The sequence below is a fragment of the Meriones unguiculatus genome, chromosome X (genome assembly GCF_030254825.1).
Source record: "Meriones unguiculatus strain TT.TT164.6M chromosome X, Bangor_MerUng_6.1, whole genome shotgun sequence".
In the NCBI taxonomy this organism is placed as follows: domain Eukaryota; kingdom Metazoa; phylum Chordata; class Mammalia; order Rodentia; family Muridae; genus Meriones; species Meriones unguiculatus.
This window is the reverse complement of record NC_083369.1, coordinates 129834769-129906857: the sequence shown is the minus strand read 5'-3', so window position 1 is coordinate 129906857 and position 72089 is coordinate 129834769. Positions and strand designations below refer to the sequence as shown.

At 37.8% G+C, this 72089-nt stretch overlaps 1 long non-coding RNA gene across 1 annotated transcript; it reads right to left on the bottom strand.

The window, feature by feature from the left end:
* Positions 1 to 52324: 52324 nt before the first annotated feature.
* On the bottom strand, positions 52325 to 66751 carry LOC132649857 (uncharacterized). Its single transcript, XR_009588364.1, has 4 exons — positions 66660 to 66751; positions 62652 to 62754; positions 59766 to 59848; positions 52325 to 55077 (listed from the first exon to the last, which is right to left on the bottom strand). It is a non-coding gene; the product is annotated as an uncharacterized LOC132649857 (long non-coding RNA).
* Positions 66752 to 72089: the final 5338 nt, after the last annotated feature.

Sequence of the window (72089 nt, the reverse complement as noted above, 5' to 3'; positions counted from 1 at the left end):
CTAGACCAGAAAAGAAACACATCAGGTCACATCAGAGTCAAAGCACTAAATCAACAGAACAAAGGAAAGATATTAAAAGCAGCAAGGGGAAAAGGCCAAGTAACATATAAAGGTAGACCTATCAGAATCACACTGGACTTCTCATCAGAAACTATGAAAGCCAGAAGGGCCTGGGCAGGTGTCATGCAGACTTTAAGAGACCAGAGATGCCAACCCAGACTAGTATACCCTGCAAAGCTTTCAATCAACATAGATGGAGAAAACAAAATATTCCATGACAAAACTAAATTTATGCAATAACTACACAGCAAACCAGCTCTACAGAAAACACTAGAAGGAAAACTCCAATCTAATAAAAGCAACGTCACCCAAGAAAACATAACATACAGATAATATCCCAACAAAAATTAAAAGAAAACAAGCAATGAAACACAGTAAGACCACCAACTCCTCAATAAAAGAAACTAACATTCATTGGTCACTATTATCTACCAACATCAATGGACTCAACTCTCCAGTAAAAAGACACAGACTAAAAGAATGGGAGCAGAAACAGGATCCAACATTCAGCTGCATCCAAGAAATGCACCGCTGCAACAAGGATAAATACTACCTCAGAGTAAAGGGCTGGAAAAAAAATTTTTTTAAGCAAATGGACCCAGAAAACAAGCTGAGGTAGCTATCATAATATTTAATAAAGTAGACTTTTAACCAAAATTAATCAAAAAAGATGAGGAGGGACACTACATTTTCATCAAAGGAAAATTCCACCAAGAGGAAATCACAATTCTGAACATCTATGCCCCAAATAAAGAGTGCCTACATTCATAAAGGAAACATTATTAAAACTTAAATCACACATCGATGCCAACACCTTAATAGTGGGAAACTTTAACACCCTACTTTCACCATAGGACCGATCATCTAGATAGAAGACAAATGGGGAAATAAAGGCACTTACAGAGGTCCTAAATCAAATGGACCTAATAGATGTCTACAGAACTTTCCACCCAAATTCAAAAGAATATACATTCTTTTCAGCACCTCGTGAAACCTTCTCCAAAATAGGCCATATAGTTAGTCACAAAGCAAGCCTCAACAGATACAAGAAGATTGAAATAATCCTATGTATTCCATCTGACTACCACGGACAAAAGATGGACCTCAACAACAATGGAATTAGAAAAAAGCCTACAAGCACATGGAAACTGAACAACTTGCTGCTCAATGACAGCTGGGTTAAGGAAGAAATAAAGAAAGAAATTACAGACTTCTTAGAATTCAATGAAAACGAAGGTCCCAAATTTATGGGACACAATGAAAGCAGTGCTAAGAGGAAAACTCATATCACTAAGCGCCTTTAAGAAAAAATTTGTAGCATATCATATAAGCAAACAACTTAATGACACAACTGAAAGCCCTAGAAAAAATAGAAGCAGAAACACCCAAGAGGAGTAGATGGCTGGAAATACTCAAACTCAGGGCTGAAATCAACCAATTAGAAACAAATGAAACAATTCAAAGTATCAATGAAACCAAGAGCCGGTTCTTTGAGAAAATTAACAAGATAGACAAACCCTTAGCCAAACTAAGTAAAAGGCAGAGAGAAACTATCTAAATGTGGAAAATCAGAAATGAAAAAGGGGACATAACTACAGACAACAAAGAAATCCAAACAATCATTAGGTTGTACTACAAAAGCCTATATGCCACAAAGTTCTAAAATCTAAAAGAAATGGACAATTTTCTTGCTAGATTCCATCTATAAAAATTACATCAAGACCAGGTAGAAAGATTGAACTGCCATATATCTCCCTAGGAAATTGAAGCAGCCATCAACAGCCTCCCTTCCAAAAAAAGCCCAGGGCCAGATGGTTTCAGTGCAGAATTCTACCAGACCTTCAAAGAAGTGCTAACTCAAGTTCTCTCTAAACTATTCCACAAAATAGAAACAGAAGAAACATTACCAAACTCATTCTATGAAGCCACAGTCACTTTAATACCTAAACCACACAAAGATCCAACAAAAAAGAGAACTTCAGACTGATCTCTCTTATGAACATTGGTGCAAAAATACTCAGTAAAATACTTGCAAACCAAATCCAAGAACACATAAAAGATATCATCCACCATGACCAAGTAGGCTTCATCCCAGTCATGCAGGGGTGGTTCAATACATGGAAATCCATTAATGTGATCCACCACATAAGCAAACTGAAGGAGAAAAACCACATGGTCATCTCTCTAGATGCCGAAAAAGCATTTGACAAAGTCCAACACCCATTCATGTTTAAAGTCTTGGAGAGATCAGGGATACAAGGCATATATCTAAACATAGTAAAGGCAATACACAGCAAGCCTATAGCCAACATCAAACTCAATGGAGAGAAAGTTCAAGCAATCCATTGAAATCAGGGACAAGGCAAGGCTGCCCACTCTCTCCATATCTCTTCAACATAGTACTTGAAGTCCTAGCTGGAGCAATAAGACAAGAAATGTGGATCAAGTGGATACAAATTGGAAATGAAGAAGTCAAAGTTTCACTATTAGCAGATGATATGATAGTATACCTGAGTGACCCCAAAAACTCAACCAGAGAACTCCTTCAGCTGATAAACACCTTCAGCAAAGTGTCTGGATACAAAATTAACTAAAAAAAAAAAAAATCAGAAGCCCTCCTGTATACCCAAGACAAAAGGGCTGAGAAAGAAATCAGGGAAACAACACCCTTCACAATAGCCACAAATAAATAAAGTAGCTTGGGGTGACTCTAATCAAGCAAGTGAAAAACCTGTTTGAAAAAAAAAACTTCAAGTTTCTGAAGAAAGAAATCGAAGAAGACATCAGAAATGGAAAGATCTCCCATGCTCATGGATTGGATGGATTAACATAGTGAAAATGGCCATCCTGCCAAAAGAAATCTACAGACTCAATGCAATTCCCATCAAAATACCAACTCAATTCTGTACAGACCTTGAAAGAAAGATTCTCAGCTTCCTATGGAGAAACAAAAATCTCAGAATCTCCAAAATGATCCTGTACAACAACAGATCATCTGGAGGTATCTCCATCCTCGATCTCAAGCTGAACTACAGAGCATTAGTAATAAAAACTGTATGGTATTGGCATAAAAACAGAAAGGAGGATCAATGGAACAGAACAGAAGACCCAGAAATAAACCCACACAACCTATGAATACTTGATTTTTGAGAAAGAAGTCAAAACTGTTCAATGGAAAAAAGACACCACCTTCAACAAATGGGTCTGGTCCAACTGCATGTCTACATGCAGAAAAATTAAAATAGATCCATATTTATCACCCTGCACAAAACTAAAGTCCAAGTGGATCAAAGACCTCAACATAAAACCAGACACACTAAATCGGTTAGAAGAAAAACGGGGGAAGAGCCTAGATCTCATTGGCACAGGAAATAACTTCCTGAACAGAACACCAACAGCACAGGCTCCTAATATGAACAATCAATAAATGGGACCTCATGAAACTGACAGGAGTCTACTGAGCGCACCTGAAAGATTCTAACTAGCAGTGTTTTCAAAGCAAAGACTCATGACCAAACCTTTGGCAGAGTACAGGGAATCATAAGAAAGAAGGGGAGTTAGTCTGATGGGGAAAGGATAAGAGCTTCACAAGGACCAAATATATCTGGGCACAGGATCTTTTCTGAGACTGACATTCAACCAAAGACCATGTATGGATATAACCTAGAACCTCCACTCAGATGTAGCCTGTGGTAGCTCAGTAAGCAGTTGGTTTCCCAAAGTGAGGGGAACAAGGACCATGTAGTTTTTGAGGAAGAAAGGAAACAAAAACTAAACACGATACATTTGTGAATATAAATGTACATTAAACTTACTCTTGTTTTAATCTCTGCTTAAGTTGAAATTTGCGTCCCTCATTTGCCCTATGGATTTTAACATATACATTATATATATATTACTAGATAAATTAAATGGATTTGTATATATTTTAAAAGTAAAATATAATAAAAATAAAAGTTGCCAGACAAGGTGGTACACACCTGTAACCCCAGCACACATAGAGGCAGAGGCAGGCAGATCTGTGAGTTCGAGGCCAGACTGTTCTACGATGTAAGTCCAGGACAACCTAGGCTACACAGAGAAACCCTGTTTTGAAAAACCTAAAATCAAAAAAACCTAAATAAATAAATAGCTGTTTATAATAGAAAATATGTCAGAGCCATCATGGTTTTGGTTTTTGTACAGAGATTTCAAATAAGCAATTTAATGACACAACTAAAGATACGAGTAAGGCAAAACCATATCAAATCTAAATTGGAACAAAAATAACAATCACTACAGAATTACATAAAATTCATAACTTTTAAAACATAAGATCGTTGAAAATAATTGATTTTGAATAGACAAACACAGTCAACAAATCTTTAAATGAATAAATGAAAGTAAAAGAATGAGAGAGGGACAGAGAGACCTAAATAAAATCAGAACTGTAAAAGGACACTACAATGGATACCATATAAATAATAAGGTTTTCTTTCAAATGTATTACAAAAAAATCATAGGCCAACAATTTGGAAAACTTAGGTAAAAATGTTATATTTCTGGACACAAAGAACCCACTAAAATTGAACTCACAGAAATAGTGAATAGAGTACTATATATCAGACAATGTTTGACAGGTATAAGGATGCATATGGTTAGGAAAAATAGTTTCTTATGATCTCTAGCACAATGAATAGTTATGTTCGATGAAATTCACATTAGATATTTGGAAATGTATAGTAAAAAGGATTTTGAATTTTTCCAGTACAGAAGAATAATAAATATGTGAGGCTACAGATATGCTGATTACCTGATCTGGTCATTACACATTGTAGAACTTTTTGAAATTTTCTAGTTTATCCCATAAATATGTACAATTGCCATATATCAGTTGAAATATTTGTGCGGGAAAAGGTAGATCATTTGCTCACCATACACAAGGATCTGGGTTCCATTTCTTTTTTTAATTTCATATTAATTTATTTACTTTACATCCTGAGGATGTCTCCCCTTCTCTCACTCATCCCACTACATCCCCTCCTTCCCCCTTCCCCTCCCCTTTTCCTCCAGAAGAGGGGAGTTCCCCCCATCAACTTTCCCCAGCACATCAAGTCACATCAGGACTGCACATATCTTCATCCCCTGAGGTTAGCCAAGGTAGCACTGCCATGGGGAAGTGATCGAAAAGCAGGCAATAGAGTCCATGTTAGAAATAGCCCCCTCCCCAATAGTCAGTCATCCCATATAAAGACCAAGCTGCTAGTTGGCTACACGTGTGCAGGGGGAGCCTTCATCCATTTCATACATGCTCCTTAGCTGATGTCTCAGTTTCTGAAAGTCCACATGGAACTGGCTTAGTTGTATCTGTTGGTCTTCCTGTAAGGTTCTTGTCCCTTCCAGATCCTTCCATCATTTTCCCCACACTTCCACAGGACCCTCAGAGCTCTGCCCCATGCTTGGCTACAAGTCCCACCATCTGTCTAGATCCACTGCTGGATGGAGCCTGGGTTCCATATCTAGAATCAAAACAAACAAACAAACAAAAAACCAGTGAATTTTTGACAGTCTTCAAAACTTCAGAATAAATAAGTAATACAAATACATTTTAAAATATGAAAAAAAGAATTTTAAGAATCAGGTGAATTTTTGTTGTTACTTTCAGACAAAAACAACGTTCTGCAGCTTATTCTGTCTTGGAAATTATTCTTAACCCAGGCTGGCCTCAGGCTCAGGGTAATTCTCCTGCCTTAACCTCCCTTCCAATTGCTTAGATTGTAGATGAAAGCTGCCACACCTGGTTTTATGTCTTAAGACATGGAGTAGTAGAATGAAAACTCCCATGAGCATTTTTAATGTAGAAAATAAATGTATTTAAATGAAAAAATACAATCTGGCATGTTTTTGCTTCAACTTTTTTGCCCCTCAACATAAATATTAGCTTTTATTTTCTTCCTGGATCAATTATAATTCACTTCTATTCCCATGTTTCTTTACTGCATCCCCAAGATGAATATATGAGAGTGGATTGTGTTTGGTGGGACAAGCACAGTGAATTTAGTCATTTGTAGAGTCTCTCAGAGGGACAGCTGTTTCTGGATTCTATATTCATCACCCAATAAATAAGGAGATGTGGATGATGGCAGAGATCAATTACTTCGGTTTAAGTCTCCATGTCAGGTTTGGGGGTGAGTCCATTTTGGAGAGGCCGTGTTGAGAAGCAGCAAAAGGCACAGACACATATTAATGGGCAGCTGTCATCTTGGAACAATGTGCCTAATCATAGTTCCTGACCAGAGCCCCCTGAGAAATTGGTGCAGGCAGAGAGAGTATGACTGGTCACCTCTCAGCATCTGTTATCAGTTGCTGTTTTCTCTCTTTCTGCATTCCAGGCCTGGCACATAGGACATGGTGAAATGCAGACGTTTGCTGCTGGGATTGTGTTTGAAACCTTCAAATGACTGACTGGAAGCAGAAGTGCCAAGGCATGACCTCTAGACCCTGAAGTTCACCAGCCTATAGAGGCTGAGACCTTGATCACATCAAAAAACACACCTACCTCATCAAGCAGTGCCACTGAACTTAGGGGCTGACACCCTCTTGTACCCCTCTGGGTTGCTTCTAGACCCTGAAATATATATATTCCTCAAATTTCCAAGTCAATCATTACTTTGATTTGCCTGTTTATGCAAGAGTGATATTCACTGACAGAGGGATAGGAATACCGATGTCCTGGCAAGCCGTAGCATGGGGAATGCCCCAGGCTTGAAACACAACACAGAGAGCAGTGCCATAGGCTGCTTGCCTGCTCCCTACTGGGAAGCAGGCAATAGAGACCACCAGGGGCATACACTCCCTCTGAAGAACTTCAGAGAGCTATCAGGTAGCAGGCTTTCAAAGGCAGCCTTTCTTCTTGAGGGTTATGCCCTCAAACCCTGGAAGCCCGCAGAGACAACTCTGACTGCTTCAAAATCAACACAACTCATAATAGCATGTGAGACACAAATGTGACCAATTTGCCCTAATACTGTTGGACACAGCCATCAAAATCATTGCCACAGTGGGAAGGCCAGGCTCAGTGCTAGAGAAAAAGTCCATCATGAGGAGAATGAAATCATGACACCTTTATAGCCCTTAGGGGAAATGAGATGACTGGCTGTTAAAACACTCTGGCAAATTACGAGGGATCAAGGGAGGTGTTCATTCTTGCTGAACGTCAACTTTTTATTTCTGATTTAGGAAGGAAATTGAGGACTCTTTTTGCTTCTGTGTTCTGAATCTAATGACATTGACCACTATACTCATCTACCTTCATGTAGATGAGTCATGTAGAACATGTAGAACATGAAATCCAGGATATGTTGAGAATTCTCCGTGTAAACACCTTTTTTATCCCTTGCATCATTGGTTGTGGGGAAAAATTGTTGCATCTGTTATTTTCTCCAGCCAACTGTTTTCAAGAAAGGATTTCATTCTGGTCAGATGTGGAGCAGGATAATTCTGGCTGGCTGGAGTGGCCCAGGGCATTGCAGAAGATTCAGCATTACCTCTGAGCTCCATTTACTCCATGCCAGGAGGGGCTGGAATGAAGGAGACTAAGCTCGGGAACACTAAGCACTACCAAAATAACACTTAGAACAGCTATTTCTCCTATCCGTCCAGTTTGATGAAGTGATCTTTGGCTTGTAATCTTTTTAAAATTATTATTAATGCAAATAAGGTGATAATATATATTATAAACATTTAAATGTGCCTTTCTTAAGTTCTGAAAATATTAATTTTCACTGGAAAACAATGAATGATTTCTGTATTTTATTAAAGAACAGTTATTCCTCACGTGTCTAACTTTCAAATTAGACTCGGTGGTAAGACAGTCTGTAGTATCTGGACAGTCACCTATGCCTCACTGTTGCCGAACCATTAAGAACAATGCTGTTGCACTAGATAGACAGCTCTAAGTTTAGTGCAGACAGTCTCACTGTGTAGCCTGGGCTGGTCTCAAACCCATGACCTTCCTGTATTTGCCTCTAAGGTGCTGAGATTGTAGATGTACATCTACCTTTAATATAATATTGTGAGAAAGCTATTATTTGAAAGACTATAGTAACTCCAAATATGATTCTTGTAATATCCTTTTTTTGTTTTGTTTTGTTTTGTTTTGTTTCCCTTTCGCCCAGGTCAGAAGGTCAGAAGAGTCTGTGAATGGTTGCCTTCCTCTAAGTTTTTTTTTTTTCTAGCTAGAATGGAAGCTCCCCGAGGATCAGAATTATTCATGGTTATCAGTTTTTAATACTGTTGACATTAAAAGTCCTTTGTTTGCTGTATGTCTGTAATGAAAGTTTCTTCTTCTTTTTTTTTTTTTTTGAAAGTTTCATTAAATAGAAATGAAGGAGAAAAGGAAGAAGTATGGAAGGACATAGAAATAGATGGGAGGGAAGATAGTAAGAGGGAAAATAGAAAAGGCATAGAAGAAGAAAGGCACAATGATGCATTTATATTTTTTACTATGAAGATTTGTTCCAAATTCCACAGAATTTATGCAATTGAACCCATTCTTATTTGTCACCATATTGCCCAGGGATTAATAGCCCTTCTGAAAAACAGCATTTCATACAGAACAAAACGACATGAAAAAGCTGGCTGAGGTGATCAGTGAGGAAATCAATGAGGAGTGAAAATGATCATAATAACCTGTCAACAGATGCTCAGCTTTTTACGTTCTACACACTCTCATTCAGTTAACATTAGAAAAGATAACAAGATTTCCAACACGGCATCCTAAAATATCAGCAATTATTCTAAAAGGACAGATTTAACTGTCCTCCAATCTTTCCTATACTGCCTTTAAGCAAAGTCCAAAATTTATTTTCCCCTCATCTACAGACTTAAAGACAATGCTCAACTTCTGAATGTGTGTGTGTGTGTGCGTGTGTGTGCGTGTGTGTGTGTGTGTGTGTGTGTGTGTGTGTGTGTGTGTATAGAGGGATTGACCTCACAGCCTCATGCTTGTTCAGCATGTCACTGAGTTTTCTCTCCACTGCCTGGTTTTGTCCTTTTTATATTGGGTCAGTTTTTCAGTTCTCAAATGCAGTTCATTTTTCTTCATTCAAGGAATATATTTTATTAAAGTCTGAAAAATATAGAAAGAGGTGAATAAAAATCAAAGTAAAATAAATGTCTACATTGTTCCAGGAATCATTTAATCAACAAAATTTTCATTTCTTAAAACCATCATTTCTGCTTTATATTGCTTTATGAATCACTCTTCCTTAACATCCTGTTTCAAGACCTGACTTTGCCATTAGTGAGAAGTGCTATATATTTTTGAAGTGTGTTTAAAAGCCTTATTTTAGGACGTGGACCAAAAGGCAAGGCTCTCCAACTCATTAACCTGCTCCATAAACTTTAAACCACTGTTTCCTACGGAAGAAAAACATACCTGAGAATACAGTTACTATTTTAATTCTTTCCTTATAACTATTTCAAGACTGGTTTATCCCCATTTCATCTGAATAAAAATTACTCAAGAATTTTTCCTCCCTTGTGCAAAGAGGAAGTTGCCAACTTAATTCAGGTTAAGAAATCTGATTGCTTCTATCAGTCAGAGAACCAGAAGCTATCTATACATAAGAACCAAATAAAATCTGTCACAATGGTGTCCACTGAAGTGTTGCCTATCTGAGGGATTAATGGCTTCAACACTCTGATTTTTACCCTGGCTTCCAAAGACAAAGGAGCTGTGGGTCTGCGTAGTGTTCTAAACTGTCACCAAATCATTTCCATTCTGACCCAGAGAACAAATTATTGAGTTCAGTTTGTATGTCTATCATTTTTTTTTTCCTGCTGCACAACTGTCTTCTTTGGCTGGGATATGGGATTTTGCTCCAGCAGGCTCTAACCGGAAATCTATTCCTTCCTTTCCATTTTCATGCAGGAGAACATAGGCGCTACTAGGGATGTGACGTATTTAGTTCTCAGGGGAACCATGACTAGGACTTGCTTCTTTCTCATAGAAGTCTGCTGAAAGACCAGGAGCACACCATTTTCCTGGGGGTAGGGCTGGGTCAATATCCACAAATTCAATGACAAGCCACAGCCAAGTGCCTGTGTTGACTGAGAAAGTTGTATTGTTGCTTAGGGTGTTTTAGTCATAAAAGGCCTTCCCAGGCACTGTTCCCTGGCTGTTTCTACCTTGGCCTGCAGACACTGAATTAAACTCCTTGCAAGCTGTTATCAGTGGTCAAAATGTTCTGCCAACACAATTGAGCTCACCAGCGTGGTGTACTCTTTTTTCAGAATCAATAAAAGACCTAGCCTTTAGTTCCAGAGCTTTGCGTCCCCATCTCCAACTTGGGAAGCATATATACACAAGAACAGAGACAGCCAATAATTGGCAGACATTGAAAACATAGACAACCTTGTTGGTCCACTGTTTCTTTTTTTTTTATTTTTTATTTTTTTTTATCAGTTACATTTTATTAACTCTGTATCCCAGCCTTGTCCCGATCCCTCATTCCCTCCCAGTCCCTCCCTCCCTCCCTCATCTCCACCGTGCCCCTTTCCAAGTCCACTGATAGGGGGGACCTCCTCCCCATTCATCTGATCCTGTTTTATCAGGTATCTTCAGGACTGGCTGCAAAGCCCTCCTCTGTGGCCTAACAGGACTGCTCCTCGCTTCGGGGGTGGGGAGACCAAAGAGCCAGTCATTGAGTTCCTGTTAGAAATAGTCCCTGTTCCCCTCACTTTGGGAAACCAATTGGTTACTGAGCTACCACAGGCTACATCTGAGTGGAGGTTCTAGGTTATATCCATACATGGTCTTTGGTTGAATGTCAGTCTCAGAAAAGATCCTGTGCCCAGATATATTTGGTCCTTGTGGAGCTCCTATTCTTTCCCCATCAGACTAACTCCCCTTCTTTCTTATGATTCCCTGTACTCTGCCAAAGGTTTGGTCATGAGTCTTTGCTTTGAAAACACTGCTAGTTAGAATCTTTCAGGTGCGCTCAGTAGACTCCTGTCATACATTCAATGCACATCCCATCTGTCTTTCTAAACGAGGATTGATCATCTTACCCCATGTCCGCTCAATTGATTATCTTTTTTAGGTGTATAGATTTCATTATGTTTATCATATCTTATAGGTCTATATAAATGAGTATATCCCATGTTTGTCTTTCTCCTTCTGGGATATTTCACTCAGAATGATCTTTTCTAGATCCCACCATTTGCCTGCAAATTTCATGATTTCCTCCTTTTTGATTGCTGAGTAGTATTCCATTGTATAAAAATACCACTGTTTCTGATACCGTGGTGCATGCAATTGAAAGCAATTATGGCGTCTGTCCTCCATAGTTTTTTACTACAAGTTATTGAATAATGCAAACTGGGAATGAAACATCTGTTTTTCAGGTCCCCGGAATGCTCATTTTTCAGGATAGTGTTTTTATTCTATTTTCTTATTAAGCATTTTTTTAAACCTATTGACATCTCCCTCCAATGGCATGCAGGAAGTTGACTCTTGTAATGACGAAATGAATTATTAACAACAGCTAGAAAACTGTGGATTCATGACTGTTTTTAAAAGTCATTTTTATCTGATTAAATGGCTATGTTTGTTTCAGAAAGTTTTCAAAGAGAGTAGCATAAAGGAAAGCAAAGAACGTGCCTATGATCACAATGCAAAAATAGCACCAGTTTCTTTATTATGAGTCTGTGAAGAAATCAATCTGCCAGAGGCGGGGAGAAGGAGAGAAACAGGGAAGAAGCAGAGAAGGGGAGATGGTGAGAGAATCTGCTCTTTGTATTTCTCAAAAAGAAGTTGATGCCTCTTTTGTACTAATTTAGACCCACAGTATCCAGTCAATGCTGCCAACATCATAATGAACTCTATTCTATTTTTTTTTAGAAAGAAGAATCTATGATATATCAGATGCTGCTCACATTCTAGCTCCTAGAGTAAATCATTATAGGAAGTGAAAATATAGGCTGAGCCTTAAGAACAATTTTATGTGTGTATATGCTACCCTGGGAATATTGACTCAAGCTAGTAAGTCTCTCCTTGAGGTGACTGTGTCCCCTAGGAAACACTGGCAATGTCTTGAGACATTTGTGGTTGCCATAATTAATTGAGAAAGGGTATAGGTAGAAACTAGGGTTGAGCTAAACATCCTGTGATGCCAAGGGCAACCCCACAACAAAGATTTATCTGAGCCCAAATGCTAATAGTACTGACCTTTATGACCAGAGATAAACAATTAAGAGGCCACTGGGATGCAGGCAAGAGAGCACAAACTCTCTTCCCTGTGGGTGATTTGGTAAAAGGGTGGGTATTCTGATAATGCTGTATAATGTTTAAAAACACTGACATGAAAACAAAATGACAGTCAAGTAGTTTAGCAGATGGTGTATTATAAGTAGCTTAGTAAATAACCACTTTTATCATCATTACCTAAAGCCAAGAAGTTCTGATACTTGATTTCCAAACTGTCAGGTACAGTGGAGATTTCCTCTAGCAAAAAGCTCTCAGAGAATATAATGGAGTAACTTCTTCAAAGTTCGCTGAAGTTCCAAACAAGAGCAATGCATCATGTGAATAGAGCTGTTGGTGATGAGAATTCTGTAATCACAGTATTGAAGCAATCCTTAAAGTTCTATATTATTTTGCAGATGCTAAATGCCTTCTGGTAACAAATGCTAAATGAATTTGTGGTGAATTTTGTAATAGTATTCTGCAGCAGTTTCAAAGCAAAGTAAATATTTGCTTTTAGAATTCTAGACAGCTATCATCTGGTTGTCCTTCCCAGCATTAAATAATAACCAGTGAAAAATACAAATGTCATTCACAAGTAATATCAAAGATAGCAACTGCTAGAATCAAATTCAAGATGCTGCATCATCTTATCATCTTGACATTACTCATTTACATGGATACCACAGGTAATCTGGAAAAAATTATGTTGCAATAGAAAAATTAACCATTTAGGGCTGGGGGACTCTCTTTCTGCTGCTTCCCTGTAACCCAGAACTTCTCTGGAGATTTAAGTAGAAGGATTATCTAAAAATATTTTACAAAATAGCCATAAATTGGCGATGAAAGAAGAAAAGAAAAACTCCAGTGTATATAACACTGAGTTGTCTAACAATCTAAGAGTCAGAATCTATAGCCCACAAACTAAATCTCGCCAATTGCCTGATTGTCTATAGGCTATAAACTCAGGGTGATTTTTACACTTTTTAATGACTGGAGAGGGGGAGAGTCAATCAAAGGAATGGTATTTTTTTAAATTAATTACACTTTATTCACTTTGTATCCTTCCATAAATCCCTCCCTTCTTCCCTCCCTATTCCACCCCTTTCTTCATGCATGCCCCTCCCCAAGTCCACTGATAGGTGAGGTCCTCCTCTCCTTCCTTCTGATCTTAGTCTATCAGATCTCATCAGGAATGGATGCATTGTCATCTTCTGTGGCCTGGTAAGGCTGCTCTCCCCTCAGGGGGAGGTGATCAAAGAGCAGGCCAATCAGTTTATGTCAGAGGCAGTCCCTCTTCCCATTACTATGTAACCCACTTGGACACTAAACTGCCATGGGCTACATCTGTGCAGGGGTTCTAGGTTATGGTATTTTTAAACACGTGCAAGTTACTTGACATTGAAATTTCAGTCTTATTGTCAAATAGCCACAGCTGTTGGCTTACACATTGCTTGTGGATGCTTCCTACCACAAAGGTTCAGTGGCTGCAACACAAACAATATGGCACACAAGACCTAAAAAATGAACTTTCCTGCCATTCATAGAAAATAAAATGTCCATGCTGACTTGGAAAACAGGAGATGAAATACTATATTTATTTATATTCAATAGTTAATTGCTTCATCAATTCTGCTCTAGTCACATGGCATTCCAGTATCTGGTTGGGTAATTATTGTTTCCTTGGGATTAGCACTTCTAGTGGGAAAGGAATCTTAACATATCTAGCCAATGTCTGCTATTTTCACCTTAATGTCTCTTGAACTGTATCCATGACTTCAAAAGGAGTTTTCTACTATGACTTCTTCATGTATTCACTCAACAAATACTTCTAGGGCACACCCCATTTTGTAGGCACAGTTCTAGGTTCTTCACAATGTAGAAAAATTCTTGGTCCCTGCACAATGTGCATATATAGTATAGAAGGCAACTAACTAAATAAAAAGCAACATCACATTATGATACAAATTGCAAACACAATTAAAAATGGATATTCACAGGGATCTGCCCATTAACACAGACCTAAAAATGTCTCGTGAACAGATTCTAGCGCAAAAGAGACATAAAAAGTAAAAATGGATAATTGGAAAGCAGAACTAGTTGTGGTGGTTCATGCCTATAACACTCGGGAGGCTGAATCAGGAAATTCTCTCTTTCAAGGACATTCTTGGGCTATGTGGTTAATGCTGACTCAAAGAATTAAAAATCATGGATTTGTTAAGGGAAATTCATCTCTGCTATTTAATGAGACATAATTGTCCGAAGTGGTTGCAACAATGAGGAAAAGTTCAGGGGCAAACAACGCATACATTAGCATTGGCTTAACACGGATTGCTAGGTCTGACAATCCTGATAGCAAGCAATTCTTGTTGGGACCAATGAATTGGTGATGCACACAGATTTTATATGAAAGAGGATTATTGGATGGAGATGGAGAGAAGGAGAGAGAGAGACATGATAGGGGGAAGGGAGGGTGAAACTGACAGAGAAAGGGGAGAGACCAGGAGAGCTAGAGAATAAGAGGACAAAAGGGCAAGGGAGAGGCAAAGAGGCAGGTTGATCCTTTTATGGAGCACCTTGGCAGGTGACATATGATGACATTATAAGTTGCTAGGCAACCCAGAAGCAGGCTGCCTAAATACGAACAGTTTTGAGGAATGGTGTACAGTGTACACCAAGCAGAATAATCCATTCCTCCTTTTTCTGGTAATACAGAGATTTGGAATTGGTTTCCACACAGATTCATTTTTGAGAGCTAAAACTTGGTTGTTGTTTGGCAGAATACGTAAGAACGGAGGAACTTGAATAAGGTTAAAGTGCAACAGTCTGAACTTCTCATGTCACATTCAAACATATATCTGACTGCTATTGCAAAATGTTTCATTTCCCTGAAGCAATGTGGTTAAAAGTGTAGCAGTCCACCAAAACTTCTTATGTATAGAAAGTGGTAAGTAAGCCAAAACTTATGTTTCAAAATTTCTGCATAAGATGCCAGAGTTCCTGAATGACAATATTAGGGAAGGTGGGTCACCTTGATAACATCTTCTAGTTTTGATTGATGATAAAGAAACTAGCTTCTATTGGTATTGTGTGTATATGTAATTGTCTTTTTCTTTTTCTTTTCTTTGTGTGCCTTCCATCTCACTGTAAATTTGTTCTGCCTAGGTAACCTACTAATTGTTAGGCTAGTGTTTGCTAAACCAAATGTTTTTCAGAAGCTCAATTGTCAAAATGTGTCTTGGAAAATGTGTCTTAGATGTTGTGGAGCTAGGTTCTGGACACCAATACCCCCCAAAATGGTAAGATCAAGAATTATTCTTCTGTTCTGTAATATCTTATGAAGCTGAGCTAAGGATAAGAGAACAGGGTGTAGACAAAAATGCTTCAGGGAAGACTGTAAGATATGCTATTCATTATCATTCTTGATACCACCTTAGAAGCACATATTATCTTTTCCACCTCTACTCCCTCTTCTCTGCAGATTCTTATTGTATAATATAATGTGGCTATTATGAATCTTTTACCATTACCTCCAAGAGATTATAGACATGTACCACCAAACCTACTTCATGTCTATTTTAAGAGACACTTTTGGAACCTAAAAGAACAAATAGCATTAAAATTTCAAGAGATCATGGAAAATGACACTGTTTGGATTTTTGCCATGATATGTCATAACAGCCTCTGCTAATTCTGATCAAAACATAGGTATTTAAAATGTCTGAACTTTACATATAATCATTATAATTTGTATATGCACTCATAACAAATAATTTAAACAACAAATTCATATTAATATTGCTTATAATCTTTCCTTGTTTGTCAATGATGAATATATTTCTTGATAGTGTTAGTTCAGCAAAAAAAAATTGAAGCTGAGTTTGACTCAAGTATTCATCTGATTTTTTTCAGTTAATAATATTGACATTTTACTATATTAATTCAGTAGAGCATGAACCTTTCTGTCTTGTTTTTGAAAAGCTATTTTAGTACTGCATGTAAAAGTAACTCTATACCACTGGGACCTAGCAAATGCAATGAAAGAATCAACCACTTAGTGGAAATGAACCATTATAAGCCCTTACTCATTACTCAAAGTGGAGCACATTTAGACTGCTTGCCTCATGGAATCCATACTGCTTTCACGACAGTATCTTTAAATATCAGGGTAGTATCCCTCTGTTTATATTTAAGTGCAAAACATTTGCTCTTCCTTTCCACAGGTCTGGTGAGCAAATGTGATGATTTTTCCAAAAGAATATGTACCTAACTGATACTTTCTGTTTTTCTCAAGACAGGACCATGACTCTTTCCTGTCTCATATGTTCTTCCTTAAATATTTCTCAGGCTCTTCTCCTGTCAAGGGTAGGCCTCTATGTTTTTTGCATATTGCCTTTTGCTGAGCTAGGACTGGAATGCTTTCCAAGCCTATTTATCTGAGGTTGATCATTCTGGAGGAAAGACCAAGGAGCCACAGAAAAAGGCCAGGAGTAATATTCTGATTCTTCAAAATAATCAATACTCAGACAAATCAGACAAAATTGATCTTTCAAATAATTTTAGTCCCAGCCAGTGAATCAGCCACTGCTTTTGAGGTTCCTAGGTATTATGGAGCAGAAACAAACCATCTTTCTGTGACCCACAGAGTAAGCAGTGAATACAATGGAATGGTGGTTTTACAGCATTTACAGTTTCAGTCATCCTAGGCAGAAACAGGAAGAACCTTCCCATTTGAATTGTGTATACAGTTTATACAGATGTGCTGTTCCCTCAGTCTTTATATAGATGCAGAGAACTTACAATGTTCCATCCAGCAAGAGTACCACAGATAAATAGGGACTGGAGAAATAGATAACTGGATAAAGTGATCTATTGGGTACTGGGTAAAGTGTTTGTCATGCAAGCATCAGGATATGAATTTGCCTCCCCATCACCTACATAAAAATCTAAGTGTGACTATCCTCACCTATAATCCCAACATTGGGAAAGCACAAACAGGAGGATCCCTAGGGCTTTTTGGTCAGCCATTCTAGCTGAATCAATGAGTTCGAGCTTCAGTGAGTGTCTTAGTTACTGTTCTATTGCTGTAAAGAGACTTGAAAAGAAAGCATTTAATTTCAGGCTTGCTTACAGTTTCTATGGGTTTAGCCCATTATCATCATGGCAGGAAGTATGACAGCAGGCAAACAGGCATGGTACACTGGACCAGTAGCTGAAAGCTTACATGTTCACAAGCCTGAGACAGAAGGAAAGACTGAGCATGGCATGTGGGCTTAAAACCTCAAAGCCCACCTCTAGTAACATACCTCCTCCAATAAGGTCACACTTCCAGTACTTCTTAAACAAACCACCAACAGGGAATCAAACAATCAAATATATGAGTCTATGCAAGACATCCTCATTCAAACAACCACAATGAAAGTGAAAGGATAAGGCTTGAACCCCTGCCCTCAGAAGTCATCAGTCCCAGGAATTAGGCCATTGGTCAAGAATTGCAGTAATAAGAAAACCATAAAATTCCCTACCCAAGGAATGGCCTGCAGGTAAACACAAGAACGGGAAGGTATCTTATTCAGGATGGGGCATCTGTGCTGGAGAGCCCACTGACCTAACTTTCCTGAGGTCTATAGATAGCTCCCTCAATGTTAGTTAGCCAATCACTTTGTAACAAGCTTGCCCTTACTGAATGTCATCCAATCATGTAAGCTGGGAATTTTGGGTTCTTAGATGGAGGGGGAGGAGGATCTCCCCTATCAGTGGACTGGGGCAGGGGCATGAGAGGAAATGAGAAAAGTAGGGAGGGTGGGAATGGGAGGGGACAAGGGTGTGGGCTACAGCTGGTATTCAAAGTGAATAAATTTTAATAAATAAAAAAATGTTCCAAAAAAAAAACCCACAAAAAACTGCCAAGTAGCTGCTCCAGGATCTCTCCTCTCTGATCCACTCTGTTGGTGATGGCGAATAGACTGAGCTTAAGCCCGAATAAAGTTCTTTGCTCTTGCATACATAGTCTGGCTCCTGGTAGTCTTTGAGGACCTTAAGATCTGTGCACAACAAAGATGCTATTTCAAAAAACAAGGTGGAGCTCAGTAGAGCAAAATATATAACAATGACTTCTGGTCTCCACCTACACAAATGAACACACTCACACAATCACACACACTCAGGGAAATATAGGTGTGGTCTACACTGCAATTGCAGTTTAGGCCTCAGAGATTGCTTATGAATCCATTACATCAAGAATGGATTTTTAAATCACATGATGCCTCTTCAGGATACAGCCAAAATTTTCATTAGAAGCCTGCCTAGAGCAAATCTCTTTTTCTTTTTGTCATCAGTTCTACCACAAATTACAAGGAACTTCAGATACATGAGAATGGACATTGCAGTTGGTATATCTATCTAAATGCTAAATAAATAAGTAAACAAATAGAATATTCCTCCTTAGGTAACTCTCAGACCTAGAAGTGTATGAAGAAACATAGCCCATTTTGCTCTTGAATATATGAGTGGCACTGGGAAGAACACTTGTAGGCTCAGAAGCAGGCTTGGGACAGATAAATTCATAATTCTCAAATATGCTAGACCATAGCATGGCCTAGAAATGGATTCGATTTCCACTTACATTTTAGAGCAGTATTTGCAGAGGAGAAAGTCTACCAGGGTTAATATCTGGATCTAGTAGAGATGCACATGAGACAAAATAAAAAATAGAAGTACTATTGGTACTTAAAGTGTGGTGCATATAATGAGTTCCAGGAGAGTAAGGCTGTGTATAGAAATGAAGAAGAAGAAGAAGAAGAAGAAGAAGAAGAAGAAGAAGAAGAAGAAGAAGAAGAAGAAGAAGAAGAAAAAGAAGAAAAAGAACAACAACAACAACAGCAGTAGCAAAGGAAGAAAGGAGGAAGGAGGAAGAAAGAAGACAGGGAGGAGGAAGAGAACAGGTAGAGGAGGAAGAAGAGGAGAAAAGAAAAATACCACAAACTACGTAATACCTGTTTAGCATCTTGTTTTTAACTTTAAAATAATTTACACATGTATACAATATCTTTTGCTTATGTCCATTCCTGTCTCCCTCCTTCCAACAACCCCTCCACCACCACTGCATACCCCCAGTGTATCTCCCACCTCTTTCTCAAGTTCATGTATCTTTTTACTATAACCTACTGTCTTAATTAAGTTTTCCATTGCTGTGAAGAGACATCATAACCACAGAAACTCTTATAAAGGAAAAAAATTTAAATGGGGCTGGCTTACAGTTTCTGAGGTTTAGTCTATTATTATCACGGCAGGAAGCATGGCATCATGCAGACAGACATGGTGCTAGAGAAGGAGCTGAGACTTCTACATCTTGATCTGAAGGCAACAGAAGGATATTTTGTGCTATATTGGGCATTGGACATAGCTTGAGCATAGGAGCCCTCAAAGCCTGCGTCCACAGTGACACACTTCCTCCAAAAAAGCCACAGCCATTCCAACAAGGCCATATTTCCTAATAATAGCACTTCCTATGGGCCAAGCATTCAAACACACATGAGTCTGTGGGAGTCATACCTATTCAAAGTATCACACCCACTAAGTCCTGTTAGTGCTCACTGGTCTTATCCAGCACTGGATCCTGCTTGATAGTATACTGACCTGCCAGGCAAGATTTGTCAAGTAATAGTAGCAAGACTGCTTATGGGAGTAACCAGCGACTTAACAGATTAGGTATGAGGACTGCTCTACCAGACAGAATTACTACCTGGTATGGTAAAAATCATTAAAACCCATAGTGTGTGATGACATGGGCCCTTAGAAGGTAATCTTACTGATGTTATTTGGTTAAATGGTCATATCATGAAACTCTTTAATAAGTATGTTTCTATTCATAGATTTGTGCTATTTTCTACCTTGATTAGAGAAGAGCTTTATGTTTACTTTTGTGTTTATGTTTTTGTGTAGAATGGGTAAGATACCAATGTGTAGCCACACACCTGTGGACGTGAGAGGACAATTTAAAAGAGTCAGTTCTCTCCTTCCACTGTGTGGACTGAGGATCAAACCTGGATCTTCAGGCCTGATGGTTAGTGCCTTTACCTGTCAAGCCATGTTGGCAGTCCCTGTCCAGCATCTTGAAGGATTTATTTCTCTTAAAGTATGGTTTGTAACATTGATGGATATTTTGGCAGTAGTATTTTCAGGTTAACTGGCAGAGTAACAATTAGATGGAATGTAGTAGTTACAACTGCAAACACAAATCATCACAAGGGGCCTGTTGCTGCAGTTGTGAACCTGAGTTCTCCTCTGGGTTTCAACTATTATCTGTAGGTTTAGATTTATGAAGGATCTCTCTGGATGTAGAGAAAGAGTTAATGAGCCTTGTATAATTTATACAAATCAAAACCAAAAGTCATTATTCTGAGAGAGGGACTGTTAATTATGAAGAATAGAAAAAATGAAAAGGAAAGAGACAAGAGAGAGTAGGGATGAGAAGAGTAAAAATGCATTACATACATACATGAAATTGCCAAAAATTTTGGCAAAAGTTTTTCATGTAAACTGTCAAGATATACTTCCAGAAAAACAAGAGGACAGGAGTTTGAAACTCTCATTAAGGTCAGGTGGGCATTATAGCCTACAATGTAGAGACAAGGGGTGCCCAGTGCAAGCTGACTAGTGAAACTAGCCATGCCAGTGAGCACTGGATTTAATTAAGAGACACTGATTCAAAGGATCAAGGTGAAAAATAACCAAAGGAGATTCTTCACATCAGCGTTGGGCTTACACACATGCGAGCACCTACATAGTCACATATATTCACACTACATACTCTTTAGAAGTAAAATAACATGCACTAATATACAAAGTCACAAATTCAAAAAGTTCAGAATAAATAGGTGAAATAAATATGAATGAAAGCCATTGTAATCTAAGATAGAGTAAGGAATTCAAAGATGGAGCTGCATCTTCTCATGACACAAAGAGCCTCCCCAGTCAGTCCAACCTGTACCCAATTCTTGAATTACTGTATTATGTCACTGTCTGTATAGGAAGAACTCTTAAGTATTTGCCAATTTACTAATATCCAGGGATACTGCTTATACAGGGAAAGGAAATTCTTGACTTCTGGTGCTAATGTAGTAGGAAAAGAAAGACAAGAATGCATGAGATGGAAAATAGTGTTAATGGTCTTTCTCTGGCATGCAGGACCTGAGTCAAAGAAACTCATCATTAGATCCACATACCATCACTGATGAATGAGAGAATTCAGACTCTGGCCTTCTCAAGGCTGGTACATAAACCTTTTAGGAAAAATATGTAACGGTATCCAAATGGACAGGCTAGGTAGGTAAGAAAGGTAGGGCTGATGACTGATGGCAATGACTCGTTCCTTACTCCTTTCTGAGACTAGTAAGTTTAACTGGCTCTTGATTCCATTTGAATAGCTGCTTGGAAAACTAAGCAAATCACCTAGGAAAAGGTTCCGATTTAGTTCTGCTCATAAAATCTTCAAAATAATTAATAAATACCAAGTAAAAAGTAACCTGTTTTAGTTAGCTTGCCCTGCAATGTAAACAAAATATATGCCAAAACAATTTAAATCTGGAGGAAAAGTTTTTTGGGGGCTAATGCTTTAAAAGTAATGCAATCCACTATAGTGAGAAGGGCACAGTAGAATAGACTCTCACGGTGGCATGAGGATGCGGTGGCAGCTGCTCACAATGTGAGGGACCCTGAAGCAAATGGATTGGCCAGAACCAGAAGAGCCTATAACCTTCAAAGAAATATCGCCAGGGACCTACTTCTCCCAGCTAGGCTCCACTTCCTAAATGTGCCTCCTCCTCCTGTAAAAGCACCACCAGCAGGGCAACAAGTGCTCAAATCATGCTGTGAGCAACTCATATTAGCCATAAGCTGTAACACCACCAAGGCAGAAACTACAAGATGATCATAACACAGACCACATAAGGTTTAAAAAAATGCTTGCCAGTGTCACATTCTGCCCTCTCTAATCTCATTTTCATAGAGATGGTTTGACTTCCTGTGTGCTTTGGTGATAGTAAATGTCTCTGTGCTTTAGTTTTCTACTCTTTAAAAAAAAAGTGGGAGAAAAGAATTAAGTGGCTGACCTGAGTGAAGCTGGGGTCTTATTTGAAATCTCAACTCATTTGGGGATGAAACTACTTCTAGCTTTATATAAGTGGTTGTTACTAGGATTTAGTTCACTAAGAATGATCAGACTAAGGATAATCATACTGCAAAGGCTATTAACTGGTTGCCAGCCTCAGTTCTTGGTCAAGTGGTCCCATCTAACATAAGACAGAAGTTTATTTCATCAATGTATGCCAGCCAAGGAAACTGGAGAGATTCTAGCAAGATAAATGTCATTATTGTATGTATTTCCTTTGCTATATTTTGTTGCTTAGAAGTGAGTGTCTTGATCCAGTCTGCACTCTCAAGGGGAAGGAGTTATACAAAGTCATAAATACTTGAAGGCCAAGATCATTGGTGACCATCTTAGAAACTGCCAACCACAAGGGCCAAGAGTCAAGGAGGCATGGTAATCATAGTTAGATTTAGAAAGTGCTGACTTCTTTGATTCAGGAGTAGGACACGTGATTAGGTCCCAAGCAATCAGATCACCACTTTCTGCTGTCTTATGATTAATAATTAGCTCCAGATTGGCATGTTAGCCATCCAACAGCAATAAGATATGACACGGTACCTGTAACTCTTTTTCCTGGGCTTCAGTCGAAGAAAGCAAATTCTGGACCAGTTGCCTCAGGTTTTAGATCACATGAAGTTGCGAGGGGACCGACTAAAGGTAGATAAAGCCCAACAATAATAGTTGAGACAAAGGGGAGGTGAAAGGATTGCCTGAGAGCCAAGCAGTTCAACATTCAACTCCTGCAGATGGAGTCAGGCAATTTATTTACAAATGTTCACCTTTCAGTCCAGCCCTTTTAGAAAGCTGAGCTGAGCATGAGGTCCCATAATCTGGACGGGGAAAAAAAGCATTAAATATGCTGCTTTCCCAATCAAAAAGCAATGCACAATACTTAGTCCAAGTAGACACATCCTAAGATGCTCTGATTTCTAAAAATAAAGTTACATACAGTCCTCTGAAGTGTTTGCTGGTTGATATTTAGAACTGAGGATTTAAACATAATCAGCATCCATGAAATGCAATCTGTCCTTCTTTGCTCTTAATGCTTTTTTTGACCAAAAGTGTTTCATAGCCTGAACTCTCTAATGAGGGAGTATTTATATGACATACCAAAGCAGATGTGAGCCTCGTTTTATGAAATCCAAACCCAGATGGTCTTTTCTTTCCATTGTCTTATGTAATTTATATGAAAGCAAAACATGAAAAAAATTCAAATGTAATTTCTTTTCTACCATTTATGCTTAATGGCCCTATAATCACTTTCATAGCCTCAGTTTCTCTGCTGAGTCTCTAGAGGGTCTGTGGATTAGTTCATGTCATAGAGGTGCTTTACAGCACTTGGAAATGCCCAGCAAGAGTGGAAATGTTGGTTATCATGAAACATGCATTTCCAATTTAGGATATTCCACCATGTGTCCTCTGTTGAGTCCAAAATACTTTTCTAATTTGAATCAGCCCAGAGGATATAAACTAAAGGAAAGACTTGTAGATGGAAAAGAGAAAAAAAAGAAAAAGAAAAGAAAAGAAAAAGGAAAGGAAAACATTGACCTTGAGCTCAACTTCTTTAAATAAGGGTTTTATTTATTTATTTATTCATTTTAAAGAACATTGTTTTCTTTAGTCATCTATAAGGAGATGGAAAAGAGGACTGAAACTGAAAGAGAGTAGCATACAAAAGAGCTCTGAGAGTTGTCTAGGAATTTCTTTTTGCTTCAGGATTCCTGGAATATGATGGAGGGGTTTAACTTTTTTTTTTTCAGTTGGCTTAGTGACAGTTTCTGCCACCTTCCCAGACATTACCTTGACAACCAATTCGTGTTACATTCTTGAGAATTTGTTAGCAGGCTCAGAACAGAATAATAACACCATTTAGCTATTCTCTATTTAAAAATGTATTTGTAAATGTTGGCTTCAAACACTCCAAAAAGCATTCGAAACTTCATGCATTGAATTAACTTGTACTGTGTAATGTAGTATATTTCCTGGCACCTCATAAATCCTACAGTATTCATATATTCACAATGTAGAGATACCAAGGATTCTCTTTGAAATTAGAATTCATTTTCTATTTGTTTCTTCTTAAATCCAACCCCTCACAATTCCAAGCATGGCTGAGAGATTGAGTGAGCAAGAGAGGACTGAATTCAGGGTTGACCAAACACTGACCAAATAGATACCTGGAGAGTTTGAAGGATTACCAAGTTGGTTATTCTCGATTCTAAATGACTCTAGATGGGTGCTGGTAAGGGATATCTAGTAACCCAAAAGAAAATTAATATCAGAGTCCTGGGCACCTGGGGTCTGGATATTTCCATAAGTCAAGCAGAATTAGCATTTGAATGTTTTGATGAACACATAAATTCGTGTTTTTAAATCAAGGCATTTGGTGCTTTCTGGTTTCCTCTTTGTGCTCCTAAATCTAAATGCAGACAAAAATCAACGCTTCTCCTCATTTTCATATAGCACCTAAGAGGAAACAAGAGAGTTAAAAAAAATCACACATTATTAAACTTTGAGTCCATTACAGTAGTGTGAATTTTATGGTAGATGCTGAAAGTGTGAGCAGCCTGAACTGTGGTGGAACATTGGGTCAAGTCCTCCATCACTTCACTTTTTGTGAGCGTTTTGTTTTGTTTCAGGACCTTAAAATGCCTATATTTCCTTTTTACTGGTCTGTCCTTCCAGCAACACCTTGATTCTCTTGACAGTATTCTGTCAGCAAATATAAGTCATGAAAAGCCAGTTCTCCTCAACAGGTCTAATGACTTCATCCAGATCGGAACACCGGCAAAGTTGTCTCCATTTTTCTAATACGTAGAGGTATTCCCTTTGGGCTTCACTGTGAATGCAGGATTCTATGGAAAAATTTATGTGGACTGAGGAAAACAAAATCAAAAGTATTAACCATGCCCAGTGTGTGATTGCATTTCCTGCCGGTTCATAGTGGGATGGGCCCAGATCTCTGAGGAACTGTGTAAGGAAATGAAAAGTGCATGATGTGTGTTAGAGATAACTCTGTGTTTCCTTATGCTCTGTGAATCTTCACAACCTGGGTGAACTATCTGGATTACCAATAGTTCTAGAGTCCCTGCATAAATGAGATTTAGCTCTGCACAAATGTGATGACAATTTTTCTTTTTCATTTGTTTACTTAATTTGAGCATGAGTGCTTATGATATGCGTGTATATTTGCATGATATGTGTAGTGTGTGCATGAGTGTTCTGATACCCATGGCTGTAAATGTGGACGCCAAAATAGGATATCAAGTGTTATCTCAGTCACCATTTTATTGCTGTGAAGAGTAGGAAGAGACATTATGACCACAGCAACTCTTAAAAAAGAAAGCATGTATTTGAGGTTTTAACTTAGAGTTTCAGAGTTAGTTCATTATTATCACAGCAGAGAGCATGGTGGCATTCAGGTAGGCATAGCCCTGTAGAAGTGCCTGAGAGCTACATCCTGTTCTTGGACAGAAGACAGAGAAAGAGGGGGGAGGGACAGAGATATCCTGAGGCATAGGGTTTTTGAAACCTCAAATCCCACCCTCACTGACACACTGCCTCCAAGAAGGCCACACCTCCTCCAAAAAGGATCTATGTGTCTCTGTGCCTGATTATAAGATGCCCAAGTTTTTATATGGGTGCTGGAATTGACTGAGCTGTCACACAGCCTTATACCACTTTTCAATATGTTTCTAGATATTGCTGCAGGCTGTGATGTCCACATGGATGTCCCAATGTAGCCTGGGTGACTCCTGTGTCCACCTGCCCATCATCAAAAAGAATCTTGCCTCTTTTTCCATTTGTCAGTTGGATGACTTGTATCTCATAGGAAGCTTAACATATTTTTAGCATTATATCAGTGACTAAAACCACACAGTAAATACCTCCAGATTCAGAGTACTATTAACTTTTGAGAACACAAACCTTCAAATCTAAGAAATGTTTTATGATTTCTATAAAACGTGATTGATTTTAATAATTAAATTAACCCAAAGAGAGCCTTAATGAGTACCACAGCTCCCCCTCAATGGAAAGAGTATCATTCTGAATTTTTAAGATCTTGTGAATGTAAAGGTATACTATTTAATCATTTTTCATGTTAATCATTTTTTTCCTGTGTTTTACCAGCCTGTTATTTCCATAACAAATGCATTTTGGTAATGAGACCATATTTTCCCCTTTAGAAATTTTGTTTTAAACAAAGCCTCACCCATAAAAGAGTAGATAAGCATCTAATTGGCAAGCCCTAGGAGTTTCAAGTTCAAGTTTTTATCGTGCAGCTTATTGCCTTCTTTGGCTGCAAATGTCTGATGTCTGCACACAAAAGCAGACTGCTTTTTGCTTGTCATGTCTTTAACTTTAATCTCTGCTGTTAAAAATGCATTGTTTGCCACTGAAAAGCTTCTATTGTCGAAAGGGAATCTAATACCCTTTCCTACTTATAGGCCAGGTGTCCCACAGTAACAAGCCATGAGGATAGAGGGGCTCTTGTCTCTGAAGCTATGCCTTGGTATGATGGATGGGCTGCAGGCAATATGCTAACATCTTCTGCTTAGAGACTGGCTGGGCCAACTGTACCATCTCACACAATGGATGGCACTAGGTTGGGGGTGATGTCTGTGAGGCTGGAGAAATACAATAAGCTTGATCTCTCATGTGGGAAAATTCATGGTGTTTAATAGCTTCATAAAGTGGCATGCTTTCGTCTCTCTGCATAAAGTACCCAGTAAATTCTTACATTACCACCATTATAAAATGCAGCAACGGAAACGTTGAGCTGTGCTATTTGATCCCCAGTGGCTTAGGTTAGGAGGAACCAAAAATCATAATGACTTCCAAGAAAATACTATTCAAATGCAATTTAAGAAGGCTTTGAGGCCAGAATTTTCAATGTGATGCTGAATGTGCTTTCGTGACATACACACCCCCACCAAAAGAGTAATGCTTCACAAGGATAATTGACAACAACAGAAAAGATTAAAGGTCAGTAGAGAAATGAAGAATATAAAAATCATTTGTGCCAATTGGCTCCACCACTAGAGTTCAGGAAAGGAGACCACATGTTGTTAGATAGGATTCTGTGATAACGTAGAGAGGAACTTTCCAAACAAAAAGTTGCACTGCTTTCTGCAAGAACAGTGGCTTCCAAGTCTAACTCGCAAAGCATGGATTGAGGCTAAGATGGACATCTCTATTTAATTAGCATGACCACTGCTTACTCGCAACAGGTACTTATCTTGATATATGAAACTGATAGGAACATGCATGAAAGTGCTTATATGATTTACCACTTCCATATGTCATGTCATTGGATGTTGGAGATCATCAAAAGCAGAACCCGTTTTTTTTTTTTTTTTTTTTTTTTTTTTTTTTTTTTTTTTTACTTTAAGACTAGGTTTCTCTGTGTACCAGCCTTGGCTGTCCTGGAACTCTCTTTGTACACCAGGCTGGCCTCAAACTCACAGAGATCCATCAGCCACCATGCCTGGAATCAGTAGACACTCTTATAAGGATACTAGTGTAACACAATGAATGGAGAGATTCCCTATTACCTCTCTGAGGAAGTTTAATGTAGGAATAACCTAAATTTATCCATTTACTGCTGAATATACATCTTCACATTTATTTCATAAAAATAATCAATAGATTTAATGAATTTAAAGAACAAATTTTGATAGTCTAGAATAAAGGTTGCTTCTAAAGGGCCTGATAGGGAATACTTGAGACTTCAGAGGCCATGTAATTAATTAATTCAGCTATTATTACAAGGTCAGTAGGGAAATGAAGGCTTCTTAAACACCATGGAGTTTAAAAGCAAAAACTACCACGAACAATGCATAATCAAATAGTCTGGCTATATTTCAATAAAACTCTATTTACAAAAATAGTCTGCAAGTTGAATTGGCCTGAGTAGAGTCAAGTAGCCTTATCCAAGAGAGCTATGGTGTGAGATATGTACCTAATGTTACATTTCCTGTAGCCACTGCAAACATTTTAAAAAATAGGTAAGGCAGGCATGTTGCCTGCAATTCCAGGATCCATATGGAACCTATGTTGCATGTTTTTATTCATCGAAAGAATGAGAAGTATTTGAAAATAGGAAGGGGATTAGTAGCAGGGAGAGGTCACAGAAAAAAATGATAATGAGGATTGACTATGGTCAAAATATAAAATACCGAGTGGGGAGTGAGGATTGAAAAGAAAATTAAAAAAATTGACACTACACAAGGGATCAATTCTGAGGGCTGCCAGAAGAAATTGTCACACCTTGTTTATTCCACAATACCTTTTCTTTAGTCAGAGCAAAGCACCTCAATATAATGAAGGGATTCAATGAGAAGTCAAACTTGTTTACCTTGACCACCTGCCTTTATGATCCTCATATAAACAAAAGGAATGGAACTTAGCAAAACATCCTGCTTATCTCTGTCTCCAGGTGAAAGACAGGGTGAAAACATGTTTCTTACTTAAAACTCAACAACAAAGCAGCCTGACAAACAAGCAGCTCTCCACAGAAACCCACCACTTAAATATAAATAAATATACAGCACAATAAATATACAGTAATAGAAAAACATAAAGGAAAAGTATCCACTGGCCTCCTGGAGCTGGTAGGTACTCAGAGAAATGTCTGAGTATTTTCCTGATAAACATGAACAATTTCATCAAGCATCAATATTAAACAAGAAAATTATATGATTATAGTAGAAAATGATATATGACTCCTCCATAATCATGTTTGAACTCAGACAGTCATACAGACATCATCACACAGGCATCATCCAAGCCACAAAATACAAAAACCAATCATCCTTTCCTGGCATTTAAAACTGACAGTTGTTTCTTTACAGATTACAGTTTCAGCCTTGTTCTTGTCTGTCCACTTTTAGGTAAGATTTATTGAGATATCAAACTGCAGTAGTTATTCTTCTTGAGATTATGTGAATCAGAGCAAAGTCACACTCATAACTACACATTGCATTCACTTCATTATGGCTAAATGGGTGACCAAAAGGGGATTCATTTGTCCAAGTTCACGTAGTTAATGGGTGGTAGAGCTGGAAATGTGGTTCTAAGGTCTACTAAATATAAATCTCCTGCTTTGGCATTTTTTTATGTTCTTTTATTTTTCGTGACTCCTATTGTACCGTATCTGAGAGGAAGCAGGAGATGGGAGGAAGAGCATGAAAGTATTTGTAGAGGAATGTCTCAGGCAATGTGCTTTGTTTCAAGCAAATAAAATACAACTTTGGGGAGTGGAAGATAAATGGAATTCATTTGGAAATTGAAAGCATAGCTGGAAAAACTATGGAAAAGTTGTAAACATAGGCCTAGAGCTGGTAGGAGGCAAGGACAGCCAGTTTAATGAGAGATCCAAGTGTTGCCACCCTACTTAGCTGATTTCTGGCAACCTTCCTCAGATTCATAGAGTAAGGCAGTGAGGTCTCTGAGGGACACAGAGCAATGGAGGCACAGCCACTCACCTAAAGAGCATTTCAAATTAAGAAAGGTCCACTGATCCTCTAAGAACAATAATAAAATCAGTCCTCATATAACAGTGCTCATAAAATATTAATTCAAGTAAGAAAAAAGAAGCAATTACTCACACAAGAAGCCAACAGAAAAGCTTTATGGAAGCATCTACATTGTCTAAGAAATGTTCTTTTTCCCCACCTTTTTTGTGCCTCAATTCCCAAAATCAAATTGGAAATAATCCATAGATCCTCTAGTGTGGTGTGGAAAAACACATTGGCTTTCCTTAGTTTAGTTAGATGAAAGTCTTTCATTGGCTGAGGGAATAGGTCAGCATCAAACTCTCTATAGTTGTGGAAATCAACTATATTTGACACAGGATATAGAACATTTTTGCTAGCTAGATTAGATACGTTATGGAAAAAGTAAGAAGTTTCTGTTTTGATTCACTAGTATTTTATATATTTTACTTACACTAGTACTCAGATTAGTAAAAGGTGAAATATCAAGTAAACTGTTAATATTTTTACTGACAATAGTAATGTTTTTCAATAGATTCACTGAACTTGGATGAATTAATTTATCTACATCAAGAAAATAAGACAATATAGTTAGTTCATCCTAATCATTGTGATCATAATGTCTTCATTTTAAAATTGTAGCTTTGAGGCTGGGCACCATGGCACACACCTGTAATCACTGACCTCAGGGAGAAAGAGACAGGCAGATCTCTGTGAGTTCAAGGCAAGCTTGGTCAACAAAGTGAGTCCAGGACAGCCAAGGCTACACAGAGAAACTGTCTGGCAAAACCAAAGAGAGAGAGAGAGAGATAGGGGAGAAAGAGAGGGAGCTTTTAGCTTTGATTTCTATGAAAAGTATACTTTGACATCCAGATACTTTGTTTTGAGCCGTTATACGGAGAAACGGAAAACTTTCCTTTTACTTTTGCAAATATTAGAGCCCTTGTCATTAAGTACGTAAGGAGCATCAGGAGTGTGATTAACAGAGGGGGAGTTTATCCTTCTTAAGAAGATCAGTGTCAGAATTTCTTGGGAGAGGGCTTTGATATGTTATGTTCAAGTCTTGGGGGCCCCAAAGATCACCAAGTTTTGATTACAAGCTCAAGCTCGGGCCCACACCATCAGTGATGCAGCAGTTCTAGAGTGTAGAGCCCCAAACTCAGGGGGAGGAAGATTTTTATTTAGGGTTACAGCAAGGTTGGGAAATTCCATCTAGGCAGTTTTATGATTGATTGTCATTAGCAAATATCTGGTGCATGGAGAAATTGTTTGCCCAGAAGGCCAATCAAAACCATAATTGTTTTATTCATCCTATTGTAAACAACACCTGGGTAAGTTCCAGATATTAACTCGTTAGCCATTGCTAGGGGTGATGGTTAAAGCTTACTGGGTTTTCTGCAGGATATTCCTTGGGTAGGGGACTCCATTGTCTTCTTCCTGGAATTGGTGACCTGTGGCCTAGTTCCTGGGACTGGTGACCTTTGGAGTGGGAAAACAGACCTTGTTCTCTCAGATAATATACATGTCCCCGGGAAATTCTGAAATTTCACTAAGATCCCTTTTCCCTAGCTACCCCATGCTTCTTTGGAATGGGGTGGACTGAGGGAGATTCGGATATTCTCCCAAAGAAGTTGAGGATCTCTAGCTAAAAGATTTCTTAAGCCATCTTAATGCTCAGACTAAGTCTCCAAATGTTTACATTTAGCATGCCTGACATGGTGCCCAGATCTTGCCCATTTCTGAAAGAAAGATTTCTGAGAGTGAGATTCTTATCTTATTCATGCTGATGACATGAATGCAAAGCCTTTGCAATTTGAAAAAATAATCAATATTTTTTATAGCTCATGTCTTCTCTATTTTGGCACAATCCTTCTGGTTCTACTACTATAAATAAAATCTCTAGCTGTAATCGAATGTTAAAGAGCTTCAAACAAGAGTTACTTTGTCATTGCTATTTTCTTTACTTCTCATTTTAATTGTTTTTATTTTAAAGAAATTTTATTTTATCTCCTTTTTCTGAAAACTGTACAAACCAAATCTGTTCCAAAGCATCTCTGCGTCTATTGTAACACTGGATTCCAATATCTCATTCTTGTAAGACAAATGAAACTATCCATGTCTCAGAACTAGCAAAAGTAATGATATAAATTACATTATTTCTTATTATTTCAAATCATTTAAAAACACCATGATCAATAATAATTCCACTTGCATGACATCAGTGTTAGATTCTAAAGGTTTGTGGGCATTTTTAAATAAATATTAGCTATAGAACAATATTCAGATCATAGCAAATTGACAGGGAGGCAGTTTTTCAATACGACAATTGTGCTTACATAACCTCTCTCATATGTACCAGAGTGGTACATATTTTACAGCTGATAAGCATGTATTGACAAATCATTATCACTGAGAGTCCACAGTTGATATAAAGTTTTGGTGTTACATAATTTGTAGGTTTTAACAAATGTATAAGGATATCTGTTATATAATATTGAGTGCTTATTAATGGATTATTTTTTTCATTTTTTTAGTGATTGAGCATGGTTATAATTGAGTAAATCTATCTCTTGTTTTAGGTCTAGATTTTATTGATTAAATTTATTCTTTGACAATTTCCTGTATGTATATATTGCCTCCTGTTTATTCTTAGCCATCCTTTCCTGCCTCTGTCTGGCTCTGCCACGCAGTGTTTAAAAAAAACACAATTCATATTTTTAAATTTGTTTATAAGCTATCAAGTTAACTAAAGTTGTGACCATGGGTTTAGAACTATTCATTGATGGGCTTACCATTGTATACATAACTGAAGACAATACTGAAATACTGATGCCCAGCTTCTTCTTCTTCTTCTTCTTCTTCTTCTTCTTCTTCTTCTTCTTCTTGTTATTGTGAGTCCTGGTGATCCAAACTTAGGCCGCTATACTTGTGCAACCTCTTCTATTAGAGATATAATACAAATGTTTTTTTTTAAGTAAGGATATGCTTCATAAAAGTACATAACACCCCTTTAAATAAAAAACTCCCTTGTGTAATAAATAAAATAGAATAGGAGATTTCTTATTCTTGTCATTCTAATATTTCATTATGACTTATTTTCCACATTTTGTACTTATTGGTCTTCTTTTAAGTATTCACCATGGACTTATAATAGAGCCTTTCACATACTTAACTTTCTAGTAAAAATCAAATGTTTCAAACTCACTTGGCTTTTCCTCCATCAAAAAATAAAAGTCAGACATTAAATGTCCTTTTAATGGACAATAGAGTTAGCACCCAGGTATTTGGAACTCATATTAAAGACATACATGTGTATAAACAGAAAGCTGTCAGGTCACTTTAGTCACTAAAGTTTAGTGACAGAGCTGGAAAAAAAATCTGTGGGAATATATGACTTCATATGGTTCTTTCTAGTCTAATGCTAAAACTAATAAATCTTGTCTCAAACTTTGTTTACAATTGAATTTTAATATTTATTTTATAGAAAACAAAACCTAAGCATCTTCTAAGTTCTTCCAACTTTTTTCCAAAGTATAATCGTATATCCTATCACTAGAATTTTCTGTCTATGAAACTACTATTTTACGATTCATTTGGCATGGAATTGGGAGAGGATGAGGGAGTGAGCTACAGCTGGGATACAAAGTGATTAAACTGTAATTAATAAAAAAGTAAATTTTAAAAAGAAAAGGCAAAAAGCAAAACAAAACAGAAAATAAGTTGCTAAGGATGTGGAAAAATTGCAACCCCTATGCACTGCTTATAAAAATGTTGACTGACATAGTAATTATGGGAAGATTTTTTAAAGTTAAAATAGAATTACCATACAATCCCACAAATCAACCTGTGGTTATATACTTTACACAAAGCAATTGAAAGAGTGAAGTAAAACAGATACTTGTACACATGCTCCTATTAATATTATTCACCATAGTTAAAATGTGGAAAGATCATAATAATCCATTGAAAGATAAATAAATAAACAAAACATGGTATACATATCAATGTGATATGAGCTATACTATTCAAATTTTAAAAAGTAGGAAATCCTGATGCATGATACTACAAAGATGGATCTTGAAAACTTTAAGGAAAATGAGTCAGTTATAAACAGAAAAAAATAACGCATGCCCATTCTACAGACTCTGCACCTTCAGTCACCAAGGTCCTAGTAATAGTATTCTGGTGTGCAAGGTCCTTGTGCGAAGGGGACATGGTGTGCTTAACAGAGACATTTCAGTTTAAGAAGCTGAAAAATTCCTGGAGTTGGATGCTAGTGATGATTATCAAAAAAAAGTGAACACAATACCGCTGAGCTTTACATTTTAAAATGCCTAAAATGTATGTTTTATATTATGTAAATTTTACTACAATAAGGTAAAATTAAAGAATTTTGCATCTTGAAATAGTTAGTCCTCAAGTATTAATAAAGATGTGGGCCAGGTGTGACAGCATACGTCTCTAATCCCAGCACTCAGGAAGTAGAGGCAGGAGGATTAGAAATTCAATGTCATCCTCAGCTATATAGTAAGTCAAAGCAATCTCAGCAATATGAAACTATCTCAAATATGTGAATGATAAGGGCAGGATAGAGTTCAATGATATAGTGCTTTCCTAGCTTGTGTGAGGCCCTGAGTTCAGTCCCTAGTAATGACAAATATATAAGTAAATAGCAAGGAAGTCATCTCCACTAAGCATAAGTTTTATGTAAGTCAAGGCCAGCTTATGCTGCAATAACAATTCCTAACTCTAAGTCCTTCATCCAACAAAACTTTTATTCTTACTCATATTGTATATTCAAAATAAGTTAATGCTCTCTTTTCATTGAAATCACTTAACAAACCAAGGTGATAGAAAAGCTGTTTGGATTGTGTATGTAAGTACAAGTGCTAAGCTATTCACTTTTAAAGGATCTCCATGCATTTATTTCAACCAATTTAGCTATCTGTCTATATCTACCATTGGGTCAGTCAGCAATGAAATTGTATGGCATAATAGAAAACAAAGACTTAAAATGTTTTCAATTTTAAGGACATCAGTGCCAGAGCCAGCCAGCAAAGTCGAACAGTACCTGAGTGGGGAAAAAAATACAGTACCTCAGGATTGAAAAAATAAATAAATAAAGCAAGACACAAGGGATCAGCTCGAGAGGGCTGTCAGTAAAAACTGGTTTATTCCACAGCCCTTTTCTCTAGTCAGAGCAAAGCACATCAGTTAAGGAAAGGGGTTCATGGAGTGGTCAAACTTATTTTCTTAGACCACCTCTCTGTGTGCTTTCCAAGATCACACAAAGAAGTTAAAGGAGCTAGGCAAAACATCTTGTTATTTTCAAGGCAAAGGCCAGGGTGAAAACATGTTTTTCACTGAATACTCAATAACAAAGCAGTCTGACAAGCAAGCAGCTCTCCATACATAATTACCTTTTATGTTTTTAATACTTTAGCTATAAACATGTTAAGAAATATTGTATAAAAATTTTAATAAGAGAATATTTAAAGTTCTGTTTTGTATTATCTAGTTACAGAAAATGAGAACAGTTCATGCAGGAAGTTTCCCACAAAATAGTATTTTGATATGATTTCCTTTTCTCTTTCTTTTTTTCTCCCTCCCAATTATTCTCTCTCTTTTTTAGAAGAAGAGGATTAAGAAGTTAAATCAATCACATTTATGAGTCAGGAAAATGACTACATATTGGCCTAAAGTGAAAACCTTGTCAATTACTTTGCATTTGTCAGTATAGACTAGTCTTTTTATCCTGAATATGTTTCCCTGGGTTGGTTAAAATGTGCCACAGTCTGGCTAGAGAGATGGCTCAGTGGTTAAGAGCACTCACTGCTCTTCTGAAGGTTCTGAGTTCAATTCCTAGCACCCACATGGCAGCTCACAACTGTCTGATGCCATTTTCCAGTGTGTAGATGTACATGCAGACAAAGTACTCACATACAGTAAATAAATAAATAAATCTTAAAAAAAAGTTGTGCCACGGTCAATAGACTTATCTTTCCTTCTTCAGTTCCTCTGACTGACCTGAGAGAAATGTAAACTAATGAAAGGACAGAACCTGTAATTGTTAAAGAGGTAAGACAGAGGAGCAATCTGTCTTCATACCAGACAGAAAGGAAAGTTTGGTATAAAAAGCACAGCAGTCTACAGCCATAGCCAGTGGAATTAATAGACTACATGGACCACCACATTGAGATGGTTCCCCAGACTCAGTTCTTTCCTCTTTTTTCATACAGGAAAGATTTAGACACACCAAATAGCTCACTCCTGGAACATGAAAGAGGGATTAATGACTTGCTGGTCTAAATCATATTCTGGAGAACAAAGAAACTTCTCCACAAAATAATCCTACGAAAGGACAAAAGTGAAGGCTAAGGATTAGCTCTTCCATCTGCTTCCTTCCCTCCCCCTGAGGATTATTTTTTTGCCAATAACTTAATTTGACAGGACTATGATGTGGTCTTAGGATAACTTATACCCATTGGTTTGAAATCATAAAAGTATTATACAAAGCAGCCAACATCCATTCATTCAACCCATATCCAGTAAGTAGGCACCAACTCTTGAAAATGGTAGGTGCAATCCTCCTTCTATTGCGAAACTACTGTTCTCTGTCTTATTCTCCCTGCTCCCACATTATGTTACAGACTGCATTTCTATGACTTGAAAATAATAGATGCAGCTTTCATTAAAGACATACATTAAAGAATACGCATGTGTACTCTTCCCTTTTCTAAAATCCCCCTTAACTCTGGTGACTGTAAAGACATTTGCTAAACAAAGGCAGAAACTCTAAACAACAAAGAAAAAGAGGAGATAATAGAACAGAATTTCAGCAGCTGGTGAACAGATGGATATGATAATTGATTTAGCAGGCTCAAGAAAGTGGGAACCTAAATCAGCAATGGAAAAAGCTAAGGGAAAACCAGTATTATGGAAACTCCAAAAGCACAAAAATTGATTGGCCTAGGTACTGCAGCAAAAATGTGCAAATGTGAGGCTAATGACAGAAGGGTTAGTGGAATGTTTATTTAAGATACAGTTAAAACCCCAGATTCTTTGAGCAAGTATGGATCTAATGTTCACCAAAGCCAGAACAAAAACAGGTGCTTATTCTTAAGGACAAGCAAAAAGCCTCCAAACTGGTAGATATAGAACAATACTTCTCAACACAGAGCTATCTTTTCTTGCAAGAGACACTTAACAATGTCTGGAGATATTTGTGGTTGTTAGATCTGGAGGAATGGATGCTACAGCTAGTGAGTAAAAGCCAAAAAATGCTGTTAACCACACTACAGTATTTTCCATAACCACCCATATTAAAGGGTCATTCTTTAAAAAATGTCATCATTGCCCAAATTGGGAAACTCCAGGTAAGGAAAAGGAACCCTCATTAAAAAGAATAGATTTGATAAACATGTCTTTTCTAAATACTGAGACACCAACATGGCAACTTGGGACATCTTCATACACAGAGCTTCCAGAGTGCTGGATCTCATTGTGCTGATGGTTGATAGGAATGTTAATGTCTTCTCAGAGAAACTGTGACAGCTAAAGAAAAGGATGTCTAAAAAGCCCAACCCTAGAAGCTTTCCAATAAAACATATCTCTCTTGAAAGACACCTAGAGTGAACAACTTCACCATGATCTTGGAAGACCAAAGAATTAATAATTAGTTTTTTGGCAGGTATTGATTTAAAGTTTAAAGCACAAGCCTCAACAAAGGTCAGCCAAGTGGAGACATGTCCAGCCACCTGGGGAGAGGTACTAGCCAACATTCTTTTCCTGCCCACTAGAGATACAGTTGCTAGGAAACGGGCCCAGATGGCCAGGCCAGAACCGTTTATGGACTTGATATCTAGAGTAAACCAATTATTTCAAAAGTCAGTTTCCCTTACCTAACCATGTAACCAAGGCATGTAACCCACTGCTTGTGGTTTTTCTCTTTAAAAACCTTGTTCACCTAGACGGCCCTGCTGCATTCCTTTCCTGCTTTCACAGGAATTTTGTGACCTGTGATCGAGCTTGTACCAATAAACCCTTGTGTGTTTTCCAAAGGTGTCGATTCCTGATGATCTCTGGGGGTCTCATGAGCTGGGCCTAACAAGCTCAGAGCTTCCTGCCAGTCTCAGATTCCCACTCTTACATAGCAGCCAAAGGTGCCAAATGTTTGAGGGAGGGAGCATGTAATATCAAAGACAAAGTACAGGAAAAATAATTGTAAGAAAACAAGATGGCACACAGAGAAGAAAAGTTCACATGTTAATACATTTAGAGAAATAACAGAACAAAGATTTAAAAGAATGAAAAAGGAAGACATTCAGAATTTAAAAATGAAAAAAATGAAGCAATAGAAATGACTTAAATTATTAGATGGAAACTCGAGAAAAATCTGACACAAAATAGCTTTGCAAAAGAACCTTTAGGAAAATAAGAAGAAAGTTAAAGAAGCACAGAATTTAAATCAGGGAAGCCCAGAGAACAACAACAACAACAAAAAGGATGGAAGAGAAAATTAGAAATTGTTAAATAAGTATTCCAACAAAATTTCCAAGAAGTAAAATGTGTCATTAATTTTTTTTTCAATATAAAACACTTACCCAGCTGGGTAGCCTGGCAGCTGGGTAGCGATGGTGCATACCTTCAATTCCAGCATTAGAGGGTGAGAGTGGAGTAGGCAGAGGCAAGCATATCTCTGTGAGTTTGAGACCAGCCTGGTTTACAGAGTGAGTTCCAACATAGCCAGGGCTACACAGAGAAACTCTGTCACCAAATACCAAAAACCAAACAAGTAAAAATCTCCCAAACACTTACCTACTTTACAATGAATAGAGTTTTTGACAACAGATGAAAATCAAGCTAACTCATTATAAAGTATTCACTGAGGGGAGGGAGGGGAACAATAGTATTCAAAGGACCAGCAACAAGAATACTATTAGACTTCTGAATAACAATACCAGAGTTGAAACAAAAAGAAGCCACCCCTTCACCTTTTGGGAGGAAATTACCTCCAACATGGGATTACATAAAACAACAAACCTATCAACAGGGGCCATGTGATGTCTTGAAACATCTCCATCTGGTGCACTCATTTTCAGAAATCCCCTAAGTGATACACTCTAGTAAGCAAGGAGTAAAGCAGACACAAGGAGGCAGCTCAGGAAACAGGAGACCTGAAGTGAGCTGTAGAAGAAAACTCAACCCCATTGAGGAAAGGAGACATTAGATTGGAGAATAGATAAAGAAGGCAGAAGCTCTGGACATTTCCCAAAGAGTTGTGAAATAGAGTTACTGATGTGTTAGAAGATAATCAACAAAGATAGTGTTGTTGGAGAATGCATTAAATGCATGCATAGAAAACTTATTTATCAGATAAATAAAAGAGCTGTTTGATCTCTGGAGATCAGTGACTACAGCTTTTTACAGTTTTACTATCTCTGTGGCATAAAATCAGAATCATTATCTGACCAATTACAGGATGAAACACTGCCAAGGAGGATAGTCTCAAAACTTAAGTATACATGCAGTGGAGGTAAGACATGGAAATAAATAGCCAAACATGTAAAGAATACCAAAGAGGGAGAGATCTTTATCCTTGGTGAATAGAATTGAAACATCAGAAAGGGTGAGGAAGATGTTCTCAAGTTGAAAAGTGTTTTGATGGCAACAAGAAAACAAGCACAGAACACTCAGTTTATCCATAAACAGATGTCCTTTTCCCTCAACATGTAGATGCTTGCTCATTACACGATTATAATCAACAACTTTAATGGTCACCTAAAATTCAGAAGGACTTTGTGGGCTTGGGGTTGCAGAGTCTTCTCTTCTCTTCTCTTCTCTTCTCTTCTCTTCTCTTCTCTTCTCTTCTCTTCTCTTCTCTTCTCTTCTCTTCTCTTCTCTTCTCTTCTCTTCTCTTCTCTTCTCTTCTCTTCTCTTTCTTTCCCTTTCCTTTCTTTTTTTTTTCAAGACAGGTCTTGCTATGCTATGCAGCTCTTGCTGGATCTCACTATGTAGACCAGGCTGGCCTTGAATGCACAGAGATTCTCCTGCCTCTGCTTCCTAAATACAAGAATTGAAGCTGTGCAACACCACATCAGGTGAGTTGCTGGTTTTTCAAACCAAAATAATAAATGGCTGGGTGTGTGGTTGAGTGATCAATTATTTACAAGGCCTTGGGTTCAATATCAAGAAAGAAGGGAAGATCACCCATGGATTCAACCCTAGACAAAGGTTTATGGGCAACTGTAAGGTGCTGAAAGCAGGAGAAATAGTATTTCTTGGGGAAGATTCAACCATTTGGTTATACAATACCAAGAGATCAGTCCTGAGATCATATACATACAGATAACATTTTAAAGACTGGGAAGGTTGTATTTTTGTATTTAGGAGAGAGAGAGAGAGAGAGAGAGAGAGAGAGAGAGAGAGAGAGAGAGAGAGTAATAACAGAATAAAGGGTCATGTGACTGATGTAATTATATTTTAATTTCAAAGAATTTTTTAAATGAAAAGAAGAAATCAATTCTGTAAAAGAATCTAAAATCTTCCCAGCCTCAACGTTGACCTCTGAACATCATTACTGAAGACAGCTTACACTGTACCTAGGTCATTCTATACATAAAAGGTTTGAATACAGTTGGCTGTTGATGACAGGCTTGGCACAAGTGCTAAGCTCATTTCAATTACTTACATGATTCTTTTTGGTAAATTATATTGCATGAAATCTTATTTAGCAGAATTACAGATATTTTCATATCATACAGATGGTAAAATTCTACATAAGAATATTTGCCAAAATTTTTAAAGCTTGTAAATTTCCTCTTAACGGTTGCCATTGAAATGACAGCAGAAAATAGTAACAAAAGCGAAAAAACAAAGAGGACCTGGGGTAAGATGATCAATCCTCACTTAGAAAGACAAATGGGATGGGCATTGGATGTAGGAGAAAACAAGTAACAGGACAGGAGCCTACCAAAGAGGGCCTCTGAAAGACTCTACCTAGCAGTATATCAAAGCAGATACTGAGAATCATACCCTAACCTTGGGCAAAGTGCAGGGAATCATTTGAAAGAAGGGGGAGTTAATATGACCTGGAGAGGACAGTGGCAGGCTCTTGGACATCCCCACCCCCCAAGGAAGGAGCAGCCCTGCTAGGCCACAGAGGAGGACTTTGCAGCCAGTCCTGAAGATACCTGATAAAACAGGGTCAGATGGAGAGGGAGGAGGACCTCCCTTATCAGTGGACTTAGAGAGGTGCAGGGAGGAGATGAGGGAGGGAGGATGGGATTGGGAGGGAAATGTGGGAGTGGGATACAGCTGGGATACAAAGTTAATAAAATGTAACTAAAAAATGAATAAAAAATATTAACAATTTAAAAATAAATATATAATTAATTAATTGAAAAAAAAAACCTGCCTCCTGCATTTATTGTGTCAAAATGGGAATGTGCTTGACTTTGCATTGTAGCAGAAACACAGACATTGGAATTAATCTCTATCAGCACAGAAAAACATGAAATAAGTAAAAAGGGAAATATAGGGAAAAAAACAACTGAAACCATGTGACATAGCATCCCAGGTGCTTCTGCAGGCATGTGGATTTATTTTTAAAAACAAAGCTAGACTCATTTAATGTATTCTGCATAAGGATCTGTTTTTCTCTTTGTAGAGTGAATGACCCCTCCCCCCTACACACACACACACACACACACACACACACACACACACACACACATCGACCCCCTTTCTGGAGTTTTGACACAGAAAATATACAAAAAGCGGAACTGACTTAAGTGATTGAAGTTCTAAAATTTTGTCTTTATGTGACTGTTGCAGCATCATTGCTGGATCTGGTATACTATAAAATGTGGCAAGATGGCATGAAATCAAGCAACCTTAGTGATATCTCTTGTTTACAAAAGTGAAAGAATTGGAAGAACTAATTTAAAAGGTAAGTGTTGAGAAAGCCTAGATTTGTAGTCAAGGCCTTAACACTTTGGTTTTCCCATTACTGGTCAAGTCACCCTCTGCCTGTTCCTTAATTAGCTAACAGTGTTCTGTGCATACAGGGACTAGAATTAATGACGTCAAAAGTCTACTGTATGAAAATATCATTGCTTAGAACTCTGCCTGGCCTAGGCCTAAAATTAAAAATTGAAGATGCTACTAGACTCTTTGTGAATAATTTAAGTACTTTGAAACTGACCCTATGCCTTCATACATGAGGGGAGCAAAGTAGGGTAGTTTTATTTATTTATTTTTTGAAACCCTAAGACATGCAGTTCAGAGTTACTGGTCTCTTACTGCAATGAAGATTTAGATTCAGACTCATGAAGTCTACATCTGCATAAAACAACCAGTTGGTGTTCGTACTACTGGTCCATGGAGGACATGTAAGACAGACTGAAACCCATATAACTAAAAATATTTGTTATGAGACACATGACATAACTTCTTGGCCAACATAGACTAGAGCATTGAGAACTCAGTTATACAATCACAGGACTCTGTTAAGCATCTAATGCTTTGGGGGTTCCAAATACCTTCCCCACAGCATTATTTAAATGGACACAACTTCTATTTAATCCAGGTCCACGTATGACTCTAAGTGACTACGTGTGAAAAAAGTTTTAGAAGATTCTGAAGAATGTACCCAACTTTGAACAAAGTATTGTGTTAACAAAAGTGATTTAGAAAGCAGGATCAGGAACAAGATGGGATGACTCATACACATAATCTCATAACTTGAGAGGCTGAGGCAGGAGGATTACTACAAGTTTGAGGCAAGCCTGAACTACATAGTAAGTTATCCTGGCCTATGTGGCATGGGAACAGGAAGAGTGAGCTAGTAATCCAAAATATGAATATAGAGGAAAGCCAAATATTTATAAGCAACTGTTTTTGAATGGCAAGTTAGAAGTGAACCTTTTCAGTGGAACATGATGAGTAGTCTCTGAACTGAACACTATGTCATTATTATTTACAGTAGACATACTTTTCCCACCAATTGGAATATTTTGCATTCTCTAACCCTTTATGGGGTGAATTTCTGAAACAGTGAAGGTGTCAAACACAGATTCCATTGACCATAGAGATTCAGATTTGATGTAAGTTGGGTAAATAGGACATCCTCCTTTTTGTTTGTTTTGTTTTTAATGATATGAGAGGGTGCATGTATGTGGACTATGTAGTATATACCAAATATGAGGTATATGGATGATATGGCATATAGTACATCATTTTATGAACAAGGTGATCCTTTCTAGTCTCTAAACACTATGGTGTCAATAGGTCAATGCTGGGAAGATGTCCACATCTTTGGGTTAGATACCACCATGAACTTTCCCTCTGTATTTTCCTGCTGAAAACCAGAGGTACTCTGGACAGCATTACCATGCAAACCTCCTGGCCATTCTCTTTTATGAATTCATATTTTCAGATGTTCTACCCTACCCTTTATTTTTTAGTGTCTAAAAGTGCTACAAATGTGCTTGTAATCCTGTTTCATAGTAGTTGGAAATAAGAGACAGAACTCCAGTGGCTTGCCCTAAGTCAGACATCAAAGCAGATACTCAATTAGAATGTAGGTCTCTGGGGTGTTTTGTTAAGTTCTTCCCTTTATTAAATGTTACACATAATAAATTTCCAAGGCAGCACCATTTCTGGAATGTACGGTATACATTACTCATCACCCTGTAGACTTAGCTTTGCCATAGATGCATTAAGACTCATTTTTGTGTTTGCTTTTCTGTTGGTTGGTTTTAAAAGAAAAGAAATATATTAATCTTTTCACTCATGGAAGACAGAGAATCTCATTCCCTCTAATCAATCTTTGAGTGTGCCTGCTCTTTTTCTACCCTTCACCTCATAGAGATGATTCTTTTCCATAGAGTCTGTTAGCCCACTATAACCAGCAGGGTAAACTGTCCAAATATAGCAACCACAAATCTAAACAAGTAAACAATTTATTTTCTCCTCAGAGCCTTTATAATTCTGTGGGGTAGTTCAATTAATAGTGAAAATACATTCGGATCATTTAATTTTTTACTGTTTAACAAGTAGTATGCTAGTGTACTTGATATAAATTTATTTGTATCCTAAAATCACAAATCCAAGAGATGAGTACTGTTACCATACACACTTTATAAAGAAATCACTAAACTTTGGGAATGACAAGTAGTTACCCAGCATGTGTCAAACCCAGACAACCTCACAGCCAAGCTGTGGTCCTAAGCTAAATCTATATCATGGTTCTCTGGTCACCATCAAATGTGTGATGATTACTTTCCAGAACTGTCCCAATTAATCTGTGCAGCACAATAAACTACACTGACAAGAACTATCTTTAAATCATTTGTTTATACCGCGATGGCTCTGTGAGTAAGCTAGGCTCTTCTATTGGGTCTTGCTTAGGGCCCTAGGCAATCCTCATTAAATGGTATGCAGTGAAATCATCTGAAGACTTTACGCTTTCGCTTTCATTGGATGTTGTGCCCAGCATGGTGAGCACTGTTGGCATTGACCAGGTATTCTTTTCCAGGTGGCTGGCTTGTGCATCTTTATATCAAGGTGAATATTTTTCTCCTCCAACCTGAGATACATAGATGACATATAACCTGAGATATCTATGAACATGACTCAACACAGCATTGTAAACTTAAATATTAGGAGGTATTTTGTAATTTATTTTTATACTTCTGTAGTCTAGATCTTTTGTGTCAAATGACACAAAATGAGAGAGCTGTAATGTCATATTACAAAATTGCTTGAGCAAGAATTCCAAAATAATCTAGCAAGACCTCACACATCCTAGCCTTAGAAATTCTACAGCATCCATTCCACCTTATTAAGTAGAATTTTCCTCTTTTGACTATAGTCTACCTTTCTTGGAAGGAAATGCTGTTTCCCAAAAACCTTTTTTTTTTTAATTGGGAAAATACAATTCAACCCTGAAAATAGCGATGAGTTAAGTTTTAAAATATAGTTATATACTAAAAACCAGTGGTTTTTTTCTTACTCTCTGTTCTGATACAGTCATTCAACACTTCTAATACCATATGCATAAGGGTTCTTCCACACACCTCATATGATTATCCAGAAGATTCTGAAAGAATGATGCTTTGCAAGTAAACATTTCAAACAGCAATAGAAATAAAAGAATCAGGGAATTTTGGTTTCTTGAGATCTACCCCTCAAAGGTAGATGAAAGTTTCTTAACCAAAGCTCAATCCTTTGGTGACAATCAGAATTATATTCAGTTTTTCTGCTTCAGTCATTTTGTGGTTCTGAAGATAGTATCAGACCTTTATCTGCTTCCACCTTTGTTTTCCCTTTGCTTCATAAATCCAGCTTTCTATAGAGGAATTCAGAAGGTAAATCTGAGAACAAAGAGTCTTTTAGACCAAATCCTTGTCTCTGAAAACACCTGTGCCTAAAAGAATACATGCTTTAATCCATCACTGCACCATGGATCACTATGTTGGAGGCAATCTTTTGTCTCTAATGTCAAGGAGAGGATTCATTCAGTCTGGGACAGGCATGTGTTGAATAAAATGCATCTGTACAATATGCTATCCTTTTTATGAAAGTGGCACTTGCAGAAAGAAGGATTTTGTGTATATGCTTGTTTGTCTGTTTCAATACAATTCAAAAGCAAATTGGCTTAGTTGAAAAATACCAATTAGCCCCACAGTAACAATTACTAATGTCAGTGGATGTGTCATTTGGACCCACCTTCTTCCAGTTGCTTGAGATTAAGCCATTAGTGGTTTGATTGTTTTAACAAGAGTGCAAAGGTGGACATTCTTCTTCTGGTTTGTTGTCTTAGTGTTGACTAAACAAGAGTAGTGGTGTCGCATACCAAAAAACAAGTTCTCCTGATGTGCGGAAGGAGTGGAAGCCATTAAGAACTGAAATGTAAAACCTGATTTTGTAAAGCCTAAATTGAATCATTGTGTTGAACTTAATTGTTGGAACAGCTGCCATTAACAAGCCAATTCTGCTTCTTGTATGATTTCCCAAAGCCCATATCACCTTCTCTCCAATCTTATCTGGGACTGATTTGAGAAAGTCATTTGCTTTTAAGAAATTGTTTTTTCAGGGAGTGTCAAACATTCCAACCTGGCCATCTAAGTCTGCTTTTGAGTTAAAGGAGCATAACAATTCCTCTACATGGACACATCTATAATGGATCTTGGCATGGCCCTGGGTTTTAGACTTGAAATTCATTCTTTTCACAATCAACCCCTTACTTCCCTCTGAATTTCAGTTGCCTGAAAGCCACATACCTTTTGCATATGTGGCTTTCATCCAAGATGCCTACCCCAACCTTCTATAAAGTTGGTGCTTATACTATTAAAAAATACATGCATACCCTGCCACGTAGCTGCCATCTTATTTCCTATTGTTCAATTACTTTACTTAAGAACATTATTTTCTGATTACAGGGGTCACATATCTCATAACTTACCTTCTTTGATTCTGTTTTTTTTTTTTTTCTAAATGTTTTGAAGGTCTTTGAAAATGAGTACTAAGCCTTTAATTCACTTCAGGAAAAATTTATTGAATGAAATATTCTATTTACATAATTCTTTTGAAAAAAAGAGTTTTACAGATTTCTCTAAATTTAGTTCATGTGTTTTACAAATAATCCCCTTCAAATACTTTGCTTTCTGCGATGCATTTGCTGCTCATGCTTTTTTTTTTTTGTTTTTTTTTGGCTTTTCCTAAACTTCTTCTTTGCATTTTTTTCTTCCACATACACATTCTGCTACATCCTTTAAATCCATATTTTTTGAAAGATGTTATAATTGGATTAGCAAATTAAATCAGATTCTGTCCAAGGAAAATTTGCTATATAAAGACATTGTACAAGGAATTAAATCATTTTCTTACCCATACTTGTAAAGCAGAATGTTTTGAAAAGCAGGTCAATCCTATTTTATTTTCCTAATGTAGGGCTTTTAAGAAAGGTTTCTGATGTCTATCTCTGATCCAGTCCTCACCATTAATCCATTTTTAGAGGATAGATTTTGAAAATGAGTCACAGTGAGTTGGTGTGGTGGTTTGCATGCGCATGACTCCCATAGGCTCCCATAGGCTAACATGCTTGAATACTTGGCCCCCAGTGGTGGAACTGTTTGGGAAGAATTGGAAGGTGTTGCTTTATTGGGGAAGGTATGTCACTGGAGGTGGGATCTGAGGCTTCAAAATCCCCCAGCTATTCCTCCTGTGCTCTCTTTCTGCCTCCTACTTATAGAGCAGAATATGAACTCTCAGCTGTTCCTGTTACTATGCCTTTGCTCTATAATCATGGACTCTAAGCCTCTGAAACTGTAAGCCCAAATATTTTTTTTAAATAAGTTGTCTTGGTCATGGTTTTGTGTCAGCACTAGAAGAGAAACTATGACACACTGTGAGTGGACTAGAGTCCCATAAGAAGAGAATTTAGGCCTACTGCTGGATCATGCCTGTAAATTCAAACTACTTGGAAGGCTGAGGCAGAGTTATAAAGGAATTTTAATCCAGCAACATCGCTACTCTGGCACACATGTCTGTGTGATCTGGCTGGAATTCAGACATGCCCTTAGTGCCCAGGATAAATCCCTCTGGCTAGAATACAGACACAACAGGCATTTAATCCCTCTGACTAATTTACTATATATCTTTAATACCAAACAATGAAATCTAATTGAGGGGCAGACAAAGTGATGATTTGAGAAAGATTTGACAGAATGAGTCAGAGATAGGATACTTCCAACTTTCACAAGAACAGACAAGAAAGAGATGTTATTTGAGAGCAGCACAGAGAGATCCAGAGAGTTGAGAGTTGGTTGAGATAGTACAGTAGATTTCAGGCATACAGTACAGTTCAGTGCAGTTGAGTTTGTACACTTCAGTTCATGGAATTCAGAGGCAGTTTTTCCAAGGAAGCAATTCAGTGAGAAGCAGAGAGTAACCAGTTTGAATCAGTCTGCTGGGAGAAGAGTTTTGAGCCAGAAAAGCTGAGCTGAACCAACCAGCCAGAGTTCAGGAAAAAAAACTATAAAGGGAGAGCTTATTTAGCTGTAAGTCTTGGCTGAAAAGTTTCTAGGCCATGTATTCATAAAATTTGGGTATGGATCTCATCTCATCTCCTCATCTCAAGAAATGAAAACAACATTTACAAGAAGGAGTAAAATTTCATGTTTTTTCTGAACTACAGAGTAAGTTTGAGGCCTGTCTGTGCAACCTAGCAAGTCTGTTTCACAAAGTAAAAAATTAAGAATACAGTGCAAGTTTTTGGTTGCTTACTTAGCAGGTACAAACCCTAAATTCAATTTCAGTACCACCAAGATGGAATGCAGAAGAAAGCTGTTCTTAAACTTAGGGAGGAAGGAATAAGGTATCTCAGTAAAAAAAAAAAAAAAAAAAAAAAAAAAAAAAAAAAAAAAAAAAGAAAAAAAAAAAAGAAAAGAAAAGAAAAGAAAAATAAGGAAATCATGCAATTTGTTTGCAGGTAAATGGTGGGACCTGGAAAGGATCATCCCGAGTGAGCTGTCCCAGAAGCAGAAAGACATACACGGTATATACTCACTCATATAGACCTATAGGATAAACCTAAAATCTGTCCATCTAAAGAAACTAATCAAGAGAGAGGACCCTGATTTAAACACTCAATCCCCATCCCGAAAGGCAAAGAGAAGAAGAAGAAGAAAGCAGGAAACAACCTAGGAACCTGCCACAGAGGGCCTCTGAAAGGCTCTGCCCTGTAGACTATCAAAGCAGATGCTGTGACTTTATGGCCAACTGTTGGGCAGAGTGCATGGAATCTTATGTAAGAAGTGGGAAATAATAGGTTATGGAGAGGACAGGAACCCCATAAGGAGAGCAACAGAACTAGAAGATTTGAACACAGGGGTCTTCCCAGAGACCCATACTCCAACCAAGTACCACGCATTGGGATAACCTAGAAACCCTGCGCAGATGTAATCCATGGCAGTTTAGTGTCTAAGTGGGTGACATAGTAATAGGAAGATGGACTGCCTCAGACACAATCTGATAGGCCTGCTCTTTGATCTTCAGGCCACAGAAGATGACAATGCAGCCACTCCGGATGTGACCTGATAGACTAAGATCAGATGGAAGGAGAGGAGGACCTCCCCATCAGTGGACTTGGGGAGGGGCATGCATGAAGAAGGGGGAGGGAGGGTGGGATTGGGACGGGAGGAGGGAGGGGCTTATGGGGGAATACAAAGTGAATAAAGTGTAAAAAAATAATTAAAAAAATGGAAAAAAAAGAGAAGAGTGGCAAGGAGTTACCACTGAGAGAAAGAATTCAGAGACTCATATCTGATGCTTCTCTAAATGTAAAAATAAATAAATAAATAAATAAATAAATATATTTTTTTAAATGAAGTTGCCAGATAGAGCTAAGAAACAATCAAAACTACATCCAAATTCATGATATCCAGGTAAATTTTAGTTTCAAATAAAATTATTTTAGCATAATATGTCTGAAATATGGCTTTATGACACTGTCTTACAATAGATGTAACATACACTTCAAAACTATTCATTGTTGAACTGGAATTAAAATATATCTGAGAATCTGTATTTTGTCTGGAAACACAAAATAAAAAGCTATTTTTAAAAAATGAAGAAATGTTTTTACCACTTTGAATGTATTTGTAATGGTCTTTCAATCTAGAATGATGAATGCATAGGTCCATCCAATATCCTAATGCCAGGATGCTGAAGTCAAGTTTAACTCACATGTTGTGATGGTAAATATCAATTGCCAATTACGTGGAACCTAGAATTACCTAAGACAGGCCACTGGGCACTTTTTCGAGAGATTATTTAGATTAGGTTGACTGAGGTATGAAGGCTCACCCTAAATTTAGGTGTACTATTCCATGGGCTGGAGTTTTTAGAATAAAAAGAAGAAAATGAGCTGAGCCCTGCTCATCACTCTCTGCTTCCTAACTGTGGATGAACTGTGACCAACTACTTCAAGCTCCTACTACTATAACTGACATGAAGGATTGTACCCTCAAACTGTGAGCCAAAATAAGTCCTTCCTTCCTTAAGCTACTTTGATTTGGTATTTTGTTACAGCAACAAGATAAATAACTTATACTCACCTAGTTTTACTCTTTGTTTCTGAGGCAAGGTTGTTTTAAGCAAAGAATTAAGAAACCTCATAGAAAGAAATAAAGGTTGGATTTCCTAGATGAATCTGCAGTGGGGATAGAGGAATGGGATCTCTAATCCAGGCTGAAGGTGCTAGTAATACAGACAGAGAGAATAGAATTAACTGTAGAACTCAACACTGTAACAACACTACTAACGTTTTGAACCAGAGTGTTCTTTGATTGCACAAATCTTAAAGCTTCAGAATCCCCATGAACCTTAAACTATACTGCTGAAACCGTTCAAAAGAGGCCAACGTGGAAAGGGAATGTGAAAAGTCTTCCAAATTTTCAAGAAGTGTAATTTGTAATTGATTGATTGATTCATTCATTCATTCATTTTACTTACCAATTGTAGCCCGCTTCCTCCTTTCTTCCTAGTCCCACTTACCTCCCTCTTCCACCTAACCCTTCTCCCCTACTCCTCAGAAAAGGGTAGCCCCCATAACCAACCACCCCAGTGCATCAAGTCTCATCAGGACTGAGCGAATCCTCTTCCCTTGTGACCTGGAAAGACAGACCTGCTAGAGGGAAGTCATCAAAAAGCAGGCAATAGAGTCCATGTTAGAGACATCCCCCACATGAAGCCCAAGCTGTCCAGCCCATATATGGTCTTTGGTTGGTGATTCAGTTTCTAATTCAGTTGTCCACTAATAGATGAATGGACGATAAAATGCTGATGTAAATGTGTGTGTGTGCAAGTGCATGAACACACCCACAAATAATACAGTTCTAAAGAAAAGTGAAGTTTAAAAATTGCAGGAAAATGATTTGACTTAGAATGTACAATATTAAGCAATGTCACACAATCTCAGAAAGAAAAAAAATACATATGTTCTCTCGTATATATAGAAGCTAGCCAATAATATATGTATATATATAAACAAGTGCTCATGTGGATAAAATATAACTTACAGAAAGAAATCAAGAAAGGAATGAGGTAATGGACATGAGTTATAAAAGGGAATATAAAGCTATTTTTTTTAATTCTATTTCTGTCATTAATTGTTTTGGCTTTGGTGGTGAATAAGTGAAAACAAATGTATTGATATGAAAGTATAAATTTTATGCTTCCATTCCTAATGTCTATTATAACCATATAGAAGTTCATTGAGTTTTATAGAATTTAGGCATGCTTAATTTTGCTGTGTGATGTTTTTACTTATTTGGAAGTTGTCTTACAATAAAGTCTATTTTTTTAAAAAATAGACCAATATAAAAAAGGGAACGTAAGGATTCTTCTGGAATTTCAATGAGCCAGATCTGCAAGGGTGAAGAGCATCATGACTCCAAATCTATCACACAGATACCAGCCTATTGCTCATTCCATGCCAGCGTCACCCAATGGCCCAGGAAAAGATGGAAACAGATCGTTCTGTTTTGCACTAATGCCCTCATAACACCAAAAATGGAAGTCAGTCAGACAAGGCAAGGAAGCAACCATTCCTTAAAAACCAAACCAAACCAAAACAATGAAAACAAGCAAAAGAGGATAAAGAGGGAAGTTAAAAACAGATTCCAAGTTAGTGAGGTGGGGCCTCAAGTGGAAAGGAGAGAGGCTTTACATTCCCTGTTAACGGAAAGTAACCTCCACTGCTTTCAACAGCTCAGTTTTTGCATTTCTCTGATCTGTTCTGCAAGTTAGTAAAACAAGAAATCTTGAAAGTCTCTTATGAATATACAAGAATGTGGTCATTCTGGAAAAGCCATAGGGAGGAGACTGACTGTGCCTAATATTCACGTAAATTTTGATCACATTATGGGCAACTCCAGAAATGATGATGAGATTGCTGGGACCAATCACTTAAATTGCAGATGCTTTTGATTGGGAGGGAACAGGGGTGATTACTGCCCTTCATAGATTTACTGTTCTTTCAGTAGTATAGTTACTACATTTGGATCAGTTTTGGTGGGAATATAAAATATGAAACCTTGAATGATTGTGAACTTAGTAATGTCTGTGAGAAACATGCTGCTTTAAAGGCAACAAATAGTGGGTAGAATCGCTGATTATACTAAGCCCTAAATGTACCAATATAATAATGATACACAAAAAAAACATTGACTTCTCTTTTTCTATTCTTTTTTAAATTTTTTTTTATTAGTTACACTTTATTCACTTTCTATCTCCCCTGTCTCTCCCTCTCTCCTCCCCTCCCAACCCCTCCCTTTTTCATCCTTCTCCTCGCATGCCCCTCCCCAAGTCCACTGATAGGGGAGATCTTTTGCTTCCTTCTGATCCTAGTCTACCAGGTCTCATCAAGAGTGGGACACGGAGTTAACAAAATGTAACTAATAAGAAAAATAAAATTAAAAAAAAAAAGAGTGGTAGCACTATCTTCTTCTGTGTCCTGGTAAGGCTGCTAAGGCTGCTCCCCCTCTCGGGAGCGGGGGTGATCAAAGAGCAGGCCAATCAGTTAATGTCAGAGACAGTCCCTGTTCCCATTACTATGGAACCCACTTGGACACTGAACTGCCATGGGCTACAACTGTGCAGGGGTTCTAGGTTATCTCTATGCATGGTACTTGGTTGGATTAACAGACTCAGGAAGGACCCTTGTGCCCAGAATTGTTGGTTCAGTTGCTCTCCTTTGGTGTTCCTGTACTCTCCAGATCTTACTATTTCCCACTTCTTTCATAAGATTACCTGCACTCTGCCCAAAGTTTGGCTATAAGTCTCAGCATCTGCTTTGATAGTCTGCAGGGAAGAGCCTTTCAGAGGCCCTCTGTGGCAGGCTGCTGACTTGTTCCCTGTTTTCTTTTTCTTCTGATGTCCATTCTCTTTGCCTTTCTGGATGGGGATTGAGCATTTTAGCCAGAGTCCTCCCTCTTGATTAGTTTCTTTAAGTGTACAGATTTTAGTATGTTTATCCTATATTACATGTCTAATATCCACTTATAAGTGAGTAGATACCATGTCTGTCTTTCAGCTTCTGGGATACCTCACTCAGGATGATCTTTTCCAGTTCCCACCATTTACCTGCAAATTTCATGATTTCCTTGTTTTTTATTGCTGAGTAATATTCCATTGTGTAGATGTTCCACAATTTCTGTATCCCTTCCTCAGTTGAGGAGCATCTGGGTTGTTTCCAGCTTCTGGATATTACAAAAAAAGCTACTACAAACATGGTTGAACAAAGGTCCTTTTTGTGTACTTGAGCCTCTTTTGGGTATATGCCTAGAAGTGGTATAGCTGGATCTTGAGGAAGCACTATTCCTAGTTGTCTGAAAAAGCGCCAGATTGAGTTCCAGAGTGTTTGTACAAGTTTACATTCCCACCAGCAGTGGAGGAGGGTTCCCCTTTCTCCACAACCTCTCCAGCGTGTGTTGCCACTTGAGTTTTTGATCTTAGCCATTCTGTTGGGTGTAAGGTGAAATCTCAGGGTTGTTTTAATTTGCATTTTCCTGATGACTAATGACGCTGAGCATTTCTTTAAGTGTTTCTCTGCCATTCGATGTTCCTCTTTCGAGAATTCTCAAATATTGACTTCTTAAATACCAGGTTTACTTTTTTTTTTTTCTTTTGTAGCTTCAGGGAGAGAAAGGTATGTGAAAGTAGAAAATGTTACTCTTCCCTGCATGAATCTGTGAAAAGGTAACTTTTTGAAACAATAAATTGAATGTTGTCCTATGGTGTATAGAATTGGGACAGAAGTGAGCAGTGTGCATTTATTTCTCTCCTTTCATTTTCCTGTCATTAACTTTCTCTCACACACATAAGTATTAACTGACATTGTTTACTGTCCTTTGTATATGTTTCTGTGCATATAGCTAATTTGCATCCCCTCTCCTAGAATTCAATATCTAAATACTATTTATTGTTTCCCCCATATATGCCCAAAGTAAGAATTTATTTGCATCATTCTAAAGTACTTCTAAATTTTATTATCATTCTCCATTCTTTACAAATGGCTAATAGTTTTTCTACCATAACTTACATTTAAAATTTAAATTCTCATGACAATATCATGCATATTCCAAACACTCCTACTTCATAATTTTCTGTTTCTTCAAAGGACGGCTATAGAGTGTTTTAAGAGCAGAAAAGAGATCAGTAGAGTCTAGTGTCCTCAAGAGTTTTGGTTTGTTTTCTCAGTTTGGAGCTACCCAAGTCAACTCATTTCCCACCACTGAGAGCAACTGAAGATTGCTAGGATCAAAAGGAACTCTTAGGTATAACAATTGATTAACTGGTCATGGTCATAATTTGATTCTAAAATAGAAACGTTTGTACAAATATAAGTGACCTAACATAAATCCCTTAAAAAGAAAACTTTTTTTTTCCTTTGGGTTTTTTGAAACATGGTTTCTCTGTGTTGCCTTGACTGTCCTGGATTCCCTCTGTAGGCCATGTTGGCCTACAACTCACAGCGATATGCCCACCTCTGCCTCTCTGAGTGCTGGGATTAAAGGTGTGTGCCACCATGCCTGGCTAAAAGAAAATGTTGTTATTAAGTTGTTCTTTAACAATTTCGTATAATATGTAATGCCACCCATTGTGTCTCTCCCATCCTTATCAATACCCTTTACTATTACCAGATTTACCTTTTTTTTTTCATTATGCAGCTGATTTTGTTTAACCAGAGCAATCTAAGTGATCATTGATTGGAACTACCATTGGACCCTGGTGAGGTCACCAATGTGTACACAACTGAAGGCAGTGGCACACTCCCTGGCACTCTTCCTGAATCTATTAGAAGCAAAATAGTCCACTGTTGGTGGGCAGGAGCTCCTGAGGCCCATTCTTGTGCAGCCCCAAGGCTTCTATAAGTTTGTATTTGAAATGGCTGTATCTTGCAGGAGAGGTTACATTTTCCAGTCTTCTCTATCTTCTGCCTCTTGCATCCTTTCTATCTTTTCTTCTGCAGTGTTCCCTGATCCTTAGAAGTGATGCTACAAATGTCTTCTTTAAGAAGGAGCACTGATCTTCCACTTATTTTTTGCAGTCCATGGAGGAACGAGTCTCTGTATTCACTATAATTCATTGGGGAAAAAAAAGCATGTTTTTAATGGTACATTTATTACTAGTGCAATGTTCTAATTTTAAATACAAAAAGGTCATGAAAATAAAGAAGACTCTTGTCAGATGATTTAACTCTCAGCGTTTCATAGTTGGTGAAATGAATGACTTGCTCATATACCAAGAAACACTTGAATTCCTCTCTGTAACTTCTCTTATACATCCTGAGCAGTCAAAATAGATTTACACTTAAGAAGACCACATACATTCCCCTGGGAAACACAGTCCTGCTCAATTCCATTTTGCTAGAAGGCTTGACAGCCATCTATACAGTACCCCGCACATTCTGACTTCCCTTTCATGACTCAGAAATTGAAAGGCATGACCAGGAATGGAAGATGTCTTTTTTAGTCATTGCAAGCAGGGACAGTTGAATTTTGTTTCATTTAAACTTAATTGCACATTTTGACTGATTTTGGTTTTGGCAAAATCCAAAGCATATTTTGAAAATCGCTTTTCCCATTAAATGCTAAAATCCTTTATTTTAAAAAGGAAATGTAATCCATATGTTTAAAATTTGTTTACATTAAAATTATAAAATGTATGTATTTTTTATTCATATCCCAGAAGCTTTCTGCACCATTTTGTAAATTTCTTTTAGAGAATCACATTGCCAAAAACTAATGGGAAAAATCCCTAACTATTAGTAATAACAATTTATGATTCCTTATGGTCTGACTTAGTAAAATAATACCTTTAGTTTTTAGTCATCTTGTGGAGAAAATGATGATATTTCTTTAAAAGAAAATACCCATTCTTGTAGTAGATCCATTCTTGTCATTTATTAAGCCATTTGTCCATTGTCAATTTCAAAAATTAATAATTCAGGACATGAACTAGCAAAGGAGAAGCTGAGAATTTAAGATGTGCTATTCATTTAAAATATATATAGAATTAACAAGTTCTACTTTTGTAGTTATCACACAGTCAGAAGTCTCCCTCAGGCCAGGAGTTAAATCTCAGTTGTTAAGAGTGTGTACTGTTCTTTCAGGAAACTTAAGTTTTGCTCAGAATGGTTCATAATTGCCTGTAATTACAGCTCCAGTTTTGTCCTCTCAGTATATTTGCATTCATGTGCATAAACTCATATACAGCAACAGACGTACATATATAATAACGGCAATAGTAAAAATTAATCCTTAAAAAATCTCCCAAATGAATGAAAAAATAAGAGAGGAAGAAAGAGAGCCTAGGTATTTCATTAAAATGAGGCTGATCTTTGCCTAAATATCATGAAGTTGTCTTTGCCTTTGAAAAAGAATAGGCAAACATATTCTGTGAAGCACCAGAAGTAACTATTTTAGGCCTTGCAAGAAGTATTGTTTCCCTTACAACAATTTACTGTAGTTATTGGAGTGGGAAAGTTGATATAGATAATACAGGAATAAACAGGTGTGGTTGTGAACCAATAAAACTTTATCAATATTATCATAATATGCAATATATTATATAATGTGCATATTATATAGAGACTTAGAGATACTTTAATAAAATATGCAATATTTTCTTATTTTGGGTCTTCGATTAGATTCTATTGATCCACCAGTCTGTTTCTATGCCAGCACCATGTTGTTTGTATTACTGTTGCTTTATAGAACAGCTTGAGATCTGGGATGAGATACCTCCAGAAGATATTTTTTATTTTTTTTATTAATTACAGTTTATTCCCTTTGTATCCCACCTGCAGCTTCCTCCCTCTTCCCCTCCAAATCCTACCCTCCTTCTCTCTTCCCTTTCCATTCCTCTCCCCCAGTCCACTGATAGGGGAGGTCCTCTTTCTCTTCCTGGTCTATTAGGGCTCATCAGAAGTAACAGCATTGTCTTCCTCTGTGGCCTGGTAAGGCTGCTCCCCCGTCAGGGGGAGGTGATCAAAGATCAGGCCAATCAGTTTATGTCAGAGATAATCCCTGTTCCCATTACTAGGGAGCTCACTTGAACACTGAACTGCCATGGGCTACATCTGTGCAGGGGTTCCAGGTTATCTCCACGAATGATCCTTGGTTGAAGAATCAGTCTCAGAAAACACTCCTGTGTCCAGATTTTTTGGTTCTTTTGCTCTTCTTGTGGAGCTCGGTCCCCTCCAAGTCTTTTTGTCTCCACCATTTTTCAAAATAAGATTCCCTGCATTCTGCCCAAAGTTTGGCTATGAGTCTCAACATCTGCTTTGATACCCTGCTAGGTAAAGTCTTTCAGAGGCCCGCCGTGGTAGGCTGCTGTCCTGTTCGCTGTTTTCCCTCTCTTCTGATATCCATCCTGTTGCCTTTCTGAATGAAGATTGAGCTTCTTACACAGAGTCCTCATACTTATTAGCTTCTTTAGGGGTATAGATTTTAGTATGTCTATCTTATATTATGTACAGAAGATCTTTTATTGTACAGGATTGTTTTAGCTATTCTGGGCTTTTTTTTAAATATGAAATTGAGGATTGTTCTTTCAATGTCTGTAAAAAATTATGGTGGTATTTTGATGGGAATTGCATACAATCTGTAGATTGTTTTTGGTAGGATACCCCCCCCTTTTTTTTTTTTACATTTTACTGGTTTATTCAATACTTATTCATATAAATTGCACTATCTTAAAATAGCAACTGTTGTAAACAGATTTATAAGTATGGGAACAAACACAGCTGACCTGTCCAAACAAAGCTGTGGTAGTAGAGTACACTGGAAAGTCTGTTGTCCGACCTTCACCATACATGCACAGTGACCATGCTTTCCAGAATCTGTTTTAGGGAACTGGTTGATATCATCATTTAGTAAGAGTAAACTCATTATAGTAAAATTTGCAGTTAACACATCTTCCCTGACAGCTTACTGCAAGGCCTGAAATATATAACTCCACCCATTTGTCTGATCCTATGGCTGAGGTTCCACAATGAAATGCAAAATACAAATAGTGAGAAGGCTACCATCCTGTTTGATCCTCAGAAAGGATATGCTTAGTTAATCAGCTGTAGGAACACAGAGCTTAAGGAGAAGAGGATTGACCAGCACATTTTGCTCACATCCAGTGTAGCTTATTGAAACCCTCAGCCTAGAGATCATAGACATGGCTTAGTGAAAGAGATAAATTTGAGGAAAAAGAGAAAAATCAACTTTGCCCAAGTCTGTGCAAAGCAGGGCCTGAATTTGCCAGCCTCCACACAATGTCTGTGGATATAAAACTGCTTTTGTTGACCAATCAAAGCAATTTCCTTTGGTATTGCTTTGCAATACCAAAACAAACTTTAGTTGTAAACAAACTGTTAAAGGTCCATTTATCATAAGGTATGCTCTGCGTTCTCATTACTTCAGGGCAAGAAAAGCTTTTGGTAGAAAGTTACAAATGTCTTCATTCATAAATTCCCTCTTCTCCTGCAGAACCTATCACATTCCAAACTCTCACCTCATCTATTTAGTTTTCTTGGATATTTCTGGACTGCATTTGTGCCTCTTTGTCTTCTTTGTATATGATCTCAATATCTATTCAGCATACCTCTATCATTGACTTATGTTCTTTTTTACTTACATATTTATGAATTCATGTCTTCCATACAAGCCTGGCCATTAGTTCTGTCATTGTACTTAGGATAGCCATTTTCACGATGTTAATCCTACTGTTCCATAAAAATGGGATAGCTTTCTATCTTCTGATATATTCTTCAATTTCTTTCTTCTGAGACTTATGAAGTTTCCTTTCATAAAAACCCATACACCTATGGAAACTTAATTTTTTTTACTGTTTTATTATTATTATTATTATTATTATTATTATTATTTACATTTTATTAACTCTGTATCCCAGCTGTATCCCTCTCCCTCATTCTCTCCCAAACCCTCCCTCCTTCCCTCATCTCCTCCCTGCCCCTTTCCAAGTCCACTGATTGGGGAGGACCTCCTCCCCTTTCATCTGACCCTGTTTTATCATGTATCTTCAGGACTGGCTGCAAAGTCCTTCTCTGTGGCCTAACAGGACTGCTCCTCCCTTGAGGGGTGGAGAGGTCAAAGAGTCTGCCATTGAGTTCCTGTCAGAAATAGTCCCTGTTCCCCTTAATAGGGAAGACCAATTGGTTACTGAGCTACCACGGGCTACATCTGAGCAGCGGTTCTAGGTTATACCCACATGTGGTCCTTGGTGGAGTATCAGTCTCAGAAAAGAACCCTGTGCCCAGATATGTTTGGTCCTTATGGAGCTCCTATCCTCTCCACATCATACTAACTCCCCTTTCTTTCATATGATTCCCTGCACTCTGCTGAAGGTTTGGTTATGAGTCTTAGTATCTGCTTTGATACACTGCTAGGTAGAGGCTTTCAGAGGCCCTCTGTGGTAGGCTCCTGTCCTGTTACTTGTTTTCTCCTACATCCAATGTCCATCCCATTTGTCTTTCTAAATGAGGATTGATCATCTTACCCCGGTCCTCTTTCTTGTTTATCTTCTTTACGTGTATAGATTCCATTATGCTTATCATATCTTAGAGGACTATATGAGTGAGTATATACCATGTGTGTCTTTCTCCTCCTGGGATACCTCACTCAGAATGATCTTTTCTAGATCCCACCATTTGCCTGTAAATTTCATGATTTCCTCATTTTTGATTGCTGAGTAGTATTCCATTGTGTAAAAATACCACAATTTCTGTATCCATTCCTGTGAGGAAACTTACTTTTTGACAAAGAAGTCAAAACCGTACAGTGTAAAAAGACCACATCTTCAACAAATGGTGCTGGTCTAACTGGATGTCTACACCTAGAAAAATGGAAATAGATCCATATTTATCACCCTGTACAAAGTAGAAGCCCAAGTAAGTGGATTGAAGACCTGAATATAAAACCAGACACACTAAATCTGTTAGAAGAAAAAAATAAAGAAGAGCCTTGACCTCATCGGTATAGGAGACAATTTCCTGAGCAGAACACCAACAGCATAGGCTCTAAAATCAATAATTAATAAATGGGACCTCATGAAACTGAAAAGCTTCTGAAAAGGAAAGGACACTGTCATCAGAACAAACTTCCTACAGACTTCTCTGACACAGGGCTAATATCCAGAATATACAAAGAACTCAAGAAGTTAAACAGCAACAAAACAAGTAATCCAATAAAAAATGGGGTACAGAGTTAAAGAAAGAATTCTCAACAGAGGAATATCAAAGGGGTAGAGAAACACTTAAAGAAATGCTCAACATCCGTAGTCATTAGGGAAATGCAAATCAAAACCACCCTGAGATTTTACCTTATACCCATCAGAATGGTTAAGATTAGAAAAACAAGGGATGATGCATGCTGGAGAGCATGTGGGAAAAGGGTAACACTTCCCCCATTGCTGGTGGGAAAGTATCCTTGTACCACCACGTTGGAAATCAATCTGACACCTTCTCAGAAAATTAGGAATAGTATTACCTCAAGATCCAGCTATACCACTCCTAGGCAAATACCCAAAAGATGCCCCACCATTAAATAAGGATATTTTCTCAAGTATGTTCATAGTGGCTTTATTTATAATAGCCAGAATCTGGAAACAATACAGATGCCCCTCAACTGAGGAATGGATACAGAAAGTGTGATACATTTACACAATGGAATACTATTCAGCAATTTAAAACAAGGAAATAATGAAATTTGCAGGCAAATGGTGGTAGCTAGAAAAGATCATCCTGAGTGAGGTAACCCAGAAACAGAAAGACATATAATATAGAATAAACATACTAAAATCTATAGTCCTAAAGAAGCTAAACAACAAGGAGAACCCTAGCGAAGATGCTTAACCCTCATTCAGAAGGACAAACAGGATAGATATCAGAAGCAGGAGAAGACAAGGAACAGGACAGGAGCCTTCCGGAGGAAACCTCTGAAAGACTCTCTACCCAGCAGGGTATTGAAGCAGATGCTGAGACTCATAGCCAAAGTGTGGGCAGAGTGCTGGAATTCTTATAGAAGAAGAGAGATAGAAAGACCTGGAGGAAATAGGAGAACAACAGAGCCAAAACACCTGGGCTCAGGGGTGCCTGCAGAGACCAATACTCCAACCAAAGACCATGCATGGTGATGACCTAGACCCCCTGTTCAAAGGAAGCCCATTGGCTGCTCAGCTCCCTAGTGGGTTCCCTAGTAACAGCTATAGGGGCTGTCTCTGACATGAACTCAGTGGCTGGCTCTTTGATCACCTCTCCCTGGGGGATGCAGCCTTGCCAAGGCCATAGAGGAAGATAATGCAACCAGGCCTGACTAGACCTGATAGGCTAGGGCCAGATAGAAGGGGAGGAGATCCTCTCCTATCAGGGGACTAAGGGAAGGGCAGAGGGGGGAAGAGGGAGGGTTTTTGGGATTGGGAGGAGACTAGGGAGGGGGCTGCAGCAGGGATACAAAGTGAATAAATTTTAATAAATATATAAATAAAAGTAAATTAAAAAAATGTTACAACATTGAGTGGGGAGGAAGTGTATGGGTACCGGGGAACACAAATATAATAAAATGTTTTATATAAAAAATATAAAAATTAAAAGTAAAATAAGTGGGAACCATTAAAAAATAAAAGGACTCATGGAAATTAATCCTTTCCTAAGAAAACAAATAATGAAATGTATATGCTTTAAGTCATCATAATTAAAACCCATTGTATGTAAAAATATTTTATTATGTATTTTCACATATAATTACCTGACATGTATAATTGTGTTTAATGTGTACCTGAGAAAAGATTTTGTTGGTTTGATGTTTTTTTTTTTAAATTTTAGACAGGGTCTTAGTGTGTAGCTCTGGCTGTCCTAGAACTCACTGTGGTGACCAGTCTGGCCTCATACTCACAGAGATCCACCTTCTTCTGCATGGGATTGAAGGCGTGCTCCACTACATCTGGATTACACCTGAGATTGTATCTGATGAAGTTGACTTAGGTGCTGAAAGACAAGAACCAACTTTGCATTTCCTCTTCTGTTGAATTCTTCAGACTTATGTTGAATCATAAGAAATTAAGTGGTAAAGAGATGAAACTTTATCCTTTGCACTCATGCACAATCAGGTGGCCAAAATTACTAGTGAGGTTTAAACTTCCTGATGCTGGTATATTGTGCACTTTCAGTGGCATGAGTAGCATATTCTTCATGATCTTAAACAATATTGATGTTTCTGAGCAAAGCTACTTTGACTAGGCTAAGCTATGATGTTTGATAGCATAAGTTTGGTGTCTCTCCTCTCTTTATACTTGTTATAGGCTTTTCCATACACTCTGGTGATTTGTGGCCAATGGTTGCATTCTTGAACCTTGGATCACAGTCTTATACTTATATCATGCAGTAGTATTTGAGAGCATAGCTGTGTAGCCAGGCTATGCTTAATCAAATATGCAAGCTGAAACTTACTAGTTATAACCATGGAATATGTATACATGTAAATGCATCTCTTTTCTTATAACATACAAGTCTCAATATTTGTGGGGGCACATAGTTCTGAATAAATAAGATTAAAAACTATATTTCTTGAGGGAGAGAGAGATTGGTCAGCAATTACAAGCTGTTTCTCCAGAGAAACTGGGTTCGATTCTCAGTACTTACTACATTGCAGCTTACAAAATTTGTAACTCCACTCCCAGGGCATCTGAAGCTCTCTTCTGGACTTGCAGGTACCAGCCACACAAGTGGAGCATAAACATACATTCTGGCAGAACAACCAAACATACAAAATAAAAATAAAGTCTAAAAATGATTTTTTAATTAGTTACAATTCATTAACTTTGTATTCAACTGTATCCCCCTCCCTCATTCCCTCCCAATCCCACCCTCCCACCCTCAGCTAATCCTTGCCCCTTTGATTTTTAAACCTCCATTTCCTTTTTTTATTTTAATTTTTTATATTAATCACAGATTAATTACTTGTATCCCAGCTGTAGCCCCCCTCCCTCATTCTGTCCCAATCCCACACTTCCTCCATCATCTCCTTCCTGCCCCTGTCCAAGTCCACTGATAGGGGAGGTCCTCCTCCCTTCCATCTGACATTAGCTTATCAGGTATCTTCAGAACTGGCTGCAATGTCCTCCTCTGTGGCCTAGCAGGGATGCTCCTCCCTCCCGGGGGGGAGGGGAGGGCAAAGAGCCAGCCATTAAGTTACTGTCAGAAATAGTCCCTGTTCCTCTTACTAGGGTACGCACTTGGATACTGAGCTACATTATAGTAGTAAAACAAGGAAATAATGAAATTTGCAGGCATATGGTGGTAGCTAGAAAAGATCATCCTGAGTGGGCTACATCCGAGCAGGAGTTCTAGGTTATATCCATGAATGGACCTTGGTTGGAGAAACAGTCTCATAAAAGACCCTTGTGCGCTGACATATTTGGTCCTTGTGGAGCTATTATCCTCTCCATGTCATACGAACTCCCCTTTCTTTCATATGATTCCCTACACTCTGTTGAAGGTTTGGTTATGAGTTTCAGAATCTGCTTTGATACACTGCTAGGTAGAGTCCTTCAGAGGCCCACTGTACTGTTACTTGTTTTCTCTTACTTCCAATGTCCATCCCATTTGTCTTTCTAAGGGAGGACTGATCATCCTCCACCAGGTCCTCTTTCTTGTTTATCTTCTTTAAGGGTACAGATTTTAGTACGTTCATCTTCTTATAGGTCTAGTATCCACTTATAAGTGAGTATAACCTGTGTGTGTCTTTCTGCTTCTGGTATACATCACTCTGCATGATCTTTTACAGTTCCCACCATTTGTCTGCAAATTTCATGATTTCCTTTTTTTAATTGCTGAGTAGTAGTCCATTGTGTAGATGTACCACAATTTCTGTACCCATTCCTCCATTGATGGACATCTGTATTGTTTCCAGGTTCTAGCTATTACGAATAAAGCTGCTACAAACATGGCTGAGCAAATGTCCTTGTTGTATACTTGAGCATCTTTTGGATATATGCCTAGGAGTGGTATAGCTGGATCTTGAGGAAGCACTATACCTAATTGTCTGAGAAAGTGCCAGATTGATTTCTAAAGTGGTTGTACAAGTTTACATTCCCACCAGCAATGGAAGAGGGTTCCCCTTTCTCCACAACCCCTCCAGCATGTGTTGTCACTTGAGATTTTGATCTTAGCCATTCTGATGGGTGTAAGGTGAAATCTCAGGGTCATTTTGATTTGCATTTCCCTGATGGCTAAGGACACTGAGCATTTAAGTGTTTTTCTGCCATTCTATATTCCACTACAGAGAATTCTCTGTTTAGTGCATTATTCCATTTTTTAATTGAATTACTTTTTAACTTCTTTAGTTCTTCATTGCTTTTTAACTTCTTAATTCTTTATATATTCTGCATATCAGCCCTCTGTCAGATACAGGTTTGGTGAAGATCCTTTCCCAGTCTGTAGGTTGTTGTTTTGTTCTAATGATAGTGTCTTTTGCTTTACATATGCTTTTCAGTTTCATGAGGTCCCATTTATTGATTGTTGGTCTTAGAGCCTATGCTGTTCGTGTTCTGTTTAGAAAGTTGCCTCTTGTACCAATGAGGTCCAGGTTCTTCCTTATTTTCCTTTTAACAGGTTTAGTGTGTCTGGTTTTATATTCAGGTCTTTGATCCACTTGGACTTCTACTTTGTACAGTGTGATAAATGTGGATCTATTTCCATTTTCTTATGTATAAACATCCAGTTGGACCTGCACCTGTTGAAGATGCTTTCTTTTTTTTCCATTGAATGGTATTGGCTTCTTTGTCAAAAATCAAGTATTCATAGACGTGTGGGTTTATTTCTGGGTCTTCTATTTGGTCCCATTGATCCACCATTCTGTTTCTCTGCTGATACCATGCAGTTTTTATTACTATTGTTCTGTAGTACAGCTTGAGATCAGGGATAGAGATACCTCCACACAATCTGTTGTTGTACAGGATCGTTTTGGAAATTCTGGGTTTTTTGTTTCTCCATATGAAGTAGAGAGTTTTTCTTTCAAGGTCTGTAAAGAATTGTGTTGGTACTTTGATGGGAATTGCATTGAATCTGTAGTTTGCTTTTGGCAGAATGGCCATTTTCACTATGTTAATCTTACCAATCCATGAGCATGGGAGATCTTTCCATCTTCTGATATCTTCTTCAATTTCTTTCTTCAGAGCCTTGATGTTTTTTGTTTGTTTGTTTGTTTGTTTGTTTTTTGTTTGTTTGTTTGTTTGTTTGTTTTTCAAACAAGTCTTTCAAACTTGTTTGGTTAAAGTCACACCAAGGTACTTTATGCTATTAGTGGATACTGTTAAGGGTGTTGTTTCCCTAATTTCTTTCTCAGCCCTTTTGTCTTTGGTATACAGGAGGACATCTGATTTTTTGTGTGTGTGTGTTAATTTTGTATCCAGCCACTTTGCTGAAGGTGTTTGCCAGCTGAAAGAGTTCTCAGGTTGAATTTTTGGGGTCGTTCATGTATACTATCATATCATCTGCAAATAGTGACACTTTGACCTCTTCCTTTCTGATTTGTATCCCCTTGATCTCCTTTAGTTGTCTTATTGCTCTAGCTAGGATTCCAAGTACTGTGTTGGAGAGATATGGGGAGAGTGGGAAGCCTTGCCTTCTCCCTGATTTCAATGGGATTGATTTGAGTTTCTCTCCATTGAGTTTGATGTTGGTTATAGGCTTGCTGTATATTGCCTTTACTATGTTTAAGTATGTGCCTTTTATCCCTGATCTCTCCAAGACTTTAAACATGAATGGGTGTTGGATTTTGTCAAATACTTTTTTGGCATCTAAGGAGATGATCATATGGTTTTTCTCCTTCAGTTTTTTTTATATGGTGGATTACATTGATGGATTTCTGTATATTGAACCATCCTTGCATGCCTGGGATAAAGCCTACCTGCCTGAGAATGATTTTATTTAAATATCTGAAGAAAAGTTTCTTCCAAAAAATGTTATGAATCAAAGCAATGGAATCATGCATGCAATTACCACTTTCAGATATGACTTTTAAATATTTTTGGGAACAATTCCCCATTCTGTGATGTAATGTGGGTTACTACAAAGATGGAAATGAAAAGGAGTAAGAGCACCGGTTATTTAACAGACAGAGATGAATTTATAATATTCCGATCATGCTTGATCCTCAGAGTTGAACTGAAGAATGCCAAAGGTTGTTAGATCAGCAAACCTAACTTTGAGTTACTCTGTGTTCTATTGCTGCTAGGCCTCCTTGAGAATATCAGAGGCCTCAGCCATTGAAGTGGAAGCAAAGAGTATAATTGTCCTGAATATTTTAAATTGGGACATATGACTAAGTCTGTGTCTATGGAATTTAATAAGAAATAAAAAAAAAACAGTTTCTGGACACTGTTTATAATTTTTTTCACAGGGCTAGAGAGGTGGCTCAGGGTTTAAGAGCACTTGTTGCTCTTCCAGAGGAGCAGGGTTCAAGTTTCAGTACCCACATTGGAGACCACAACTGTCTTTAACTCCAATTCCAAGGGATCCAACACCTTCACAAAGACATACATGCAGGCAAAACACCAATGCATGCAAAATAATAGACAAAGAAACAAAAAAACAAAATTTCACAAAAACATTTATCCTCTTTTTTTCTTAGTAAAACATAAAAATTACTCAAGGCTGTGCTCAAAGGGATTGACTGGAAGGTGAGTCTCAGTTGTAGTTCATCTCTGTTCCATGTGATCTCATCTGCTCGGGACTTTTCTATATGGGAAAGAAGATTTCAGCAGAAGTCAGTGTTGAAGATTCTGGATAAGATTTGTGTTGGGAGGGGGGATACAAAAATGTTAATCACTAGGAAATTATTACTACACTGATCTAAGACTGACACTATGTCCTTGAGTCCCTGGTGATAAATAAGACAGAACTAAATGAAATTTCTGAGAATATAATGATCTTTATCATCTATTATTGTAGTAATTGAGAAATTAGTTGTGTTCATGTTTAGTCACTAGTATTTCAAGTTTTATTCATTAACACAGTGCAGCCTGTAATGTTATAACAATTAAAATGGGGACAATAGCGTTTTTCAAAAGTATGAGAAAATGTTTACTATTACTGCACTTACACTAAAATCCTAATGTAAATCCTTAAGTTGTTTTCCTTACACTCTTTTTTGCATTTTTATTAATTGCTATAATTTACTACAATTTATTGACTTTGTATCCTGGCTGTGATTCCCTCCCTCATCTCTTCCCATTCCCCCCTCTCTCCCTCTTCTTCTCCTATGTCCCTCCCCTAGTCCACTAATAGAGGAGGACCTCCTCCCCTCCTATATGACCCTAGCCTATCAGGTCTCACCAGGCCTTGCTGCATTTTTTTTTCTGTGCCCTGGCCAGGCTGCATCTCCCAAGGGGGAGGTGATCAGAGAGCCCTCCACTGAGTTCATGCCAGAGACATCCCCTGCTCCCCTTACTAGGGTACCCAGTTGGATAATGAGTCTATGGGTTACATCTGAGCAGGGGATTTAGGTCCTTCCTTTCCATGGTCCTTGATTGGGGTTCCTAAGAATCTTAAGACTCTTTTATTTGATAATGTTTATAATAGTATAGAATTCCATGATTGCTCCACATACACTAAATTGTTTAATATCTGATGAAGAAATAGATGCTATTTAGAGACTAAAAATTCAATCTAAGTATTAAATGATGCGTAGAGACCATTAAAGTAGAATAGGTGGGGTCCTTTACTCTAGAAGTCTCTCCTCTGCATTGATCACTCAAAGTGCTTGAAGTTGACCAGTCATCATTAGATATTAGCATAATCCTGTGCACTAGCATTTTTTGGAGAAGAAATATGCAAGAACTCTTTTTAGAATATATAACTCTCTTTAGAATACATAAAATAGGAAATCTATTTGTAATAACACAGACCCCAAGAGTATTTGGATTATTGAGTGTTATCTTTCTGCTTTCAGGGACAGCAGTTTATAAGGCTAAAAACTGCCTAAGGTGAAGATGCTATACTTCACCAATAGAAGTACCAAGTCACATTATTTGGGAAGAGAGCCTATTAGAGAAAGAAGCCTTCTGCAAGATCATTTTCAAAGCCTACAAAGCCCTTAAAGACATGAAAACTTCTCCCCAGTTGCAGGATCTAGGACAAGAGAGTATGCAGGGATGCAGCACTGAAATGAAAAGGTCTTGCTAGAATTTCACCATGTGGCTATGATGGCTTTTGATAGAAAAGACTGGGAAGCTGGCTCTCTGCACATTTGTCTATCATATTTCATAGTAAGGTCCATATGAAGTAGAGGAGAAGTCAGTAAAGTATAGCTTGTGGCCCAAACAAGAAGCTTTGTGGTTTCACTTTATTCTTAATTTCTAATTGATATAAAATTCACATAACCTAAAGTGAACCATTTTAAAATGAACAATTCAGTGGCATCAACATCTTCATAAGCTTGGGCAACCACTACCTCTATCACAGCTTCAGTTTAAAGGATATTCTGTACCTATCAAGCCATCATGCTCCCTCTGCCTTTTCTCATCCCCTTGCAATCACCATTCTTTCTGGATCCACTGTTTACCTACCAGAAACATTTCATATTAATGGAATCATTCAGCATGAAATTTACATATCTGGCTCCTGCATTTCGATATAACCATTATGTACCTCATTCACTCTGTGGCATTGATCCACACTTCATTTCTTTTATGGCTGACCCTTATTCCACTGTGTGGACTGAACACAATTCATTTACTCATCAGTTCATGAACAATATTGTTTTCACTTTATAAATACTGTGACTACAGCTATTACTAATGTATGCATACAAAGATATAGCTGAACACCTACTTTTAGTTGTTTTTCAATATACTCATAGAAGTGAAAAAGCTTTCACCTTTTGCAAATAGATTTTACTGGATCATAGCCACACCCATACATTTATACCTTGGTTATGTTTTTTTTTTTTTCAACTATAATAGCAGAGGTCAGTCTTGTAAAGGGACTACATAACCACACAGACAAAAATAATTACTATCAGTCAGGTTTATTACAAGAAAATGCTGCTGACTCTTGGGATACAAGAGACTCTATCCCATCTTTCTGACCTTAATATGATTTAAGATACTTCCTTTTTCTTCCTTTATGAGGTGGTAAAAAAGTGGAGTTTTCCTTCCATTATAATGACTAACAAAGTGTCAGGTTCTATGTTAGAATGAAAAAAAAAAAAGAATGCTAAGGAAAATTCCTCCCATTCTCTCTTCTTTTCCTCCCTCCTCTGTTTTTTTTTTCTTCCATTTGGAGCTTTCAAATCTTCTCTTTTAGGAAACAAAGAAAGAAGTTGAGTAAGGTGAAGGAGTCAGGGCTCTGCTTGTTGATGAGTTTGGAGTTGGGGTTTCAGCAAGATTCAATTTGCTTAGGGTCAGGAAAGTTTCTGTCCACTTAGATCCCAGAACAGATGGAAACTTTCCCCTTTCCACTGTGACTCCCATCTACATGTGAGTGTCCAAGTAAATCACCTAGGACTTACTATGGAACATACTCCAAAAGTAGATGCAGATTAAATGAGTCCAGAGTGTGGCTAGGAATATTCTAACTGATTCTCAAGTAAAAGCAACAAGCTTGCTCTTTGAAAGTCCATTATAACTAGGGCAGTGGGGAGGAAGAAAGAAGGCAAAGAAAAATCTTGATGCTTGAGTCCTATCCCTAAAGATACTGGGTCCTACCCGTGATGAACTTATTTCTGGGTGAAGGCTGGCATCCAGGTATTTGTAGTTTGTAGAATGATTGTAACATTTTGTGAAGTTTGATGGGTATTCAGGAGTTGGATCTGTAATGGTTGTTTTCAAAACAGGTCATTGATAAATATAAAGGAGGTTAATATTAGTTCAAAACTCAAATTGGCTCTCTACCCATCAAGTTACTTCTATAAAATATTCAGTATTATACAACTAACTTAAGCTATCAAGGGAATCCATGTAGGTCAAAGCTGTATGCATGTCATTCCCCCTTTCCCTGGAAACTGTGCCTGGCCAAGCTGTGACCTGTTTCTTGCCTCCCACTTAACAGAATCAGTCCACTGGGGCCTCATCTTCACTGAGGGCAGAATGCTCATGTTGATCCAACACTTCATGTTTTAAACTTGTCTCTTTCTATTTCCACATTACACACTTATTATATTCAGATGACTCAACATGAGGCCAAGTCTGCAGATGGTTTGAAAACTTCCAGATGAATCTTTAACTTGTTCTTTCTTTAAACTAAAGATGCCTACATTCATGCTCTTTATTGTAAACTTCAAATGAGTTCTGATAAACCTACACATTCCAATCTCAGCTTCCATAACTTCAGATTAGAAGGCACATGAATGTTTCTTAGTGAAAGTAAAATTCTTGTCTATATTCCAGCCCCCTCACTAGTGTGGCTGAGTCTGTGGCAGCTATTCCTCTAAACTATTGCTTCCAGAGACTTGTATGCCATTCTTTTGGAGGTTAAATCATTATCACATGACTCTCTCCATCACTTGACTACCCTATCAACAACACTGTTTGTGTCCTCTTCCTTAAAGCCTATTTTCTCAATAATTGGTCCTTGTTCACAGCTTATATCATTTTTAAGTGATTGCAGTTTAAGAGCACATCCATTTCTAAATGTGCAGCATGACCTTCCCAAACATTATTAATCTAGTAGTTGTTACTTTTTAATTGGTCCTTGGAACAGAAGTACCAACATTACCAAAAACACCTATGACAAATACAGATTCTTGGACCCCAACACAGAACAACAGATTCAGGCTTTCTTGTCATGGGATGAGAACGTATGCTCTTTCTAGTGATTCTGATGGGAATACATGATTAAGAAGGGCTGGAGATTAACTGTGGTGATCTGGGTATGTCCATGATCAAGCTAATGTCATACATTGAAGTCTCAAGCTGTACTACAGAGCAACAGTAATAAAAATTGTATGGTACTGGCATAGAAACAGAATGGCGGATCAATGGACTCGAATAAAAGACCCAGAAATGTTGATAGGGTAGTCAAATGATGAAGGAGAGAGTCATGAGATAATGATTTAACCTCCAAAATAATGGCATACAAGAAATAAACAATAGCATTTGCTCAACCATATTCATAGCAGTTTTACTTGTGATAGCCAGAATCTGGAAGTAAACCCACACACCTATGGTACTTGATTTTTGACAAAGAACCCAAAGCTATACAGTAGAAAAAAAAAGACAGCATCTTCAACAAATGGTGCTGATATAACTGGATGTCTAAATATAGAAAATACAAATAGATTCATATTTATCACCCTGCACAAAATTAAGTCCAAGTGGATCAAAGACCTCAATATAAAACCAGACACACTAAACCTGTTAGGAGAAAAAGTGGGTAAGACCCTTCAACTCAGACACAGGAGACAACTTCCTGAACAGAACACCAACAGCACAAACTCTAAGATCAACAATCAATAAATGGAAACTCATGAAACTGAAAAGCTTCTGTTTTTAAAGCAAAGGACGCCATCAGAACAAAATGACAGGGAAAGGATCCTCACGGACCCTATCACTGACAGAAAGCTAATAACCAGAATATATAAAGAACTCAAGAAGTTAAACAGCAACACACCAAGTAATCCAACTGAAAAATGAGGTACAGAGCTAAACAGAGAATTCTCAATAGAGGAATTTCGAATGACAGAGAAACACTTAAAGAAATGCTCAACATCCTTCGCCATCAGGGAGCTGCAAATCAAAATGACCCTGATATTTCACCTGATACCCACCAGAATGGCTAAGATCAAAAACTCAAGTGACAACACATGCTGGAGAGGATGTGGAGAAAGGGGAACCCTTCTCCACTGCTGGTGGGAATGTAAACTGGTACAACCACTCTGGAAATCAATCTGGCGCTTTCCCAGACAACTAGGAATAGCGCTTCCTCAAGATCCAGCCATACCACTCCTGGGCATATATCCAAAAGAGGCTCAAGTACACAAAAAGGACATTTGCTCAACCATGTTTGTAGCAGCTTTATTTGTAATAGCCAGAAGCTGGAAACAACCCAGATACCCCTCAACTGAAGAATGGATGCAGA